The sequence below is a fragment of the Lagenorhynchus albirostris genome, chromosome 7 (genome assembly GCF_949774975.1).
Source record: "Lagenorhynchus albirostris chromosome 7, mLagAlb1.1, whole genome shotgun sequence".
Taxonomy (NCBI): Eukaryota; Metazoa; Chordata; class Mammalia; order Artiodactyla; family Delphinidae; genus Lagenorhynchus; species Lagenorhynchus albirostris.
The window spans coordinates 92,504,688-92,576,776 of record NC_083101.1 but is presented as its reverse complement, the minus strand read 5'-3'; positions in this window follow the sequence as shown (position 1 = coordinate 92,576,776).

Genomic DNA, 72,089 nt, shown 5'->3' with positions numbered 1-72,089 from the left:
CCACTGTGAGTAGAGCACAACATTTGTATGGCTTGGAACATTGTACATTTCTGGAGACTTGTTTTATAGCCCCGAATTTGACCTATCTTTGTAAATATTATGTGTACATTTGAAAATAATGTGTATTATGCTATTGTTGGGGTGGGGGGAGAGTTCCATAAATGTCAGTTACATCAAGTTAGGTGACAGTGTTGTTCAAATATCTATATTGTTACTGACTCTGTTTATTTGTTCTATCAATTATTGAGAGAGGGTTCCTGAATTCTCTGACCATAGCTATGAGTTTATATATTTCTCTGTGTAGTTATATCAGTTTTTGCTTCAATTATTTTTATTTTTAGTTATTGGGTGATATTTATATCATTTTGATGGACTGACCCCTTTGTCATTATGAAACCTCTCTCTTTATCCCTGGTTATTTTCTTTGTATAAAATCTACTTTGTCTGGTAGAGCTCAAGCTTTCTTTGATTAATATTAGCATTGTATATCTTTCTTCATCACTTTACATATAACTAATTCTGTCTTTATATTTAATATATGTTTCCTATGGGTAACATATAGTTCTGTCTTGCTCCTGCATCCAATCTGACAATCTCTGTCTTTTAATTGGGATATTTAGACCATTTACCTTTCATGTGATTGATATGGATATGATCATTTGGTGTTTGTTTTCTATTTGTCTCCTCTGTTCTTATTCCATTTTTCTGTTTTTTTTTAAAGTTTCATTCTCATTGATTTATTAATTTGGATATATATAAAATTATATATATAAAAAAATATATAAAATTATATAATTTTATAATTCAAAGCTCATAATTATTAGGATTAATGTTTTAATTTTATCTTCTTTGTCAGTTTTATTAACTATAACTTTATGTTTTGTTATTCTAGAGGTTGCTTTAATTTTTTTATATACAGTTTTTAATGATCACAGACTAGTTTTTAGTGCTATTACATCACTTCCCATTTTGTATAAGACCCTAACCTTCTATTTTTCTCATCCATAATTTTATTCTATTATTGCCATACATTTTTATATAATTAATTACATAACAAATAAACCCCATAGGACACTGTTATTCTTTGCTTAAATGGTTGATTATCTTTTAAAGATTTTAAATAATAAGAACAAAGCATTATACCTTTATCCATATAGTTACCAATTCTGATACTTTTTATTCCTTTGTATAGATCCATATTTCCCTGTGGTATCATGTTCCATATGCCTGTAGGACATCCTTTACCATTTCTTGTAGTGCAGGTCTGTTGTGGGTGATTTCTTTAAGCTTTTATAGGTCTTAAAATGTCATTATTGTGCCTTAATTTTTGTGTGTGTGTGTGGTATGCGGGCCTCTCACTGTTGTGGCCTCTCCCATTGCGGAGCACAGGCTCAAGATGCGCAGGCTCAGCAGCCATGGCTCATGGGCCCAGCCGCTCCACGGCATGTGGGATCTTCCCGGACTGGGGCACAAACCCGTGTCCCCTGCATAGGCAGGCGGACTCTCAACCACTGCACCACCAGGGAAGCCCCTTGCCTTAATTTTTGAAACACGTTTTCATGGAACATAGAATTCTGAGTTGACAGAATCTTTTCTTTCAGTACTTTAAAGCTGTTACTGAACTAATTTCTCACTTGCATTATTTCTGACAAGAATTCTGCTGTCATTCTTATCTTAGTTCCTCTGTATATAATGTCTCTTTTCCCCTGTCTGATTTTAATATTTTCCCTTTATCCCTGGTTTTGAGCTATTTCATAATAATGTGTCTTGATGTTTCATAATAATGTGGCTTCATGTTTCTTGTGATTGGGGTTCAATGAGCTTCTTGGATCTGTGGATCTATAGTTTTCCTCAAGTTTGGTAAATTTTTTGTCATTATGTCATCAAATATTTTTCCCATCTCTAGCCTCTCTTTCAGAACCCCAATTACCTATATATTAGGCTCCTTGAACTTGTCTTACAGCTCACTGATAATATGTTCATTTTTAGAAGTTCTTTTTTCTCTGTGTGTTTCATTCCTCATAAAAAGTAAGATTTTTCTAGTCTGGTTGATAGGAACAGGCACTATTCCTGGATGTGTGTGTGCTTCAGGCACTGTTCCTTCCAATCTTCTCTACAGGTTCTTCCCCAGCCTTGGGTAGTTTCTTCACACATATATGCTGATCAGTACTTGGCTGAACATTCAAGGAAAACCCAGGGTTCTCTCCCCATGCATTTCTCCTTTCCAGGGCTCTGTTCTGTGACCTCTAGCCACCTTGGTCTCCCAGACATTCAGCTCCATCTCCTCAACTCAGGAGTTTGTCAGGATCCTCCTGGAATGCTCCTATCCATGCCCCAACCTGAAAACACTTAAAGTAGTAGGCTAGGACAATTGTTGGACTCACTTCATTTGTTTCCTGTTTTTCAGGGATTACTGTCCTTTGTTGCCCAATGTGCAGTGTCTGGAAAACAATTGCTTCATCTAATTTGTTACCTACATGTTTGTGGAAAACAATTGTTTTACATAATTTGTTACTTATATGTGTGTAGGGGTAAATCTGTTGTCTGTTATTTTATCTTGGCTAGAAGCTTATGTCTTTTCAATACATTTACTTGAAACCCTGGATAAGCTTGATGATTTCCTAGGAATGTATAATTTACTTAAAATGACTTGAAAAATATAAAGACACTGTTTCCCAGAGAGGAAATAGAAAAAGTTGTCCTTTAAATCTTGAGAAATCATTAGATTCAGTTGTTTCACAAAAAATTCTACCAAACTTTTCTATAGTAAAAACACCAGTGTTATTAAATGGTTCTGTTCTAGAACTTAGAAAAAGAAAGGAAGTTTCTAAGTCATTTTTATGAAATGAGAGTGGTAATCAAATTCAACAAAGATAGCACAAAATAAAATTACAGATGAGTGTAATGTATGAATATTGATTTAAAATTCATAAGTAAAATATTACTGCAGCAAATAAAAATAGCAATTCATCATAGCCAAGCAAGTTTTATTCCAGGAATATAAGAGATACTCAATGGCAGGAAATGGTTACTGTGTTAATAGACCTAGATTGAAAAAAGCATATGCTTATTTCTGTGGATGCTGAAAGGTATTCAATAAAATTCAATATCCATTCATGATAAAGACTGCTTAATAAATTAGGTATATATGTATGCTATATGAGTAAGATAAAATATACCTATTTCAGCCTCAAAGCAACAGTATCTTTTTTATTGGAAGGTACTTCTATTGAATTAAATAATAAGACAAGAATGCCCACTTCTATCATTGTTATTTTGTTTTGGAAGTACCAGTCAATACAATCAGAAGTACTAGTAAGGAATAAAAGGTATATTATTAGAGGTATAAAAATTGGAAGTAGAAATAAAATCATGATTAGTTTTACATAACATATAAATTATATTTTATCTATTAATTCATTATATACATGGAAAATCAGAGTATCCTCAGAAAAAAAGTATTACAAACAATAGGAGAATTCAATAACATGGCTTGATACAAAATTAATATACAGAATTCTACAACCTTTATGTATAAAAGCAAGAACCAAATAGAAGAAAAGATCCCATCTAAAATATAAGGAAAAATAATAAATGTATGAAAAATGTGGAGAATCTATGAGAAAAACTGTAAGATTCTTGTGAAGATCATTTAAAAAACCCACCTGTACAAGTGAAAATACAGCTTAAGTACTTGACCAGAAGACTCAACATTACAAAAATTTAAATGCTACCAGTAAAAATATCACTAGTTTTTTTTTTTAAACTAGGCAAAGTTCTTGTGGAAAAAGTAAATTAAGGGAAAAACAAAAGTAATGAGCAGGTACTAACACTATTAGAAGTTCAAACATATTACGAAGCTTCAATAATTAAAATGGTGTGGCATTGGTACTTGGATTTATAGCTCAATGCCACAGATTAGAATGTCCAGAGATAGATCTATGGACTTATGAAAATTCACTATATTATAGAACTGGTATTTCACAGGTGAAAGAAAAAGATGAATTATTCAATAAATGCTTTTGGACAAATAGGGAGGCATCTGAAAAATATAAAACTCTACGTATATCTCACAGTTTACTTTAATTATAGGTAGATCAAAGATTTCAATATTTTTTAATTGTTAAAAATACTAGAAAAGTTGGTCTGACATGTAAGGAGCTTGGAAGTCACCACTCCCATCCTCACACTAAGAAAAAAGCTGAAAGTGAAAATCAACAAGTCTTTTTAGATCTGTCAGAGAATTGAGGTCACAGCACAAACCACCACCCTGAAAACTGGAGACACAGGAAGCTACAGAGAGCCATAGCTTACCTGGAGCAGATATCACTCAGAAGCCATCACTGGAGCCAGCATCAGGTAGGAATTTTTAAAGTGTAATTGACTAATTGCAAGAGCAATTGCATGGACTAGCTTGAGAGTTAAAAATTGCTGTAGGCCAAACCTTGTGAGAAGGGGCTCATGATTTCCTGAATTTTATCTCTAAGAGTCTTATCAGGTTCTCAGGGTAAAGATCAGAGAAAAGTCTCCTCATACTTCCAGTTGGGAGGGCAAGGGAGGGGGTGTTGGTAAAAAGTAACCATTTTGAAATATCTCTAGGGCATTCTTTTCTTAACAAAGTCTGCCCTTAAAGGAAAATATTTCAGCAGAGACTAACCAACTTGGGTTTTTCCAGAGCCTAATAACATAGGGAAATACCCAACTTCAATCCCCTCTAGCCTTTCATGTGAGAGAAGGGAAATACCAATCCAAGTCTCCTCTAGCTGTCCTGACTCACCTAAAGGGGAAGGGGGCAAGAAATTGAGAGGCATTTGTGGAGGTCCCAGCCCAGGGGCACAGTCTCACTCAAAGACTAAAACTAATCACAGGACTATTGAATACTTCCTATCTCCCCCAACACCTCACCATCACATTACTAAAGACCTAATTACCACAGATAATTTTACCCAGTACATCACGTCCTGCTTCCAACAAAAAATTACAAAGCATAATAAAGGGAAAAAACAGGGTTTAGAGACAGAGAAAGCATCAGAATCAGACTCAGATATGGCAGGAAGGTTGGAACTATCAGATTAGGAATTTAAAAGAAGTATAATTAATACACTGAGGCCTGTAATGGAAAAAGTAGACAACGTGCAAAACAGATTGATAATGTAAACAGAGAGATGGAAATTCTAAGACAAAATAAAACAGGAAAGCTAGAAATCAAAAACACTGTAAAAGAAATGGAGAATGCTTTTGATGGGGACATTAGTAGACTGGAGATGACTGACGAAAGAGTCTCTGAACTTGAGATATGTCAATAAAAACTTCCCAAACTGAAAAGCAAAGAGGAGAGACTGAAAAGAAGTGGAGAAAAATATCAAGCACTGTGGGACAATTAGTAGAAGGAAAAGAAAGAGAGAAAGGAACAGAAGAAATATCTGAATCAATAATGACTGAGAATTTTTCAAAATTAATTTCAGAAACCAAAGCACAGATCCAGGAAGCTCAGAGAACACCAAGAAGGATAAATGCCAGACACCACACTTCGGCATAGCATATTCCAACTACAGCAAATAATAAGAAAAAAATCTTGAAATGAGTCAGAGTGAGAAAAATGGAAACCTCACTAATAGAGGAGAAAGGATAAGAATTACAGTGGACTTCTTTGCAAAAACCATGCAAGCATGAAGAGAGTAGAATGAAATATTTATATTATTGAAGAACAACAACAACAAAAAAGCTTCTACCAACCTAATTTTTTGCAGCCAGTGAAATTATCCTTCAAAAGTGAAGGAGCAATAAAGACCTTCTCTGACAAACAATAACTGAGGAAATTTGTTACCAGTAGATCTGCCTTGCAAGAAATATTAAAAGAAGTTCCTCAGAAAGAAAAAAAATGTTATAGGTCAGAAACTTGGATGCACGTAAAGAAAACAAGAGTGTTAGAGAAGGAATAAATGAATGTAAATAAATCTTTTGTTTTTCTTATTCTTAATTGAGCTAACGGATAACCATTTAGTCAAAATGATAACAACAGTGTATATGGTGATTATAGCATATTGGTAAATGAAATTAATGATAACAATGATATAATGGAAGGGAGGAAAGGATTGGGAATACTCTATCTTAGGGTACTTACCTACCTGTGAAGCAGTATAGTGCTATTTGAAAGTCGACTTATATTAATTGCAAATGTATGTTGCAAACTCTAGGGCAGTTACTAAAAAAGAAAGAGAAAAAAAGTATAATTGAGATGCAAGAAAAGGAGAGAGAATGGAATCATATAAAATGCCTCATCAAAACCACAAAAGGCAGAAAAAGAGTGGAAGACAGAAATAGAAACAGAGAATAAGGGCAACAAATAGGAAAAAATAACAAATATGGTAGCTGTTAATCTAACCATATCAGTCATCACTTTAAATTTCAATGGTCTAAATGCACCAATTAAAAGACAAATACTGTCAGAGTGGATCAATAAACAAGACCCAACCTATAAGAAACTAATTAAATATAATGACACATACAATAATAAAGAGATTGGGAAATATGTATCATGCTAATAGTAGTCAAAAGAAAGCTGGAGTGGCTATATTAAATTCAGACAAAGCCAATTTAAGAAGAAGGAAGATTACCAGGTATAAAGAGGGGTATTACATAATGATAAAGGGGTCAATTCTCCCAAGAAGACATATTCTCCTTAATGTATATGTGCCTAACAACAGAGTTTCAAAATATATGAGACAAAAACTAATAGAATTTCAAGAAGAAATAAATATCCCTGTACTTGACAGTTCCAGCAATCAGAAAAATAGGAAGGACATCAATTAACTGAACATCACAATCAATTAACAGTATCTACTTGACATTTATAGACTACTTCACCCAACAACTACAGAATACACATTCTTCTAAAGCTCACATAGAACACTGACCAAAATGGATTATATTTTGGGTAATAAAGCACATGTTAACAAACTTAAAAGAAGAGAAATCATACAATGTGTGCTCTCAGACCACAGTGGAATTAAACTAGTAATCAATAACAGAAAGGCAGCTGGAAAATCCCAAACTTCTAAATAACACACAGGGCAAAGAATAAGTCTCAAGAGGAATTTAAAAATATTTTGAGCTAAATGAAAATAAAAGTACAACTTCCCATAATTTGTGGGATGCTACAAAAGTAGTATTTAGAGAGTATTATTTTGAATGCCTCTATTAGAAAATAAGACAAATCTTGAAAAAAAAATCTAAGCTTTCATATTAAGAAACTAGAAAAGGAGGAGCAAATTATATCTGAAGTAAGCAGAATAAAAAAATAATAAAATTACAGCAAAAATCAGCGAAATAAAAAACAGGAAATTAAGAGAAAAATCAACAAAATTAAAAGCTGGTTCTTTGAAATGATCATTAAAATAAATTGATAAACATCCTGCCAAACTAAAAAAATAGAAGAGAGACACAAGAAACTGATATCGTAAATGAAAGAGGGGTCATCACTACTGATGTAATGGATGTTAAAAAGATAATAAAAGAATATTATAAACATTCTATATTCACAAATTTGATAACTTAGATGAAATGGACCAACTCCTTGAAAAGAGTTGATAAATTAGATAATCTGAATAGGTCTATGTCTAGTAACAAAATTGAATCAATAATTAATAACCTCCAAAGAGATTATTATCTGGGCATCATTCCCAGATGGGTTCACTGGTGATTTCTACCAACATGTAAGGAAGAATTTATACCTATTCTTTAAAATCCATGTCAGAAATTAGAAGCAGAGAGAATACTTGATAACTCATCCTATGGGGCCAACATTACCCTAATATCAAAACCAGACAAAGACATTACAACAAAAGAAAACTATATTTCTCATGAACATAGATGCAAAAATCCTAGACAAAATATTAGCAAATTGAATTCAACAATGTGTGAAAAGAATTATACACCACAACCAAATGGAATTTATTTTAGCTATGCAAGTCTGGTTTGATATTTGAAAAACAATCACATCAACAAGCTAAGGAAAAAAAATCATGATAATATTAATAGATGCAGAAAAACATTTGACAAACTTCAACACCCATTTATGATAAAAATTGTCTGCAAACTAGGAAGAGAGAACTTCTTCAACTGGATTAAAAAAAAACAAAAACAGCTGTTAAAAGACCCCTACAGCTAACTTCATACATAAGGGTGGGAAACTAGACGCTTTCTCTCTAAAATCAGGAAAAAGACAAAGATGTTCCCTCTCATCATTCTTATTCAACATCGTACAGGAAATCCTAGATAATGCCATAGACAAGGAAAGGAGATAAAAGACATACAGTTTGGGAGAAGGAAGAAATAAAACTGTCTTTGTTTATAGATGACATGATTGTCTATGTAGGAAATTCCAAAGAATCAAAAACAAAGAAACAAACAAACAACAAGAACAAAAACTCCCGAACTAATAAGATATTGTAGCAAGGTTGCAGGATACAAGGTTAATATACAAAAGTCAACTGTGTTTCTATATACTAGCAATGAACAATCAGAATCTGAAATAAAAATATAATGCAATTTACATTAGCAATGAAAGAATGGAACACAGGTATAAATCTAACAAAATATATACAAGATCTACATGATAAGAACTACCAAACTCTGATGAAGGAAATCAAAGAAGAACTAAATAAATGTGGAGACATTCCATATTCATGGGTAGGAAAACTAAATATTGTTAAGATATTAGCTCTTCCCAGCTTGATCTATAGATTCAATTCAGTCCCAATCAAAATCCTAGTGAGTTACTTTTTGGATATCAATAAACTTATTGTAAAGTTTTTTTGGAAAGGCAAGAGACTTAGACTAGGCAACACAATATTGAAGGAGAAGAACAAAATAAGAAGACTGACAGAATACCTGACTTTAAGTCTTGCTATAAAGCTATAATAGTCAAGACAGTGTGGTACTGGTGAGAGAACAGACAAATAGATCAGTGGAACAGAATAGAGAGCCCAGAAATAGACCCACACAAATATAGTTAACTGATCTTTGATGGAGGAGCAAAGGCAAATTAATGGTGAAATGATAGGCTTTTAAACAAAGAATCTTGGAATGATTGGACATACACATATAAAAAACTGTTCTAGACACAGACCCTATACCTTTCCCAAAAATTAACTCAAAATAGGCCATAGATTTAAATGTGAAATGCACAACCATAAAACTAGAATATAACATAGGAGAAAATCTAGGTAAACTTGATTTTGTGATGATGGTTTAGACACAATACCAGAGGCACAATCCATGAAAGAAAAAATTGATAAGTTGGACTTCATTAAAATTAAAAGCTTCTGCTTTGCAAAAGACACTGCTAAGACAATAAGACCAGAGACTACAAGAAAAAGTTTGTGAAACATGAACCTGATAAAGAACTGTTACCTAAAATATACAAAAAGCTCTAAAATTCAACAATAGGAAAATAAAAAACCCAGTTAAAAATTGCCAAAAGATGTGAATAGATACCTCACTAATGAAGAAATACAAATGGCAAATAATCTCAATGTCATATATCACTAGGGAATTACAAATTAAAGCAAAACTAGGATACCACTGCACACCTATTGGGCTGGCTAAAATCCAAAACACTGACAATACTAAATGTGCAGCACAGGAACCTTCATTCATTGCAGATGGGAATGTAAAATAGTACAGCCACTTTGGAAAACAGTTTGGTACTTTTTACAAAACTAAACATACTCTTAATATATGACCCAGCAATCATGTTCCTTGATATGTAGTGAAATGAGTAGAATATTTATGTCCACAAAATAAAATCCTGCACACGAATGTTTATAGCAGGTTTATTCATGATTGCCAAAACTTGTAAGCAACCAAGATGTCCTTCACCAGATGAATGAATAAATAAACTGTGGTACATCCAGCACTAAAAAAATGGGCTAGCAAGCCATGAAAAGACATGGAGGAACCTGAAATGCACATTACTCAGTGAAAGAAGCTATTCTGAAAAGGGTATGTACTGTATGATTTCAAGTACATGACCTTCTGGAAAAGGTAAAACTATGAAGACAGTAAAAAGATCAGTGGTTGCCAGAGGTTGGTGTTTAGGAGGAATGAAGGAATAGTCAGAACAAAGAGAATCTTTAGGGCAGTGAAACTATTCTGTATGATACCACAACGGTAGATAACATGTAGATAAAGGTAGATAACATTTGTCCAAACCCATAGAATGTACAACACTGAGCATGAATCCTAATGTAAACTACGAACTTGGGGATGATTATTTATCAATGTAGGTTTACTGATGGTAACAAGTGTACAACCTGGTGGGAGATGTTGAAAGTGCAGGAGGCCCTGGTGGGGGGGCCAGGGGGATGCAGGAAGTGTATGGAAAATCTTTGTACTTTCCACCCAGCACCTCCCCCTTTTTGATCCACATTCTCCAGTCTCACATATGGTGCAAGACCACCACCTTCCTGTTCTTGTTACCTGGTTTTGAAGGACATGTCAGGCAGTTTTTAATTTGCCTGGCTGATCACTATTTTACATGATGTTGAACCTAGCCTCTCATTAATTCCCTGTGTAGATCTGACCATACTTTTGCTTTTTCACACAACCACATATGCATTTTTTAAATTGAATTACTTTAAAAAATTTTTAGTCTCTTGTTTTTAGTCAATTGGTCACTTGTTTTGACCAATAGAACATCATCCTTTTTAAGTTAAAATAATTAATTTTTAATGTTCTGATATGAGTGGTGGTTTAATGCAATTATTGCTTATAATTTTCTCAAACAAGAGCTATAAGATACCAAACTAGAGATGTCAAGGTTTAAGATTATTTGCAAAGGAAAATAAAATAATATTAATTGGCACCTATTAGTGAATCAGAATCATGTTCAGGAATAAATATTCTTGTAAACTTCCAAATTTGCTGGCACATTTCTTACTTCTAAGTTTCTGTGCAAAAGGCTTTTCCTTTCTAATGATGACCATGATGCTGTGTTCCCTTCATTTGATTTATGAAGGCTGTCTTCTTTTGACTCAGGGTCAGTATGCTGAGTTTCTTCAAAGAGAACACACTCACTTTACCCCCTATAAAGATTACTGTTCCTTGGCACACATGGGATGTGGAAATTTTCGCTTCCCCGTATGTCTTGTTGCCTGAGGATGAGGGAGGCGTGCCATAAAGTGGCAATAATTCCTTAATGGAGATCGACCTAGGGGCCTGTGAAATATTCATGCAGTGAAAATAGAAATCTTATTTATATAGGTTTTTAGTATTATCTCAGAACCACTGCTCCATGAACTCTAAAGGTACCCTTAACTTAATTTCAGTAAATCCATAACTGGAATGTGTTTGGGCATGTTGTCTGCTCTTGACAGACCCACTCAAAATACGTTTGGGGTTTTCCAGAGTAACATTTTTAATTCATGGCAAAAAGTGGTTCCCAAACTTTTCAGAAATAATACCATTTGCTACTAGAGAATAACTCAATGAACAAGACAAAATACCAGATTGCCAGCTTTTAAGAAAGAGATGTTGTTTCACTGAGAAAGAAAAATATCTCCTGATGAATCTGACGTTAGCACCACAGTGGGCTTCTGAGGGACTTCTTCCTTCTACATTTGGCCCCCTCTCCTTGTCCTAAAAGTGGGATCCCCCATGGTGTGTGTGTGTGGTGTGTGTAAGTGTGCAGTATGTGTGTGTGATGAATACATCATGTGTATGTATTCTAATCAAGACATAGTTACAAACAGTGGAATGCATGGGTCTTAAGCTCGCAGTTCAACGACTTACCAAATGCACATAGACCTATGCAAGCAATACCACAGCCAACACATAGAACACCTGTATTAACCTCCAGTGTTCTTTTCCAGCGACCATTCTGATTTCAATTCCCGTCTATTAGTAAGTACAATAGGAACAATTTTTGTCCAGCTTTTTTTTAACTTAGCATAATGTTTTTAATATTCATCTATATTGTTGTATGCATTGGAAGTTTGTTCTTTTTAATTACTTAGTGACACTCCATTGTATGAATATAACATAATACGTTTATCCATTCTACAGTTGATGGATTTTGGTTGTTTCTAGTTTTGGCCATTACTGATAAAATGGTTATTCTAGTGCAAGTCTTTTAGTGGATATATGCTTCTGTTTTCTTTGTGTGTGTGGGGGGGTATAGGGAGAGTACATACATACCTACAAGTGGAATTCTTAGATCGGAAGCAGTGTGTATGTTTAATTTTATAAGATATTGTAAGCTTTCTAAACAGTTGTATAATCTCACACCACTTCCAGCAATATATGAGAATTGCAGCAGCTTCATACCCTCACCAACACTTGGTATTTTCAGTCTTTTTAATTTTAGCCATCGTAGGGTTTGCAGTGGTTGTACTGGTTGTAATAACTTTTTATGTGTTCATTAACCATTCATACACATGCCTTCTTACTTGAAAGACTTAACACAAATACACATACCTTTGCTTCTGAGAAACTAGAGTTAAGATTATTTATTGATTATTTTCCTATAGCCTTAAAAAATATAAGTGATAGGAGAGAATGAGAGTTCTTAATAGAGAATTCACTCTATTAAGCAGAGTAAATGCCAACAAATTGGCAAAATAGCTTTAAAATATTGTGGGGTTTTTACTTTTCTATTTTGGTTCTTTGTCCCTCAGTTTGGGTGTTATAGTCCTTGTGATGATATTTATCCTTATTTACCTACCTAATGAGACAAACTCTGTTTTCTTCATGACCTTCAAGACTTAGCTACCTGTTGTACATTTCTCTTATGGCCTTGCCAAAATAATCAGATATCAAAAGTAGTCACAAATTTCAGCCAAGGTAATGACAAATTATGAGGGCCACCATGTTACCTGCATACATTTTACCGTAGTATGCATACATACCCACATACACAATTCATGAATGTTCAGCCAAATTAATTTGTATAAAATGAAGACACTCAGATCAAAATGTAAACCATTTTTAACACTATAGCATATTCCCTAGCACCCCCCTCAATGATTGCAACCACAAAGATAACCACTATTCTGATTTTCATTAAAATATATTGGTGTCACTTGTTTTTCAAAGTTTTATAAATGCAGTTATCCTATATGGACTCCTGTGACTGACTTCTTTCCCTCAGCATTATGTCTATGAGAATTACCCATGTTGATGTGCAGAACAGTGGCAGCTTATTTTTCATCACTGAATAGTATTCCATTGTAAAAATGCACCACAATTCATTTACCCATGCTAGCCATAGGCACTGGGGCTATTTCTAATTTTTGGCCTTTGCAAATAATTCTATTAGCATTTATTTATTTATTTATTTCAGGTGCACATATGTATGAATTTCAGTTTGATATGTATTGGCTGTGTGTATGTTCTACCTTAATAAAAACTAGTTTTCCCACATAGTTGTACTAATTGACACTTCCCAGAAGTGCATAAGATTTCTTGTTGCTCTATATTCATACCAACCTCTGATATTATCAGGGTTTTTTTTTTTTTGTATTTTACTCATTCTGGTGGGTGTGCTATCATTGTGTGTGCTCACTGTAGTTTTAATTTACATATTCTTGATAATAGAGTAGAGAATTTGTTTTTTGGAATAAGCTTTATTTTTCAGAGAAATTTTAGGTTTAAATAAACTGAAAGTAGAATTCCCATATAGTCTCTCTTCCCTGCCCCACTAGAATTTCCTGTATTATTAACGTCTTGCATTGATGTAGTACATTTGTTACAATTGATGAAGCAATATTCATACATTATTATTAACTAAGGTCCATAGTTTACATTAGGGTTCACTTTTGGTGTTGTATGTTCTGTGGGTTTTGACAAATGCGTAATGACATGTGTCCACGGTTACAGTCTTATACAGAATAGTTTCACTGCCTTAAAAATCCTCTGTGCTCTGCCTATTTATCCTCTCCCTCTTTCCCAATCCCTGAAAACTACACTTTTTACTGTTTTTATAGGTTTGCCTTTTCCACAGTGTGATATAGTTGGAATCATATAAAATGTAACATTTTAAGACTTGCTTCTTTTACATAGCAATATACATTTAATGTTCCTCCATGTATTTTCATGGTTTGATAGCTCATTTCTTTTTATCACTGAATAATATTCCATCATTTGGATGTACCATAGTTTATCCATTCACCTACTAAAGGACATCTTGGTTGCTTCCAAGTTTTGACAATTATGAATACAGCTGATATAAACATCCATGTATAGGCTTTTGTATGAATGTTAAATTTTCAATTCCTTTTGGTAAATACCAAGATACATGATTGCTGGATCATGAAGTAAAAGTGTGTTTAGTTTTATAAGAAACTGTCTTCCAAAGTGGCTGTACTACCACCAATATGGATTTCTACCACCAATGAATAGACTTGAAGAACTTTGATATATTTATTAACCATTTGAATATTTTTTGGTGAGGTGCCTGTTCAAGTAAACTGCACATTTTTTAATTTGGTTGTCTTTTTTCTGTTTGTTTTTAGAAGATTTTATATAGTCTGGAAACCAATTGTTTGCTGATATATATATATATATATATATATATATATATATATTTGTTGGATACAACTTTTGATGAAATGAGATTCCTACTGGTTGTTTTTGATGAAGAGAGGCTCTTAATTTTAATATAGTCCAAGATATCAATCTTTTATTTTATATTAGTAACTTGTGCCCTGTTTAAGAAATCTTTGCCTACCTGAAGGTCATAAAAGTATTTGCTTGATACATTCTAAAATCTTTATCATTTTCCTTTTTATACTTAGGTATTCAACCGATTCAAAATGGATTTGTGTGTGTGCAGAGACATGGATCACTACTCACATTTTTCATATGGATATTTAATTGATACAGCACCACTTATTGAAAAGACTCTTCTTTCTCCATGCCCTGCAGTGGTACCCTTCTCATACATCAAAGTGACCATATAGGTGTGGTCATGTCTTGCCTCTCTTGTTTCATCCTGATTGTCTATTTGACATTCCTTCTGCCAATGCCACACTCTTCATTGCTATAGTTTTAAGTCTTGAGGTCTTTAGTGTAAGGTCTCCAACTGTGTTCTTCAAGATTGTGTTTGCATTTATTAACTCTATACATCTTATATTAATTTTGAATAAACTTGTCAATTTCCCAAAAACACTTGCTGGAATTTTTATTGAGATCGCACTGAATCTATAGATCTGTCCAGCAATATCTTTGCTTCCACCTCCAAACACAATCTTTGCTTTCATGTATTTTGGTCTTCTTTAATTGGTAGTGTTTTATAGTAAATTGTGTAATGGGCCTGTATATCCTTGGTGAATTTATTCCTAGGTATTTGGTACTTTTCTGATACTTCTATGCGTAGCATTATTATTAAAATTTTATTTGCTAATTTATTTCTAATACATAAAAATACCATTGATTATTGTACATTGACCTTTTATCTAGTGACTTTGCTTATTTCACTTATTATCCTAATATTATCTGTAGATAGTTTTGGACTTTGTACAAGTATGATCTTCTGAATAATCACAATTCAATTTTGTGATTAGGTTTTAATGAATATTTTACATATTAAGTTCAATGATGAGATGACTGCTAATTTAGTAACTATCTGCTTCTCAATGCAATGAAATTGGGAAGGAGATCAATGACTTCATGGATTACTTGGTCAATAAAGTGAAAGTTTTGAAGCCTGTAATAGTATGACAATGCATGGGATATATTCCTAAGTGACATCAGGAGGGTACAAAAGTGTTTGTATAGCTTAATTACAATAACTACTAAAACAGGTGCATGTGTGTAAGCATGTTTGTGCTTGAAAATCTGCACATAGATTTTGACTCAGCATTACACTTCTAGGAATTTAACTTAAGAGTAATTTTAAATATGTTTGAAATTTAATCTAAAAGGATATTCATTATACCATTTTTCATCAAAGTATAAACTTAGAGAAATAGCTTAAATGTCCAACCATATAGCCTGGGTTCATTTCATTATGATAGTATGATGGAATTATCGATATATAGAGACATTCAGAATGATATCATAGAATTAATTAAGGGAGAAAAATGTTCATGATCAAATAAGTGAAAAAACAGGTTGCAAAACCAAACAATCCCATTTTATCTGTCAATAATTATGGGTGCATATACTCAAACCATATTGGGGGAACTTCCGGATTTCTCAACAGTAGTCAAGTCTGTGTTGGAATTGGGGTAGATTTTATTTTCTCATTTCTGTTTTAACTGCTTTAAAATAATCGCCTACGGGCTTCCCTGGTGGCGCAGTGGTTGAGAGTCCGCCTGCCGATGCAGAAGACACGGGTTCGTGCCCCAGTCCGGGAAGATCCCACATGCCGCGGAGCGGCTGGGCCCGTGAGCCATGGCCGCTGAGCCTGCATGTCCGGAGCCTGTGCTCCGCAACGGGAGAGGCCACAACAGTGAGAGGCCCGCGTACCACAAAAAAAAAAAAAAAAATCGCCTATGATGAAAATGCACAAAATTGTATTTTAAGTAATTCATACATGTGTATTTGGAAACATAAATGATATATGCAATAAAATATAAATAATACTTTTATTAGGGGGTTAAGATTGTTTGAAGATTTTTATCTTTTTTATTTTTTTCAGTTTTCAGTAATATTGCTTCTAAAATGGAGGTATATAATAATTTGGAAGGCCTCCAACAGGGAACAGGTTATGATGAATGTACTAAGAGTCAGAGTGACATTACCGGTGGAGGCTGGTTCCTGGTGGAGGGTGAGAACAAGTCACAGCTGTCATATGTCAAGGCCGTTTGGGCTTTAAATTGCTCCTTCAGGCTGGCATAGGGCTCAGCTAACATCACTAACATCTCACCAGAACAGGTATTTAAAATAAAAAAGAATGCACTAGAACAGTAGAGAATCTTGTGCTGTTATCTCATTTTTTTAAACTTAGTTTTAAAAATAAAATCAAAACTACTTTTTCCCCACTTCTCTTTTAGGCATAGAATGGCTGATGGACCTGTAATAGTTTGCTAGGGCTGCTGTAACAGACTGCATGACTTAAACAACAGAAACTTATTGTCTCACAGTTATGGAGGCTAGGAGTCTGAGATCAAGGTGTTGGCAGGGTTGGTTCCTTCTGACAGCTGTGAGGGAAGGATCTGTTCCAGGCTTCTCTCTTTGGTGGTACATGGTCATTTCCCCCCCTGTATCTTCATATTGTCTTCCTTCTATATGTGTTTCTGTGTCCAAACTCCCCCTTTTCATAAGGACACCAGTCATGCTGAAATCACACCTAATAAACTCATTTTAATTTAATTACCTCTTTAAGCACCCTCTTTCCAAATATGGTCACATTCTAAGGTACTGGGGTTTAGGAGTTCCAACACATGATTTTTTTTTTTTTTTGTGGTACGCGGGCCTCTCACTGCTGTGGCCTCTCCCGTTGCAGAGCACAGGCTCTGGACGCGCAGGCTCAGCGGCCATGGCTCACGGGCCCAGCCGCTCCGCGGCATGTGGGATCTTCCCGGACTGGGGCACGAACCCTTGTCCCCTGCATTGGCAGGCGGACTCTCAGCCACTGCGCCACCAGGGAAGCCCCCAACACATGATTTTTTTTATTTCGCTTGTTGAGTTTAATAACCACATTCTTGCAAAGGGTATAACAAAGATAACTGAGTCATAAAAAGCAAAAGATGTTTGTATTACTTTCCTAGGGCTGCTAACTCAGTGACTTACAACAAAAATTTATTCTCTCACAGTTCCAGAGGCCAGAGTCCAAAATGGAGCTGTCAGCAGGGCCATGCTCCATCTGAAGGCTCTAAGAGACAAACTTTTCTTGTGCCTTCCAGCTTTTGGTGGCTCCTGGCATTCCGTGGCTTGTGGCAGCATCACCTCAATCCAACACATGAATTTTAGGTAACACAATTCGACCCACAAAAGTGACATTCTTATTTGTGGTACTTATATGTTTGTCAGCTTAGTTTATGAGAGTTATAGCAATCATTTATGGTCAGTTTTTTCCCCTCACCCACCTAACCTGGCATCTGGTTCATGGTAATGGTTCTGTGGTAACCAACAATATAACCAAGGCTTCTGATTGGACTGTGTTGTGGTATCTTGATTTTTATCTGCTGGGCATAGATGAACTTCTCATAGACATTGACTTTCAGTGATTTTTGCTTCCCAGAGGTGGGGAAGTCCTTCAATCTGACAGGACTTTTGTGATGGCAGATCCTAGAGCTATTGGAAGGAATTCTTGTATCCAGATCATATCCTACCTTGTCAAAAGCACTGAGCACAAAACATAATTGCTGGTAGCCATTGTAACCTTTACATATAATAACTATCTGCTTTCACCCTATGGAATGCTCAGTGAGGCTGAAGATGGACACACCAGAGATGAATTGGAGAGTTACAGGGTGAACAACAAGGCATAGGAAGATCAGTGGTCTCCAAAATATGGATGAGTTTTTAGAACTGGGATAGGTGTTAGATATGAACTGGCTGGCCCACTCCCTCATTTATGATAGGACCCTAAATGTCCGGTAGTGGGAGAATGGTTTAATTCAATAGAATGATTACATAACCATGGCAAACACTTACACGCAATGCAGGATGGAAACACATTAGTAGGTCTATGCCTAAGAGAATAGAAACATATGTCCACACAAAAACTTTCATACACATTTTCACAGAAGTACTATTCATAATATCCAAAAAAAATGGAAACAAACCAAATGTCTTTCAGTGGATGAATGGGTAAATAAAATGCAGTACATCCATGCAATGGAATATTATTTGGCCATGAAAAGGAATTAAGTTCTGATACATGTTACAACATAGATGAAGTTTGAAAAAATTATGCTAAGCAAAATAAGCCAGACACAAAAGGCCACATATTGTATGAAAAATCCAGAATTCACATGAAATATCCAGAATAGGAAAATCCACAGAAACAGAAACCATACTAGGGAGGAACAAGGAGTGACTGCTCCTGGGTATGGGATTTCTTTTCATAAAGTTCCCCGATGGTAACAGTGGCCTAACTGAGTATGGTAAAAAAAACACTAAACTGTACATTTATAGGGATGAATTTTATAGTATATGAATTTTATTTCAATAAACCTGTTATAGAATAAGGAGCTGTATGAGAAGGCAGGAGAAAGCTGTATACAGAGGCTCTGGTTGTGAAGTGGGGTGTTCACGTTATGACTTAGGTGTTCCTCTGAGTGTTGGAGGGGTGTAGCCTGTGGCCATAGGACTGTGTGGCGGGAGGGGACAGGGTCACTGGAGGAACTGAGATTGGATTGTTGGAGGTTGGATGGGTCAGCCAGGGGATGCTGTTCAAGTCACCAGAAAGATGGCAGGAGTAGCAGACAGTCGGACTGTGAACCCAGGTCCAGGGTCTTCCATGAGTGAGTAAGAGAGATGAGAAAGTCAAATTAGGTTTAATCAGCCCCTGTAGCCCCTGGAAGCCATGATGACTATTCTGAAGACTGTTTTACTTTAGACTACAGATTCTCTTTTTAAAAAAAATTTTTATTGAAGTATCATGTAGGTTTCATGTGTATAGCACAGCAATTCAATTATACATATGTATGTTCTTTTTCAGATTATTTTCCCTTAGAGGTTATTACATAATACTGAGTATAGCAATCACAGATATTTTCATTTTGTACTACGGTAGTTGTAGATATCTCCAAGTATCATTTACTCTCTTGCGTCTTTAGTAATTTACACTAGTTATGAGACTTGTGGCTAGATATTGTTTTTCTTTTAATTTAATTTTTTTATACAACAGGTTCTTATTAACTAATAATAAGTTATCTATTTTATACATATTAGTGTATATATGTTAATCTCCATCTCCCAATTCACCCCCCCACACACTTTCCCCCTTTGGTATCCATACATTTGTTCTCTACATCTGTGCCTCTATTTCTGCCTTGCAAACCGGTTCATCTGTACCATTTTTTTTAGATTTCACACATATGCGTTAATATACGATATTTGTTTTTCTCTTTCTGACTTACTTCACTCTGTATGACAGTCTCTAGGTCCATCCACATCTCTACAGATGACCCAATTTCTTTCCTTTCTATGGCTGAGTAATATTACATTGTATATATGTACCATATCTTCTTTATCCATTCGTCTGTTAATGGGCATTTAGGTTGCTTCCATGACCTGGTTATTGTAAATAGTGCTGTAATAGAACAGGATAGAAAGTCCAGAGATAAACCCAATAAACCCAAGCACCTATGGTCAACTAATCTATGACAAAGGAGACAAGGATATACAATGGAGAAAACACAGTCTCTCAAATAAGTGGTGCTGGGAAAACCGGACAGCTACATGTAAAGAATGAAATTAGAACACTCCCTAACACCATACACAAAAATAAACTCAAAATGAATTAAAGACCTAAATGTAAGACCAGACACTGTAAAACTCTTAGAGGAAAACATAGGAAGAACACAATTTGACATAAATCACAGCAAGATCATTTTTGACCCATCACCTACAGTAATGGAAATAAAAACAAAAATAAACAAATGTGACCTAATGAACCTTAAAAACTCTTGCACAGCAAAGGAAACTAGAAACAAGACAAAAAGACAACCCTCAGAACAGGAGAAAATATTTGCAAACGATTCAACAGAAAAAAGACTAATCTCCAAAATATATAAACAGCTCATGCAGCTCAATATTAAAAAAACAAACAACCCAATCAAAAAATGGACAGATGATCTAAATAGATATTTCTCCAAAGAAAACATACAGATGGTCAAGATGCACATGAAAAGCTCCTCAATATCACTAATTATTAGAGAAATGTAAATCAAAATTGCAATGAGAAGAATCTTCCAACAAACAAAAGCCCAGGACCAGATGGCATTACAGACGGATTCTATAAAACATTTAGAGAAGAGCTAACACCTATCGTTCTCAAACTCTTCCAAAATATAGCAGAGGGAGGAACACTCCCAAACTCATTCTATGAGGCCACCATCACCCTAATACCAAAACCAGACAAAGATGTCACAGAAAAACTACAGTCCAATATCACTGATGAATATAGATGCAAAAATCCTCAACAAAATACTAGCGAAAAGAATCCAACAACACATTAAAAGGATCATACATCATGATCAAGTGGGGTTTATCCCAGAAATGCAAGGATTCTTCAATTTACGCAAATCAATCAATGTGATACACCATATTAAAAAATTGAAGGAGAAAAAACCCTATGATCATCTCAATAGATGCAGAAAAATCTTTTGACAAAATTCAACACCGATTTATGATAAAAACCCTGCAGAAAGTAGGCATAGAGGGAACTTTCCTCAACATAATAAAGGCCATATATGACAAGTCCACAGCCAACATCATCCTCAATGGTGAAAAACTGAAAGCATTTCCATTAAGATCAGGAACAGACAATGTTGTCCACTCTTACCATTATTATTCAACATATTTTTGGAAGTTTTATCCACAGCAATCCGAGAAGAAAAAGAAATAAAAGGAATCCAAATCTGAAAAGAAGAAGTAAAAGCATCACTGTCTGCAGATGACATGATACTATACATAGAGAATCATAAAGATGCTGTCAGAAAATTACTGGAGCAAATCAATGAATTTGGTAAAGTAGCAGGATAGAAAATTAATGCACAGAAATCTCTTGCATTCCTATACACTAATGATGAAGAATCTGAAAGAGAAATTAAGGAAACCCTCCCATTTACCACTGCAACAAAAAGAATAAAATACCTCGGAATAAACCTACCTAAGGAGACAAAAGACCTGTATGCAGAAAACTATAAAACACTGATGAAAGAAATTAAAGATGATACAAATAAATGGAGAAATACACCTTATTCTTGGATTGGGAGAATCAATACTGTGAAAATGCCTATACTACCCAAAGCAATCTACAGATTCACTGCAATTCCTACCAAATTACCAATGACATTTTTCACAGAACTAGAACAAAAAATTTCACAATTTGTATGGAAACACAAAAGACCCTGAATAGCCATAGCAATCTTGAGAATGAAAAATGGAGCTGGAGGAATCAGGCTCCCTGACTTCACAGTATACTACAAAGCTACAGTAATCAAGACAGTATGGTACTTGTACAAAAACTGAAGTATAGATCAATGTAACAGGGTAGAAAGCCCAGAGTTAAAACCATGCACATATAGTCACCTTATCTTTGATAAGGGAGGCAAGAATATACAATGGAGAAAAGACAGCCTCTTCAATAAGTGGTGCTGGGAAAATTGGACAGCTACATGTAAAAGAGTGAAATTAGAACACTCCCTAACACCATACACAAAAATAAACTCAAAATGGATTAAAGACCTAAATGTAAGGCCAGACATGGTAGAAGTCTTAGCGGAAAACATAAGCAGAACACTCTATGACATAAATCACAACAAGATCCTTTTTGACCCACCTCTTAGAGTAATGGAAATAAAAACATAAATAAACAAATGGGACCTAATGAAACTTAAAAGCTTTTGCACAGTGGAGGAAACCATAAACAAGATGAAAAGGCAACCCTCAGAATGGGAGAAAATATTTGCAAACAAAGCAGCAAAGGATTAATCTCCAAAATATACAAGCAGGTCATGCAGCTCAATATCAAAAAAACTAAAAACCTAATCCAAAAATGGGCAGAAGACCTAAATAGACATTTCTCCAAAGAAGATATACAGATTGCCAACAAACACATGAAAGAATGCTCAACATCACTAATCATTAGAGAAATGCAAATCAAAACTACAATGAGGTATCACCCCACACCAGTCAGAATGCCCATCATCAAAAAGTCTACAAGCAATAAATGCTGGAGATGGTGTGGAGGAAAGAACCCTCTTGCATTGTTGGTGGGAATGTAAATTGATACAGCCACTATAGAGAACAGTATGGAGGTTCCTTAAAAAACTAAAAATAGAACTTCCATACACCCAGCAATCCCACTACTGGGCATATACCCTGAGGAAACCATAATTCAAAAAGAGTCATGTACCACAATGTTCATTGCAGCACTATTTACAATAGCCAGGACATGGAAGCAACCTAAGTGTCCATTGACAGATGAATGGATAAAGAAGATGTGGCACATATATATAAAGAAATATTACTCAGCCATATAAGAAATGAAATTGAGTTATTTGTAGTGAGGTGGATGGACCTAGAGTCTGTCATACAGAGTGAAGTAAGTCAGAAAGAGAAAAACAAATACTGTATGCTAACACATATATATGGAATCTAAAAAATAAAAAGGTTCTGAGGAACCTAGTGGCAGGGCAGGAATAAAGACGCAGACATAGAGAATGGACTTGAGGACGCAGGGAGGGGGAAGGGTAAGCTGGGACGAAGTGAGAGAGTGGCATTGACATATGTACACTACCAAATGTAAAATAAATAGCTACTGGGAAGCAGCCGCATAGCACAGGGAGATCAGCTCGTGCTTTGTGACCACCTAGAGGGGTGGGATAGGGAGGGTGGGAGGGAGAAGCAAGAGGGAGGAGATATGGGGATATATGTATATGTATAGCTGATTCACTTTGTTATAAAGCAGAAACTAACACAACTTTGTAAAGCAATGTTACTCCAATAAAGATGTTTAAAAAAAAAACTGCAATGAGATATCACCTCACACCGGTTAGAATGTGCATCATCAGAAAATCTACAAACAACAAATGCTGGAGAGGGTGTGGAAAAACGGGAACCCTCTTGCACTGTTGGTCGGAATGTAAATTGGTACAGCCACTATGGAGAACAGTATGGAAGTTCCTTAAAAAACTAAAAATAGAATTACTATATGAGCCAGCAATCCTACTACTACACATATACCCAGAGAAAACCATAATTCAAAAAGACACATGCACCCCAATATTCACTGTAGACTACAGATTCTTTTTTTTTTTACTTTTCTAAATTTAATTTTTATTTTATATTACAGTTGATTTACAATGTTGTGTTAGTTTTGGGTGTACAGCAAAGTGGTTCAGTTATACATATACATATATCCATTCTTTTTCAGTTTCTTTTCCCATATAGATTATTACAGACTACTGAGTGCTATACAGTTGGTCCTTGCTGATTATCTATTTCATATATAGTACTGTGTATATGTGAATCCCAAACTTCTAATTTATCCCTCCTCCTCACCTTTCCCCTTTGGTAACCATAAGTTTGTTTCTGAAGGCTGTGAGTCTCTTTCTGCTTAGGCAATAACTTCATTTGTATCATCTTTTTAGATTTCACTTGTGATATCATATAGCACTTGTCTTTCTCTATCTGACTTATTTCACTGAGCATAATATTCTCTGGGTCCATCATGTTGCTGCAGATGGCATTATTTCGTTCTTTTTTATGGCCGAGTAATATTCCATTGTATGTATGTACCACATCTTCTTTATCCATTCTTCTGTTGATGGACATTCAGGTTGCCTCCATGTCTTGGCCATTGTAAATAGTGCTTCAATGAACACTGGACTAGGGTGCATGTATGTTTTTGAATTATGGTTTTCTCCAGATATATGCCCAGGATTGCTGGATCATATGTAGTTCTACTTTTAGTTTTTTAAGGAACCTCCATATTCTCCATAGTGGCTGTACCAATTTACATTCCCACCAACTGTGTAGGAGGTTTCCCCTTTCTCCACACCCTCCCCAGCATTTATTGTTTGTAGACATTTTGATGATGGTCATTCTGACCAGCGTGATGTGATTCCTCATTGTAGTTTTGATTTGCATTTCTCTAATAAATAGCGATGTTGAGAGTCTTTTCATGTGCCTGTTGACCATCTGTATATCTTCATTGGAGAAATGTTTATTTAGATCTTCTGCCCACTTTTTGATTGGGTTGTGTTTTTTGTTTTGATGTTGAGTTCCATGAGCTATTTGTATATTTTGGCGACTAATCCCTTGTAGGTTACTTTGTTTGCAAATATTTTCTCCCATTCTGTGGGTTGTCTTTTCATTTTGTTTATGGTTTCCTGTGCTGTACAAGACTACAGATTCTTGGTGTGGAGTTTTTAAATGGACATCTTCTGAAATTGTATGCAAAATTCTACATGTGTACAGCTAATGTGTATTTTTTTTCCTTTGGGAGAGGATTTCATGACTCATCAGATTTTCAAAGCAGTGAGTGATAAAATAAAAAGCCCTAAGAATCGCTGCTGTCAAGGATTTGTGTCAGGAATAACTCAATTTTCCCCTCCCCTATGGTGGGCCCTGAGGGGATTCAGCATGGAGAAAAACAGGATAGTTGTCCTAGTTAGTTAAGGTGCATCTTCCTATACACAGAAAAGCACTAAAATCATTAACTTGACTGTTTGTTTTATGATTAGCAGCAATCTTTTGATGTTTTTTTTCCAACAAAAAGTCCTATATATCCTGGCTCCTCCCTTACCTCTTTGGAACAGTCCCTCAGAGCTATCTAAGAAGCTGTATCCCAGGCTATAGTCTTCAGTAAGTCTGCTGAATAAAACATACTTCTCAACTTTCAGGTTGTGCATTTTTTTTAGTTGACAGCACCGAGATTGCAGTTAATTACAGCATTCCTTTTTTATATCTCTCAGCATTTTCTAAATTCACTACAATTAACATTTTAAATCACAACAACAACAAACAAATAAAGAACCAAAGTCATAGCATACTGCATTTTATTTTTGGTGGGATGGTTGGTGAAAAGTTTGCATTTCAGAAATCTCCTGTAATTTATGCAGTTCTGTTAAATCTCCACCAAGACATCGGGAAAGGAGGTTTATAAAAATTTATTCAGCTGGCTTTGGACTGTAGGGAAGCAAAACTTGCCACCTCAAAATATTTCCTTGACATGCGGATTATTTCAAGCTAATAACAACCAAGGCCCAAAAGACTCAGGAAGAAACTTCAGCCTTCCCCCTAATTTCCTGAAAGAATTTAGATAGAGGGCCTGTTCCTGGACTACAGCTATCACCAGAGATAGCTGCAAGGAATATGGGTTAGGTGTGGTGGGGGAAACTCAGCAGGGCCTAGAGATCAGAGTCCACTGTGTCTCGTTGTCTCTGCAGGGCCCAACAAATATTTGTTTAACAAACATTTGCTTTTACCATCTCCTCCGCTTTGAAGTCCCAAACCACTACCCCCAACATCTTATTGCATCTCTAGCTGAAGATGGTATTAAGGTGAGGGTTTTGGCCATTTTTGCAAGTTAGTCAGTTCTCCTGGGTCTCTCCCATGTATACATATTATTAAACTTTTGTTTAATATGCTCCAGTTAACCTGTCTTATGTCAGTTTAATTCTTAGAACAGCCAGAAAATCCTAGAGGTACAAGAAATTTTCTTCCTCCCTGAAGATCAATCTTGAAAATTCAGGAGATGGTCTCCTGGAAGCTTCAGTACCTGGCACAGTCTGAGTGGTGTTGGTGCTGGACCCTGCTTGCTGTCCTGCAGCAGACCCTGGGAATCCACAAAAAGGGATTCTCTTCTCCATCCCTACCTTCTTTCAGCTGAAATTACCTAAAATGAACCAAGAATGCCTTGTGATGGCAAAGCAAGCTCTCGTGTGCAAGAGATTGCAGGCTACTTGTCTGTGTTTGGAACTTAGAGATGACTTTTAGGGTGAAGGGGACACACACTTTTCTCTTCGGTGGTCACTGGGGTAGTGTGGGCATGGTAAGCATAAATGCACTACCACACTGTACCTGTCCCTTAGACACAGAGGGTTTCTGCATCTCTCCACACCACCCCTGCTTCCATGACTTCCAGTGGGTTCATGTAGTAGTTGCTTCTGATGCAGGAAGGCTTTACATATGCTGTCTCATTTAATCTTCACAGTGGCCCATGCCATTTGGGTTTTCCTATTTCCATTTTACAGATAAGAAAACTGGAAGCTTAGACAGGTTGAATGATTTGGCCAGAATCCCACAAGGTGGAGCCAAGTTTCCTGCAGGACCTCTGAGTTTTCCTGGGCCATTATATAAGCTTGGGGAGTGACCGCAGGTTACATGGTGGTCCCTCATGGGTATGGACAGTGTGCTTGCTTGCAGAGAATGACTCACTGGGAGTTTTACTGTTTCTGAGCTGGGAAGTATCTCAGGGCTCTGAAAGACACTCCTGTGTGAGGACGCCCCTGCTGCCCTGTGGGCCTTTGGAGGGATGAGACGAATCAGAAGCTCCCACACATTCTTTTCAGGCATCACAGACCATTCCTCCAGAATAATAAGGGTTCTGCTCTGTGGCTCCTTCCTAGTGGTAGAGGTGGTTCCCCATCATCTGTGGAGACAGTTGAGGGTCACACCTGTATGAAAAGGCTGCAGGCTATGCTCTAACACCAAATGAAGGACCAGATGAACTGTGACTCTTGGATTCATGACCCGCATGTGTACTATGGCAGCAACACAGCAGCCTGCAGACCTCCTCCTGAGTGTCTTCTGAGGGTGTTTCCAGCAAAATCCTGAGATGTCCTGCCAATACAGAGGAAGTACAGACTCCCAACTAGTCTGGGTACCCGAACACCATGCGAACTAGATGTTTCAGAGCAACCAAACTAGCTTTAGAAGGGCTTCCCAGGAAGCTTTTACACTTGACCCCTCATACACTCATTTATGGGTGACTTTCTTATTAATGGATGATATAGACACTCCTCCCAGAAAACTCACTTACATGTGCACGCAGTATTCGTTGGCAAGCTGGGAAGCTAGCACGACACTGCACATTTGCACATTACACTGGAAGACTTCATTAAAAGACCTCATGTTTCTGCCCCCTTGGGTGCTTTAATTCACCATGTGAGTCTCTGAGGGAGATATCCACCCTCTCCCCTAATGGGCCATCACATCTACAGGGCACAGCTTCATTAGACCTCTTCAGAGCAACTCAGGCAACAGGCTTGGCTCACCGTCTACAGATTTGGGCCAACCCTGGAAAGACTGGCTCGCCAAGGTCTCAAAAGAAGGACAATCACGTGAAGAGTAACTTTTACTCTATCAGATATTTAATATCTATTTTATGATATGGAGCATATCTCCAGCCATTTTACCAGTGATTTATTTTTGATGATTGCTCTATAGTTTTTTCTCTCTATTCACAGTCCAATGCTGTACTATGACTATAACAGCACAAACACTACAATTTGCCCCTCCAGGTTGATCCAGATTATACACCTAGGTGAAGATGCAGAAAACAGTTTCACATTGAGAGGCGCCAGAACTTAAATAGAAGACAGACCTCTATTTCCCAAGAGCATTTTCAAATACTCCCTAAACATTCCCACAGAATGTTCCCTGATGCAGCTTTGCATAGTGAAGTTCTGAGATGCCAGATTTAGTACAAGTTCCTCTCACTCTGCAAATGCCAAGATATGTGAACACATCTTTTGCAATGGGAACAAACACTGAGGTATTCAAATCTTTGATGGCTTTGGTCATATTTCTTGGAAACATTTAACAACATTTCTAAACTGAATATTTAAGTGATGGCTTCTCAAAACTCCTTAAATGTCTTCAGCAAGACTGGTTTGAAGTGGTTCTATCCTAATATGGGTCAGGTGGGCCTCTGTGGGGACTGGAAAGTTTACTCTCACACAGGAGTACTTTCCCAGATAGGAACTGCCCAACTCCTTGGGAGAGGGGAGGGACCTGGCTGGGAAATGGAGAGTGAAAGGGCTCGTGCTTGGGTGGGACCAGGCCACACACAACTGTACTGCTTGGAAGATGTTAGGAAAGGAGGGTTGGCAGATAGGCCTCGCAGCCCGAGGGGCCTGGATCCTCCCTGGTTTGCAACCTATTAACTCTGTGATTTTGGGCAGGTCACTTAACTTCTCTAGCGATCAGTGCCCTTGTCTGTAAACTGCAACAATAAAAATATAACAACAATTTAAAATTCAGTAGGTTGCTGGGAAGATTAAATAAAATGATGTATTTTAAATCACTTGATATGGTGCCTGGTCAATCGTGAGTGAATATAAAATGGAACACCATTTAACTATCACTGACAGGTTGGTCATTTAAACTTTCTGAGGTGTGGTTTTCTCAACAATTGGAACTATTGCATGTGGGGTGTCTGGGCACACAGGCCATCATTTTATACCACCACACCCTCTTCTATGGCAAAGACTTACTGGTGTCCACCATTGTGTCCCTGTTATATGGGATTAGAAGGGCCCTGGAGAGAGGGCTTTCCATGTCCTGTCAGAGAACTTCTGATTCTAACAATATCTGCCCCAACTCCTGGGGCTCTTCCCATCACAATTCCTGTCTCTGTAAATCAGTGATCCTGTTTCTAAAAATCAGAACATCCTTAGCTTCAGATTTCTCACTGCTGAGCTGGTTCAAAGAAGGCGACTTAGGTTTTGTTAAGAAATTTCAAAGGAAGTTTGGAGCAGTGGTAGCACTCTTGAGATGGCCACTTTGGTGAGGGACACAGAGCGCAAAGGGCTGAGAGGCAGAGGAATGGCTGGGGTAGAAGGCTGGTGCTGAGGTCACCTGGGAGCAGAGCTTGGGGCAAGGACTGAAACCGAGCAGGACCCTATAGGGATCCTGGGTACAAAAGCCTTTATGTGTCCCATTCTCTGAGTTCCAAAGGGCAGGTTCAAACAGTTGCTAATCAGGGAAGGGAGGGGCTGCAGAGGCAAGGCAGGAAGAGTCAAGAAACAATAGTGTAGTCTTGGGGCAGGGTCCTGGTTTCCCTTCAAGGGATATACATAACATGATCTCTGAGCTCTTCTGCAGAACTAAAACCCCCACCAAATGGAAGACTTGATGAAGCACTCTTCATTCCAGAGAAGGTCACAGTTTGCCTATCATCACCTGACTCCAGATGATCTCTGGATTGAAGGAATGTTGGCCCTGCATCCACCCTCATCCTTACCAGCAACCTCACTGCCCTTTGACTTTAAAACTCACACACCCCCCACCCCTCCATTTGGACACACAGTTTTGAGGGCATTAGCCTGCTGTGGCCCCCTTTGCCTGGCAAAGCAATAAAGCTATTCTTTTCTATTTCACCCAAAACTCTTGTCTCTGAGATTTAATTGGGTGTCAGGGTACAGAAGCCAGATTCGGCTTCAGGACCAGTGGTTAAACACCTGTGCAGGAAGTTGTAACAGTCAGCTCTGGCTGCCTAACAAAGTACCAAGGATGGGGTGGCTTAAACAGTAGACACTTATTGTCTCACAGTCCTGGAGGCTGGAAGTTCAAGATTAAGTTGTCATCAGGGCTAGTTTCTCCTGAGGCCTCTCTTCTTGGCTTGTAGATGACCATCTTCTCTCTGTGCCCTCACATGGTTTCCCTTCTGTGCATTTCTGTGTCTTAATCTCCTCTTCTTAGAAGGATGTAAGCCAGATTGGATTAGGATCCACCTTAATGACTTCATTTTAACTTAATCACTACTTCAAAGATTCTCTCCAAATACAGTTCCATTCAGAGGTACTGGGGGCTGGAACTCCAACATATGGCTTTTGAGGGACACAATTCAGTCCATCATGAGGTTAAGCTTGATTTGTGGGCCTGCAGCTTTCCCAGAAAGGAAATTGAAAGGGGGAGGACTGGAGACCAAAGGACAGAACTTTGCTGCAGTTCTGCTCATTCCCACACCACAGTACCCCAATTCCTGCTGCCCACTTCCTACCAACTCTGGGTCTCACATCCATCACAGAAGCCCTGAGTCCTGCTCTGTGGCTGGACTCTTCAGTAACAATGTATGTCCAGTGTTGATGGATCACACATCATCCACCAGTCCCCAGGGTGTTCCATTTCACAGGCTGCTTGTTTGCTTATTTGCCAGGAGTCAAGGGGGAGAGGAGGGGGGATCCACTGGTTTTTGTGCATGATCTGTGTGGGTGGCCATGGTTGCACCCACTTAGTTGAGAACTCAGCGGGAAGGTGATAGCTACTGCTTGAGCCCACCCCCTGGCTTGTATGGGCTACTTTACATCCACATCAAGAAGGTAGATGGGGATTTTAACTTAAACCTATTGTTTTAGATTTTTTAGAAGATACATAAATAGTTTGATAGTACCAGTGTTCTATACCATTAGCTAAAATTTTAAAAGTAACATATCTATGGAGCTCCTTTCCATGTGGCCTCCCTCTTTGTCTCTGTGTTGGGAGAAAAATGACTAGGTTTGGGAAACCACATGCAGGGTTGAATGGTGCATACAACCCAAATGTCTCAGAAGCACACATTTCCTTGAGTGTGCACGCCTGGTCTTACCCAGTTTGGTGGCCTCCATATTTGGTGTTGGAGGGGGCACAAATGCTCTCATGACAGCAGCTGCTGGGGGATGTTGAGCCTGGGAATGGTTGGCATGTTTCCTTCACATCCAGCTTCTCTGCTCCCAGGCTCAGCAGTCCCCCTCTTGGAGCCTCAGCTGATTGTCTGGGACTTGGGGGTGCCCAGTAACACAGGCCACATGGAATCGTTATGAGGATCCTCAGAACAGGGAGTAGCTCAAATATACTCTCAGTGATGGTTATCATTTAAAGGGAAGCTTTCCTCTTTTTATTTGAAACACACTTTTCCAGTGTAAATGCCCCTTTTGGGTAACAGGATTTCAAAGTTCAAACTCCCAAAGCCATCCCTCCCCTCTCTCATATCAGCATGGGTAAAGGGGGAGTTTGGTCTGTGTCTGGCCACTGGGACTGAAAGGCCTCCACTAAGGGTTTTTGGTCTTGTCCATGAGGTCCTGATGATGGTTTTCTGCAGGCACCTGATGCTGAAGTTCAAGGTCTCTGTCATGCTGCCCTCCACTCACTGGTGTCCTCACAACGGCAACAACCCTGAGCCTCTGAGGTCCATTGGTCGCTTTATTACCTCCCACCACTCGTCCAGGGGATTCAGGAACTCTGAGTAACCTGCACTCCACAGGTGTGTCTTCAAGAGACTAGGTAATTATTTCAGGTCCATCTTTCTGGACCCCTTTTCTGCTCCACCATCCCCAGACATCCTGAGAGGGGCAAGGAAGCCGTCCTGGGCTTCTGGGCTTCTACGGGAGTGTCTCTCACAACCTACTTTTGCCCAAGTGTGGAGGACAAGGGTGCTGGGCCACCTTTCAAAGACTCAGGGAATGTCTCCAACTTTCTTTCTCTTCCTTCCCTGTTCTAAAAGGACATCTGTTCCTATCTGGTTGGGAATGTCTCCTCCATCATATCTTCTCACTTCCTTGCCCCATGACATCTCTGTCTCCTGTCCCATCCCTTCTCCTGGGAGATAAACCTTATTCTCTTGATCCTAATGACAGAGGGGTTCAGGCTTAGGGGAAAACTGATTGACTGGCAGAGAAATATTAGGAAATATTGTTTATTGATAAAAATATTATCTCTGTTAGTAATCAGAGGAAAGAAACACGGCCTGTTATTATAGAGATGTCAACTCTACACTATAATTAATCCATTAAAAATCAAAGATAGAAAATCCTTTCATTAGCTGCAGAAACTTATACTATCTTAGGGAGATATGTGTAAGAACCTTCATTTTCTTAGGCTAAATCAGAGGCGAAAGAATGTAGAATCTGTCTGTTTCTGGTGGGTTGGTCTGTTTCATGGCTTGGCACATCCATAAGAGTATGAATTTGAAAACTTGAGAATATATTTCCAAACTTTCCTTCTGTTTAATTCCTGGATCAGCACTGAAATCAAAGAAGTTAATAGCGAGCAAACACACACCTTTGAAAAGGGTAAATTTTATAAATAGAAAAACTTGACTTTCTAAAATTCATTGGGGGCTTTTATTTAAAAGTAGGATATAGAAAGAGGAACACTGAAAATTGAGATGTAAATCCATGTATCACCAGTGCCAACGCATGGTACAAAACGGTCCAAACTGAATCACAGGTGGTAGGTGAAAATGGCTTCTGTTTGGAGCTAAAGTCTGCCAAACTCTTAAACTTGGATTCCCTTATTTCAGAACTTGATGGTAGTTTAGATTTCACTTGTAATAGAGTTTGAGGTGGTAGTATAGATAAAGAAAGGGTTTATTATACAAATTAATGTTGTATCCAAGGTTGTGGAAATATGTTTAGCCTTGTGAACAAAACTACTAAAGTACTTAAAATAATCTGTAAAAAAAATGAAATAATTGCCCAATAAAACAGTTTATTATTATATATAATATTAATAATATATATTAAAGCAGGTTCCATGAGAAGGAATCTACTTTCCTCACCCCACAGGAAAGTAGGCTACTATTTCAATCAATTTGTTTATCTCTAAACACACATTATTTTTTGTCAATGGTTGAATTCAAGCAACACATTGTTTAAAAATTGCTAGTCATTAACCAATTATTAATATATAGTAAAATTCAAAATATAATGAAAAAACAGAGAAATGAAAATATTATGTTCCAATATTTTACTGGAAAAAAATTACCTTGTTGATATAATAGACCAGAAGGAAACAATATGCTGTTTGAAACTTTTCTTATTAAAAAATGAAATCATTTCATTTGTTTTCCTGTCATGAAAGGATGTATCTCTTGAATGCACCCATTGATTAAAACACTCCCCACATGGGCCAGGGAGTGAGGGTTCTGTTTCCAAAATTTACCAGGTATTTTGCCTCCAATATGGTGGAGTAAAAACACCTAACACACTGTAACTCTTGCAGATAAGAACTATAGACTTCGTATAAAATATGGAAAACAACTACCAGAGGTGTGTGGGGGAGTTAGAAGACAAATAATCTATTTTTTAAAAAGACAAAAATTTGAACAGACATTTCTCCAAAGCAAAGTTATAGTGGCTAATTAGCACATGAAGAGATTCTCAAGATGATTAGTTACCAGGGAAATGCAGATCAAAATCAGGATGAGACACTGCTCCACTCCCACTGGGGTGAATAAAGGAAGAACACTGTCCAAGTACTGGAATTCAGCCAACTGGAACGGTGCATCACTCTGGAAAATTGGCAGTTCCTAAAAAGTTACAGTGACTATGTAACATAGCCATTCCATTATTATGTCCATTCCATTATTATGTCCACACAATAATGTGTAGATGAATGTTCACGGCAGCTTTAGTCACAATATCCTAAAAGTGGGGGCCACCCAAATGTCCATCAACAGGAGAATGGGTAAAAAGTGAGGTATATCTGCGTAATGGGTAGTAAGCAACATAAAAAGGACTAACTACTGGGGTAAGTATGGGTGAATTTCAAAGTCATTATGCTGAGTGAAAGTAGCCAGTCACAAAAGACCAGGTACTATGTCATTTTTTAATGTAAAATCTTAGGAAGTGCAAATTGACCTTTAGTGACACAAAGCCGATTAGAGCTTTCCTGGGGCAGGTGTAGAGGAAGGGATGAACAGCAAAGAAACTGGAGGAAACTTTTGGGGGTGATGGAAGTGTTCTGTCTCGTTTTCGGTGTGTATAGCTGTCAAAACTCACTGAACCGTAGACGTTAATATGTGCAAGATATCATGTGTGCATTATACTTACGTCCATAAAGCTGATTTTTAAAAGTGTTCTAGGCTCTTGCTTAACCAAAAAGAATAAAAAGCATTAGGAGATCTGTTTTTTTGTTTGTTTGCTTGTTTGTTTTTTGCGGTACGCGGGCCTCTCAGTGTTGTGGCCTCTCCCGTTGCGGAGCACAGGCTCCGGACGCGCAGGCTCAGCGGCCATGGCTCACGGGCCCAGCCGCTCCGCAGCACGTGGAATCTTCCCGGACCGTGGCACGAACCCGTGTCCCCTGCATCGGCAGGCGGACTCTCAACCACTGCGCCACCTGGGAAGCCCTGTTTGTTTGTTTTTTATGTGAGACTGGAGATGGGAGCCTTCTTTGAGTCACTGATTTGAGAGCACTTGGAACAGGCGTTGTCATTTCCAGGGCACCCTGGGGCTGCAGAGAAAGAATCTGCCCAGTATTTCTATGCGGCAAACAGGGCGGCAGGTCATCAGCAGGTTTCAGCCCTTGTGTTGGGAGAGATTCTTTTCAACACCAAGTTCACTCTAAAAAGTAAGGCTCTTCTCCTCAAAAAAGAGAGCAGTGCCTTGAAACATTATAGTCTCCGAGGAGATTGACCACTCTCAGCAGAAGGACCCCCCCATAGACATGTAAGCACTCAGTCGCCATGGCAACTTCTCCCTCTTGCTCCCAGTGATGACACCCACTGACATATAAAGATGCCAACCCAACTTGCACATCCAGTTTCTCCCTCCTGGGAGAGACACTTGTCTCTAAGGGGCTGATTTTTTCACCTACTCTAATCCAACTCTTTGCTGTGACAGCCTGGGGCCTGGAGTGGATGTGTGTGGCGGAGAAACTGGGTGACTGTAGTTGCCCATCAGCATGACCCAGGCTTGTCAGCATGGTGTCCAACGCAGCCAACTTGGCTGAACTCAGAGGCCAGGTAAGCCTCGGGTGGGCGGTCAGGTGCAACCCACCCTAATGGGTCCTTCACTGTTCATGTGTCAGTGCCAAAAACAAATGGCAAATTAATGGGAAAAGTACTTGCTGTTATCCCATTAATAATAAAATAAATAAAAGTACAGGTTTGGGGTCCATATCTCCTACTTAATTCCTAAATTCCTCTGTCACCCATTAGGTGACAGTAGCAATGCATATTTATCCATGATATTCATGTTTGAATGTATGTTAAAGAATGAAAATCATAATTAGCATCCCAGAAATCCTTACTAAAGAAATTAAAAGGATAGAAAGAGAAAAACAACTCTTCAGTTATGAACCAGCCATACTGAACAGCTAAGGACCTCCAGAATGGGCTCTGTCCTGGTGGAGGCCGTAGAGCCTGGCTGTCCCCTCCCGCCTGGGGCTGAGGAAACACTCCTGGGAGCTGCAGCCCTCCTGGGAAGTGTGCTCACATCTAGGGCGCAGCAAGGATGCCAAGGGGCGGGGGCGCGGGGGACCTCTGCTCCAACAGGATCAGCCTGGAATGGACACCTGAGACACAACCACCAGCTGCTCTGGCCCCAGAGGAGGCAGGATGGATCCCTCCCAGCAACTATGGCTCTTAATGGAGAACTGCCCAGAGCCCACAGCAGTCCCACCAGCAATGTGGTCACACCAAGTACAAATTGTAGCATGTAAAATCAATCAAATTAAAAAAAAAAAAAACTGATTTAAAAAAAACAAGGAAAACTGGTTTCTTAGTGCTCAATCGCAATATTTTCCAATTAACATGTGAAAGAGGATTATTGATTAGGAAAGAAAAGTAGATCCAGACACATTTGTTCTGGGTTCTGTAACTTTCCTGGATTCTAGTCTGACTCTCTCTCTGCCTCTCCCATTTGTCAATGCTTATAGTCTCTCTCTCTCTCTCTCTCCCTCTGTCTCTCTCTGGCTCTGGGAACTGTGGTTTCCCTTGTTGTGGGCAGCTCTGGGAGGGGTGTGGAGAAAAGGAATGAAAGGTCACTGAGGACTTGGAGCAGAACCAGCTCCGAAAGACCAAATTCCAGGCCCTGAGAATGTCACATGGTGTCAGATCAAGGTTGGGAACAAGAAATTGGGGCTGACGTTTGGAAGGGGTGATGGGGGAAGGAAGGGGAAAAGGAAAATGCGTAGAGATGGTTTTCATATGTTTAACTTTTTTGCTTGACTTAAACATATTGTTTCCCCAAAGTTGAACATCCCCTTTATAAAGAAAGAATAAAATAAAAGAAGCTTAGATGTCGTACCAGTAACTAACTTACTTCTGAGTTTCCTGGAGGGTGTGCACAAAGAGGAGACAGAAAGAGCCAGCCCTAATGACAAGGATGAGCTCTGGAATGTTGACAAGGGGAATGACTGAGTAGCAATTTCTTTTTCCACATCAGAGTAGAATTTACATTCAATTCAGGAGCCCTCAGAAGAATTTCCCCCGTCTCTCATTTGGCCCGTGAATTTTCTGGCTAGGAAAATCTCTGAGCAGATGCAAATGTCAACAGTGGGGAGATCTGGCTGACAAAGAGAAGCAGCCTTTGTATCTCACTGCAGTTAAAAAAAAAAATCAAATTCCTAGTTTCATGGGCATGACTGCCCTTTTGTCAAAATCAGGGATCAGGGACACGCTAGGGGTTGAGTGGAGCAGGCTCTTCATCCAAAAAGGCATCTTTTAGTGACTTGGCCAAGGCTGGAGGAATGGGGAACAGAATAGACACCATGGACGTTTTTCCCAGAACAAGAGAGCAGGAGAGAGAGTGAAACTCAGCTCTTGTCTCCTGAGAGAACGGCGACCATGTGTCGAGCAAAACCTCTGCATTAAGGAAAGGATGCTTGTTTGAGGCCCAATTTACAACTGAGCAAAGGTAAAACCAGTGCTGCCTGCTGTTGAATACCCGTAAGGCAACATCCCTCCAGACTGCCCCCTGCCGGTGGCCAGGGCGCTGGGCTGCAGGGGAGGGTCTGGTTCTCAATGGCCTCTGCTGCTGAGAGCCCGTGCAGCTTCCAACAGGTTCCAGCTTCTCCACACGGAGGTGACCACTGAGATCTGGGATTCCAACCAAGAGTGGAGGAATACATTAAAAAAAATTGACGAGACACATGTCTAATCCATCATCATGATTATTGATGAACACTCATTTGCAGCTCCTGACCTGTACCATGGTCTGTGAAGGTGAGTAAGGACAATACATGGTCTCCCCCTTGGGCTGCCCAGTATGTGGTTAGAAAGGGGTATGTGCTCTTAAAAAGGATGAAACAAGAGCTGTCACATAGAGCCACGCACCAAAACCTCCTCTTACTAGATATGTGTATATATACAGATATACTTTGCAGTTTTATATAAATATGTAAATACATAAATATAAATATATTCATATTTTTGGTTCCATAACCCCTCTCTCCCCATACCAAAATTCACAGATGCTCAAGTTTCTTATATAAAATGGCATAGTATTTGCATATAACCTACACATATCCTCCCACATACTTTAAATCATTTCTAGATTACTTTTAATACTTAATACAATGTAAATGCTAAGTAAATGGTTGTAAACACAATGTAAATGCTATGTAAATAGCTGCTGATGCACAGCAAATTCAAGTTTTGCATTTTGGAAGTTTCTGGAATTTTTTTTCTGCATGTTTTCTATCCACGTAGGTTGAATCATCAAATGTGGAACCTGAAAATACAGCCAACTCTATATTAAATCTCACAAGGAAAGTAAAATTGGAAAGTCCTTAATTTATTGACTCAGCTCTTTAAATGAGTTAGTTCACAAAATGCATTTTACTAATTTCTAAAATTCTGGATTCAGAAACACAAGAAAACCCTGGAAAAACCAAATTGGTGGTCAGTAAATGCATATATCTCGACCACCAAATAGGGGCTGCTGACTCCCTGAAAAGGCCAAAAAGCAAAGTCATCTCATTCTTCTTCTTTATAACCAATGGATCTGGTATTTTTATAGGCATCACCTGCTATGAGAGTCTTCTGCCAAGCAAAGCTATTTCTACAGAAAGAGTGGCAGGTGCTCGCTGGAGGCAATTTCTTATGCCAATTGTGTGCAAAGAAAGAAAGAGCAGAGAGCATTTCCCTCACCATCCAAGTCTACAAAGGTTAACCCCCTGCAGTTGCTGACCTACAGTGTGCTCAGGGCTTCAGATGGAGATTAAGGCAATAACAGGGTGCTCTGTACTTTGGGCCAGCAGGCTCTTAGATAGGTAGATGCATTTCAGGGAGAATTTTAATGAACCCTGCCTCTTTTTTAAAAAAAATTAGTTTCAGTTGCATGCAGACTTTCTCTAGTTGCGGCAAGCAGGGACTACTCTTTGTTGCGGTGCGCGGGCTTCTCATTGCAGAGGGTTTTTTTGTTACAGAACACAGGCTCTAGGCGCATGGGCTTCAATAGTTGTAGCACACGGGCTTAGTAGTTGCAGCATGAGGGCCCTAGAGTGCGCAGGCTTCAGTAGTTGTGGTGTGCGGGCTTAGTTGCTCTGCGGCATGAGGGATCTTCCCAGACCAGAGATCGAACCCATGTCCCCGGCACTGGCAGGTGGATTCTTAACCACTGCGCCACCAGGGAAGTCCCTGAACCCTGTTTCTTGCATCTTCCCATACACAGAAAAGCACTACAATCATTAACTTTAGAGGTCTGTTTTTTGTAACTAGCAATAATCTTTTACCAAGATGTATGCTTAACTGCATGTATTCCCTAACAAAAATCACATATAAACTAGCCTCCCCTGCTTACCTCTCTGGAGCAGTTCCTCAAAGCCTTCTGACAGGCTGTCTTCCAGGCTATAGTCCTCAGTCAAGACCCTGAATTAAACCTACCTCACAACTCTCACACTATGTGTTTTTCTTTCTGTTGACATGTGTGTCTTGTGACACAATGCTTAGAGAGAAATTGCTATATCATGTCTTAAGAGGTGGACTTCATCTTTTAAAGCCTGTATTTTAAAATATGGACTTTAAAGAAATCTGAGAAGGAGACTTCCATGCATTTCAAGTGCTGAACAAGATGCTTATAAGATATTGATGTCTCTGTTGCTGACTCTGGGCTCTTCCATCTTGAAGCTGGGCAAGTACAGACCTTGTAGGTCTGTGGGGTGCAGCCCAACACTCCTACAATAGATGATTATGGAGCTTGTATTTTTCTGTGTCTAACTTGTACATAGGAAGCAAAGCCATGAGTTTCGAATGCTCAGAGGCCATTCCTCACCTCAGCTTAATGTTGTTCAGGTCGATAATATTTTTTTTAAAGCTCACACATTTTATTATTTTTTTAAAAATCTTCAAGTTCCTAGATTGGGGCTTAAAGGTCCTAGTTTTTGAGCAGGGGTCTGTCCTTGAAATCTATTTTCAATCAAGCAGAAACTCTGCCAGCTTCAGTATTTCTTCTGTACACAAGCAACATGCCATTTTCATTGGTCCTGGACACCAATAAATTCCTGGAGTGGCATGGTGTCATATATGTTCCTAACCCTCCAGGATGCTTAACAAAATAAGGTAATCCAAGCCCATGAATTAGCTGTTCACTGACTGCTGTGTGGTGATATCTCAGAGAAGCAAAGGGAAAAGAAACTCTAGCACAAGATATTCCCTCTGAAAAAAACAAAATTACCATGACAACTGCTAGCATGTGCTGCACACATAACAGGTACATAATAAATGCAGAGGAAAGAGTTAACAAGTACACAGGCTAATGTTGTCCATAATGCAAAGTGGCAAGATGGATGGCCTGAATCCCATCCTTTCCATGCTGGCTCTAAGTGAAGGCTCACAAACCCCAAATGGGCCACCTCCTTTCTTTCCCTTAATGTCAAAGTGTAATTTTTAAACAACTAAACACATGACTCTCATACTCTCATAGATTGAGGGTGTATCAAAGGTTTATTTATTTAACTCATTAAAGAGAAAACTAACAGGCAAAGGATGGCAAAGCCAGTTCAAAGGACAATATGAGGAAGTATAAACATGCATATACACATTCAGTGGGGAAAAAATACTGCTTGAGCTGTACCATTTTTATCACACAGAAATTATTTCCATCTCTGGTGGACAAAAATCACTGGCAATTTGGGCTTCCCTGGTGGCACAGTGGTTGAGAGTCCGCCTGCTGATGCACGGGACATGGGTTCGTGCCCCGGTCTGGGAAGATCCCACATGACGTGGAGTGTCTGGGCCCCTGAACCATGGCCACTGAGCCTGCGCGTCCGGAGCCTATGCTCCGCAATGGGAGAATCACTGGCAATTCAACAATCTTGTATTAAATTAACATCTAACTTTACAAAGTCTGGCAGTAAATAATAGTAAGCAGAAAGCCCGATAGTTTTTACTTCTTAGAACATCAAATGATTTTTAGGTGGGCTTGTTGGACAAGGTCGAATTATGACATTTACTGTTTTTATCATTTTTCCTCTTTTTTGATGTTTTTTCTTAACAATCAATGCAAACAAGGTATATCCTGACTCTTAGAATGTTGAAGAAGGATAACCCTAAGCAGAAAAAAATAAAATGACTCATTATCCTAGTCTGATTTAGGATTTATCATCAATAAAATGATTATCACATTTGATCTTTCCCAAACCCTTTGATTTACTGTGCATCAAAAACAATTGTCCTCCTGAATCTAGGAACTTTGTAAAGGCATTTCTCCCACTGTACTTGCTTATATAACACGAGCAATTCATTAAGGAAATAATTTGCATTTAATAGATGGTTATAATAGATTGTTATTAGGATCTACTGCTTGAATCAGGAGAGGAAAGAAAATGAAAACAGGGGTTCCTTATTTGAATAGCCATCTCTGCTTTGTTTTTCAAAATAATGGCCAAAATCTGGGCAGGAATGTGTCAGAAGCCCCTTGCAGCGCTGGTCAAGCTAGGAGAAGAACTTCTTGCTCTTGGGTGGGGATCATTTTCATTCACTATTATTTTTCAGACATCATTTATCAAGTTAAGGAAGTTCCCTTCTCTTCCTAGTTTGTTAAGAAATTTTATCCTGAATGAATGTTGCATTTTTCTAAATGCTTTTTCTGTGTCTGTTGAGATAATCACATTAAATTAAACTTTTTACTTTGAGATTCTTGTAGATTCACATGAGGTTGTAAGAAACAATGAGAAGGATTCTGCATACCCTTTACTCAATGTTTCCACCCAAGGTAACATCCCCCCAAACTGTAGTACAATATCACTAACAGGATATCGACATTGATACAGTCCAGATACAGAACATTTCCATCACCTAAAGTCTTCTTCCTGTTGTCTTTTCACAGCTACCCACACTTTTCTCACCTATTTTTGGATTTTCTATTCTGTTCCAATGATCTTTTTGTCTACCCCCTCCCAATACCATATACTCTTGATTACTGTAGTTATAAAATAAGTCTTAAAATCTGCTAGACTGGCTCCTACTTTAAATTTTTAAAATTATTTTAGCTATTCTAGTTGCCTTTGCCTTTCCCATACAAATTTTAGATTATGTTGTCTACATCTATAAAAAACCCTGCTGGGATTTTTATAGGAATTGTATTAAAACTGAATATAAAAAAATTTGTAACTATGTGTGTGGATGTTAAGTAGATGTCTTGTGGTGATCATTTCACAATATATACAAATATCAAATCATTATGTTGTACATCTGAAGTTAATATAATGTGTCAACTATAATTCAGTTTTAAAAAACTGAATATTAATTTGGGAAGAATTGACATCTTTACTATATTGAGTCTTCCAATCAATGAATGTGGTATGCTTCTTCTTTTATTTAGAAGTTCTTTGTTTTCCTTCACCATCACTTTGTAGTTTCTAACATATAAAGCCTGTACATGTTAGATTTACACTTAAGTATTTCATTTTTTGAGCAATTGTAAATGGTACTGTAATTTTAATTTTGGTTTCCACATGTTCATTGCTAGTATATAGAACTATAATTAATTTTTGAGTGTTGATTTTGTATCATAAGACCTTATTAAACTCAGTATTAAACTCACTTATAGAGGTTTTTTTTTTGTCCTTTGTTTTTCAACACAGACTACCAAACCACATTATTTGAAAATAGAGCCAGTTTTCTCTCTTTCTGATCTATATGCCTTTTATTTCCTTTTCTTTCCTCCTTGAACTAGCTAGAATTTCCAGTACCACATTGTTCAGTGGTGGTGAGAGCAAACATCCTTGCCTTGTCCCTGACTTTAGAGGAAAACATTCAGGTTTTCACCACTAAGTATGCTATTAGCTGTAGGGTTTTTGTAGATGTTCTTTAACAAATGGAGGAAGTTCTCTTTTATTCTATTTTTCTAAAAGTTTTTATCATAAATAGGTGTTAAATTTAATGAATACTTTTTCTTTATTGATTGACATGTGATCATGTAATTTTTCTTTTGTATGTTAATATTATGGTTTACAGTGATTGATTTCTGAATATTGAGCCAGCATTGCATCCCTGGGATAAACCCTACTGGTGATAGTTTATAATTCTTTTTTATATATGCTGAATTCTATTTACTAATATTTTGTTAAGGATTTTGCAACTATATTCATATATTTTTCTGTAGTTTTATGTTTGTAATGTCTTAGTCTAGTTTTACTACCAGGGTAAGACTAGCTTCAAAAAATAAAGTGGAAAGTATTTTCTTCTTTCTTATTTTCTGGAAGAGAATGTGTAGAATTTGTGTTGTCTTCTTTAAACATTTCATAGAATATTCCAGTGAAACCATATGGGCTTAGAGATTTCTTTTTTAGTGAGTAATTTTTTGTGAGTTCCATTCCCTTAAAAGTTAAAGGGTTACTCAAATTGTCATTTTCATGTTGTTCAAGTTGTGGTAGATTGTATTTTCTGAGGAATTGGCCCATTCCATAAAAGTTGTCAGATGTGTGTGTTTATTTGTTCATGGTACTCCCTTATTATTCTTTTGATATCTATAGTGTTTACAGTGATATCTTCTGTGTCATCCTTGATATTGGTAATTTGTCAGTCTTAGAAGTTTGTCAAATTTATTGATCTTTTCAAAGAACAAACTCTTTTTTTCATTGGTAGTCACCATTGTTTTACTGTTTTCAGTTAAATTGATTTCTGCTCTCATTTTTATTATTCCCTTCCTTCTGCTTGCTTTGAGTTTATTGGCTTTTTTTCCATGTTCTTGGGGCAGGAGACTTTCCTCTTTTCTAACTTATGCATTTAGTGCAATAAAATTTCTCTTACTACTGCTTTAGCTGTATTACACTGATTTTTTTTTTTGGTATGTTACATTTTCATTTTCATTCAATTCAATGTGTTCTTTTGTTTCTCTTCAGACTTCCTTTTTCATGGATTAAAGTATGTTGTTTAGTCTCCAAGTGTTGGAGAGTTTCTTATTATCTTTCTATTACTGATTTCTAGGTTGATTGTATTATAAACAGAAAATGCACTCTGTATGCTTTCAATATTTTTCAATTTCTCAAGGTTTGCTTTATAGTCCAGGATATGATTTGCCTTTGTATATGTTCCATGGGTGCTTGAATAGAATGGGTATTTTGTGTTGTTGGCTGTAGTGTTCTATTATGTCAATTAGATCCTGTTGATTGATGGTGTTGTTGAGTTTCTCTATAACTTTGCTGATTTTCTGGATAGGTGTATTAATTGGTAAGAGAGGGATGTTGAAGTCTCCAATTATAATTGTGGATTTGTCCATTTTTCCTTTCAGTTTTTTTCATTCTTTTAATTACTGTTTTTTTCTTCACATATTTTCCTGCTGTCTTGTTTAGTGCATACATGTTTAGGATTGCCGTGTTCTTGGTGATTGACCTGTTTATCATTATATAATATTCCTCTCTGCCTCTGGTAATTTTACTTACTCTGAAGTCTACTTTATCTAATATTAATATAACCACTCTTGGGTTTTCTAAATTACTATTTGTATAAAATATATTTCTTCATCTTTTTACTTTCAACCTACCTACATAATTTTATTTGTACTGAGTTTCTTATAGATAGCATGAGTCATGTTTTTCAATCCATTCTGTCAATTTCTGTTTTTTAATTGGTGTATATAGACCATTTACTTTAAACATAATTTCTGATATATTAAGGCTTAAGTCAGTCATTTTATTTTTTGTTTTCTGTTTGTTCTCTCTGTTTTATGCTTCACTATTTTCTTTTTTCTACCTTGCAGTGAATCACTTGAACTTTTCTTTGGAATTCTATTTTGATTTATTTATAATGTTTTAAACATAGTTTTCGAGACTATAATGTTATACTGTATCTCTGTATAGCTTTTTTAGTGGTTGTTTAGGTATTGCATGTATATATATAGCATCTATCTACTAGTGTCATAATTTCATCATTTTGGATGAAATGTAGAAAATATATCTGCCTTCACATCTCTGTACCTTCCCCCATTTATAATATACTTGTCTTAAATATTTTTCCACATACATTTAGAACCACATCAGGCAGTATATAATTTTTTGCCTCAGCCATCAAACATAAATTAGAAAACTAAAGAAGAGACAGAAAGTCTGCTGTATTTACTCATATTTTTGCAATGTTCTTTCTTTCATTCTGATGTCCTCAAATTCCTTATTTTATTATTTCCTTCATGTTTAAAGAACTTTCTTCAGATTCTCTTAGGGTAGGTATGCTGGTGACAAATTCTCTTAGTTTTCCTTCATTTGAAAATGTCATGTTTACCTCTTCACTACTGAAGGATGTAAGATTCTGTGTTGACAGTTCTTTGATGTGTCTTGGTGTGGATTTCCTTGGTTGATCTTATTTGGGGTTTGTGTAGATTCTGGAATCTCTAGGTTTAGGTCTTTTGCCAAGTTTGAGTTGTTTTCAGCCATTATTTATTTGAGCCCTGATATCTTTTTTCTTTTCTTGCAGTATTTCCATTCTCTTGTTACTGCCAGTGGGGATAGAAATCTAGTCTCCTCACATGGTCTCCACTGACAGCATGGTGGTGAAGGCTCCTTGTGATGGAGTAGGAATGAAGGTCTTGGCTCTCTACTCAGGTTTCTCTGACATCACCTTGGGTGGTGGACTGGGGGCTGGGAGCACGTTGTTACAGCCTTATGAGGTTGGAAGTCTAGGCTCCCCACTTGGCCTTTGCTAATATTGGTAGGGATGGTTCCACAGTGTTTTCTGAATTGTTTGGCTGGAGTAAAGCCGATATTGTTTAAAAGTTTACTGACTTCAGAGGCTACTCTTCCTGGTCCTTTGGTTAAAGAAAGAAGGCTTTTGTTCAGGCTTTTTTTAGTCTGAACCCATTGACGTGTCTTGTTGCCAGCTTCTCTAACACCCAGTTTGGGATACATGAGGCCAAAAGAAAACCCAGGAAATTCATCACCATGTTGGTCCTTAGGTCAAGGTTTCTAGCTGGTCTTCCTTTTTTTCTCTATCTTTGAGAGTCCTCTTACTTTTTCTATTAGTGTATGTGGGTACATATGTTGAGAAATAAGGAAAAGTACGTCTACTCCATCTTCCTGGAACTGGAAATGCGAATGTACTGATTGGTTTCTGAATGTGAAACCAACCTTGCATTCCTGAGATAATCCCCACTTTGTCATAATTTATCTTTTTATATGGATAATACAGTCCTCAATTTAGAGTTAATTATGCCACATAATTGAGGCAGGATTTTTCTGTGTAATCTACCCAAACTCAATGAATTCGAAGTGTTATCAGCCAGATGGCAGGAAGAGGCACTATCCTAAGCCCTGTGTGAACATCAGATACCTACTTTTAATCCTTTCAGATGGTTCTTTCACAAAATGCTAATTGTTATCAACAGATGAATGGGTAAACAAATTGTGATACATGCATAAAATGGAACACAACTCAGCAATTTTTAAACAATGAACTATTGATAGGATTGATAGGTGCTACAATGTGGATAAATCTCAAAATAACTTTGCTTGGTGAAAAAATCCATACCAAAACAAATATATACTCTTCTATTATATAAAATTCTTTAACTTATGGTGGCAGAAACCAGATGCACAGATGACTGTCTGTGGATATGGGTGCAAGAGGGAGAGATTACAAAGGGGAATGAAGACACTTTGGGGATAATGTGTATGATCACTATTTTGATTATGGTGATGGTTCATAAGTGTATACAAATGTTGATAGAGTTGTACATGTACATTTAAAATATGCATTTTATGTTGATTATGCTGTCTGACATCAAACTGTTAAAGCTGTTAAAAAAGGATAACCCCAAATGTTATGGCTCTCTTGCCATGTAGGGCATTAATCCATTCCCTTCATTTAACTTAGAATTCTAATTTCAAGTAGCCTTTTTTTAACTGACTATAGGTACTTGAGACCCTCAAATTCTCCTCTGAATCTGATTTGTCATCCTGTTGGTTCCCTCATTAACAAGTTAGGCATGTGCTGACTGTGTACTTGAAGGAGAATTATGTTGTTATCATTTTGCAAGTTATCCTTTGACAACATTTACACGCATAAAAGTAACTTTATTTAAAATATCCATACAAATTCTTCAAAAGAAGATATCTATAGACTTAAGTCTGAAATATTCTTCTATCTCCCTTCCTCTACCACTGAACATACAGAAGCAATTGTTTTATAATTAGATTTTTGACAACTTGAGGATTCTTAGTACACTATGAACTTAGAACAATATTTCATGATGTAAGGCATTATGTGAAAATGAAGATGAGAAACAGGAACACCTGTATATTTCAAGACAAATATTAAGATCTGTCTGGGAATTTGAGGAGATGGTGCAGAGTCCAGGAAAACAGTATAAGACAAAAAGTACATGGTCTTTAAAAGGAAGTACATATGAAAAATTGAGGGTATTGGTGACTTGTACTTCAGTATTTGGACTCATATATAACTGTCACAAGAGTAATTATCTCTTTGTTATGCACTCAGAGGAATAAGTCAGATGTCAAAATAATGGACAGAGGTGCTGTAGGGAGGAACGGGACTAAAAAGAAAACTGGACGAGAGAGAAAGTAAAAGAGGGTTTGGATAAATGTATTTATGTTGACTTACCATTAAAGTTAGGGAACAACCTTTTGAAGCAAGAAGCTCTCAGCAATTCAGCTGAGGACCACGGTTGTCTGAGAAAACACAAGCAAGAAAAGATTCTGTGAGGTGTGCAGGCTCCCCTCCCCAGGGCTGCTGCTCCTCCAGACCTCCTGCACATACCCCCAAGGGCAGATGACTCAGCAGACATGCTAAAAAGTATTCTAAAGGGGCAGACCTGAATTGAAGTTTCCAACTGACCTGGCTTAGTTTCCAGCATCTGGCACCCTATTCATGAAAAAAATTATAGGCCTAGGTGGAATTTCCTTCTTTCAAAGATGATTTATGAGCAAGAAATGTTCAACATCAGATCTGTATATAAATATTACCCTCACATCTATTGTTGCTACTCCCTTGGGAGAGGGGGGAAGTAAATAAATGTAAAAATAAAAAGTACATTTCAATTGCAATTATACCTTAATAAAGCTAGAAAAAAATAAATCTAATATAATGAATAAAGGCTACTTGCTTTTTATTTATTTATTTATTTATTTATGTATTTATTTGCAGTACACAGGCCTCTCACTGTTGTGGCCTCTCCCTTTGTGGAGCACAGGATCCAGACGCACAGGCTCAGCAGCCATGGCTCACAGGCCTAGCCACTCCACGGCATGTGGGATCATCCTGGACCGGGGCACGAACCTGTGTCCCCTGCATCGGCGGGTGGACTCTCAACCACTGCGCCACTAGGGAAGCCCAACTTGCTTTTTAACATATAGTAAAAATACATTTCAAGATAAAAATTGTTCCAAGCATAAGAAAAAAATCCAAATGATTGTAATCTAAAATGTCAAAGAAATTAAAGAAAAAATGGAACACAGAGAAAAAAAAGGAGCTCAAGGAAGAGATGTTTAAAATTAAAGAAAATACAAGTTAATAAGAAAAGGTTAAAAGTGAGTTGGAAGGTTTGATGAGAAAAGAAATTTAAGATAGCATAGCACTATTACATTAATGAAAACTACATTAGAAGGAGCAAGAATAAAAATAGAGACTGCTGGAAACAGATTCAATGCAAAAACAGCTTTAAAAAGATCACATAAACAAAATGGAAAACTAGAAAAAGTTTTCGAGAGAATAAAGTATGTAGGAATGAACATTAAGAAAATTCAACATGTCTGTAATTGGGTTTTCTGAAAGACAAAAGAGAAAAATATTTGAAGTTCTGGTGGTGTTGGGACTTCAAGGATAAAAATATAAGAAAAAAAAAAAAGCCAAGTTGCCTAGAAGAAAGAAAATACATTGACCTCATAATTCCCCAAATAATTTTTTTCAGTGGCAGAATACAGTGGAGAAATATGTTGATGATTCTGAGAAGAAAAAAACCTGAGACTCCAAATATTAACAGATTAATTAATATTAATCAGTTAAGATTAAATGTCTAATATTTGTCTAATCTTTCATGATGTAAGAAAAGTTGATACTACAATTTATGAATTAATAAAGATGTTGGCATATATATGTATAATACACACACATACACACAAAGTTAATCACTAAAAGAAATAAAAAGAGACAATAAAACTTTTAAATTACTAGGAGAAAAATAAATACAACCTCCCCACACATACCACTCACCTAAACACACACACACACCCACACACACACACTCAAAGCAAACCAAATGTTAAATTTTGCAAATATATCAAGCATATGTGCTACAACTATACATATAAAATTTGTTAAAAGACATAATTTCTTTGTTAGATCCAAAAGCTAATTCAATTGCATGCCAAAGTAAGAGATACATTAAAATTTACAAAGCTTGAAATTAGAGGTTGAAGATAAATCATGCTGGGGCGCTTCCGGGAAGATGGCGGAAGAGTAAGACGAGGAGATGACCTTTCTCCCCACAGATACACCAGAAATACATCTACACGTGGAACAACTCCTACAGAACACCTACTGAACGCTGGCAGAAGATCTCAGACCTCCCAAAAGGTGCGCGAGGAGAGGGGATTAAGAGAGCTGCTTAAAGGAGCTCCAGAGACAGGCGTGAGACGCTAAGGCTGCTGCTGCCGCCACCAAGAAGTCTGTGTGCAAGCACAGGTCACTATCCACACCCCGCTTCTGAGGAGCCTGTGCGGCCCGCCACTGCCAGGGTCCCGGGATCCAGGGACGACTCCTCCGGGAGAACGCATGGCACGCCTCAGGCTGGTGCAACGTCACACCGGCCTCTGCCACTGCAGGCTCACCCCACACTCCGTGCCCCTCACTCCCCATGGCCCGAGTGAGCCAGAGACCCCGAATCAGCGGCTCCTTTAACCCTGTCCTGTCTGAGCGAAGAACAGATGCCCTCTGGCAACCTACACCCAGAGGCGGGGCCAAATCCAAAGCTGAGCCCCTGGAAGCTGTGAAAACAAAGAAGAGACAGGGAAATATCTCCCAGCAGCCTCAGAAGCAGCGGATTAAAGCTCCACAATCAACTTGATGTACCCTGCATCTGTGGAATACATGAATAGACAATGAATCATCCCAAATTAAGAAGATGGACTTTGAGAGCAAGATTTATGATTTTTTCCCCTTTTCTTCTTTTTCTGAGTGTGGATGTGTATGCTTCTGTGTGAGATTTTGTCTCTATAGCTTTGCTTCCACCATTTGTCCTAGGGTTCTATCCATCCATTTTTTTTTCTTTTCTTAATAATTATTTTTTATTTAAATAACTTTATTTTATTTTACTTTATCTTCCTGTTTTCTTTCTTTCTTTCTTTCCTTCCTTCCCTTCTTTAGACAACGAATCATCCCAAATTGAGGAGGTGGACTCTGAGAGCAAGATTTATGATTTTTTCCCCTTTTCCTCTTTTTGTGAGGGTGTATGTGTATGCTTCTGTGTGAGATTTTGTCTAAATAGCTTTTCTTCCACAATTTGTCCTAGGGTTCTATCCGTCCAATTTTTTTGTTTGTTTGTTTGTTTTTGTTTTATTTTTTTCTTAAGAATTATTTTTTATTTTAATAACTTTATTATATTTTATCTTACTTTATTTAATTTTACTTTATCTTCTTTTTTCCTTCCTTCCCTCCTTCCTTCCTTCCTCCCGCCCTCCCTCCCTCCCTCCTTTTTCTCTTTCTTTCTTTCTTTCTTTCTTTCTACTTCTACTAATTCTTTCTGTCTACTTTTACTCCCTTTTTTTCTGAGCCGTGTGGATGAAAGGCTCTTGTTGCTCCAGCAAGGAGTCAGTGCTGTGTCTCTGAGGTGGGAGAGCCAACTTCAGGACACTGGTCCACAAGAGACCTCCCAGCTCCACATAATATCAAATGGCAAAAATCTCCCAGAGATCTCCATCTCAACACCAGCACCCAGCTTCACTCAACAACCAGCAAGTTACAGTGCTGGACATCCTATGCCAAACAACTAGCAAAACAGGAACACAACCCCACCCATTAGCAGAGAGGCTGCCTAAAATCAAAATAAGTCCACAGACACCCCAAAGCACACCACCAGACGTGGACCAGCCCACCAAAAAGGCAAGATCCAGCCTCATCCACCAGAAAACAGGCACTAGTCCCCTCCACCAGGAAACCTACACAACCCACAGAACCAACCTTAGCCATTGGGGACAGACAACAAAAACAACAGGAATTACGAAACTGTAGCCTGCAAAAAGGAGACCCCAAACACAGTAAGATAAGCAAAATGAGAAGACAGAAAAACACACAGCAGTTGAAGGAGCAAGATAAAACCCCACCAGACCTAACAAATAAGAGGAAATAGGCAGCCTACCTGAAAAAGAATTCAGAATAATGATAGTAAAGATGATCCAAAATCTTGGAAATAGAATAGACAAAATGCAAGAAAAATTTAACAAGGACCTAGAAGAACTAGAGATGAAAGAAACAATGATTTACAACACAATAAATGAAATGAAAAATACTCTAGATGGGATCAATAGCAGAATAACTGAGGCAGAAGAACGGATAAGTGACCTGGAAGATAAAATAGTGGAAATAACTACTGCAGAACAGAATAAAGAAAAAAGAATGAAAAGAACTGAGGACAGTCTCAGAGACCTCTGGGACAACATTAAATGCACCAACATTCGAATTATAGGGGTTCCAGAAGAAGAAGAGAAAAAGAAAGGGACTGAGAAAATATTTGAAGAGATTATAATTGAAAACTTCATTAATATGGCAAAGGAAATAGTTAATCTAGTCCAGGAAGCACAGAGAGTCCCATACAGGATAAATCCAAGGAGAAATACACCAAGGCATATATTAATCAAACTGTTAAAAATTAAATACAAAAAAAGCATATTAAAGAGCGGCAAGGGAGAAACAACAAATAACACAAAAGGGAATCCCCATAAGGTTAACAGCTGATCTTTCAGCAGAAACTCTGTAAGCCAGAAGGGACTGGCAGGACATATTTAAAGTGATGAAGGAGAAAAACCTGCAATGAAGATTACTCTACCCAGCAAGGATCTCATTCAGATATGATGGATAAATTAAAACCTTTACAGACAAGCAAAAGCTGAGAGAGTTCAGCACCACCAAACCAGCTTTACAACAAATGCTAAAGGAACTTCTCTAGACAAGAAACACAGAGAAGGGAAAGACCTACAATAACGAACCCAAAACAATTTAGAAAATAGGAATAGGAACATACATGTCGATAATTACCTTAAATGTAAAAGGACTAAATGCTCCCACCAAAAGACACAGATTGGCTGAATGGATACAAAAACAAGACCCGTATATTTGCCGTCTACAAGAGAACCACTTCACCTAGAGACACATACAGACTGAAAGCAAGGGGATGGAAAAAGATATTCCATGCAAATGGAAACCAAAAGAAAGCTGGAGTAGCAATTCTCATATCAGACAAAATAGACTTTAAAATAAAGACTATTAGAAGAGACAAAGAAGGACACTACATAATGATCAAGGGATCAATCCAAGAAGAAGATATAACAATTTTAAATATTTATGCACCCAACATAGGAGCACCTCAATACATAAGGCAAATACTAACAGCCATAAAAGGAGAAATTGACAGTAACACATTCATAGCAGGGGACATTAACACCTCACTTTCGCGAATGGACAGATCATCCAACATGAAAATAAATAAGGAAACACAAGCTTTAAATGATACATTAAACAAGATGGACTTAATTGATATTTATAGGACACTCCATCCAAAAACAACACAATACACATTTTTCTCAAGTGCTCATGGAACATTCTCAAGGATAGATCATATCTTGGGTCACAAATCAAGCCTTGGTAAGTTTAAGAAAATTGAAATGGTATCAAGTATCTTTTCTGACAACAACGCTATGAGACTAGATATCAATTACAGGAAAAGACCTGTAAAAAATACAAACACGTGGAGGCTAAACAATACACTACTTAATAACGAAGTGATCACTGTAGAAATCAAATAGGAAATAAAAAAATACCTAGAAACAAATGACAATGGAGACACGACGACCCAAAACCTATGGGATGCAGCAAAAGCAGTTCTAAGAGAGAAGTTTATAGAAATACAATCCTACCTTAAGAAAAAGGAAACATCTCGAATAAACAACCTAACATTGCACCTAAAGCAATTAGAGAAAGAAGAAGAAAAGACCCCAAAGTTAGCAGAAGGAGATAAATCATAAAAATCAGATCAGAAATAAATGAAAAAGAAATGAAGGAAACGATAGCAAAGATCAATAAAGCTAAAAGCTGGTTCTTTGAGAAGATAAAAAAAATTGATAAACCATTAGCCAGACTCATCAAGAAAAAAAGGGAGAAGACTCAAATCAATAGAATTAGAAATGAAAAAGAAGTAACAACTGACACTGCAGAAATAAAAAAGATCATGAGAGATTACTACAAGCAACTCTATGCCAATAAAATGGACAACCTGGAAGAAATGGACAAATTCTTAGAAATGCACAACCTGCCAAAACTGAATCAGGAAGAAATAGAAAATATGAACAGACCAATCACAAGCACTGGAATTGAAACTGTGATTAAAAATCTTCCAAAAAACAAAAGTCCAGGACGAGATGGCTTCACAGGCAAATTCTATCAAACATTTAGAGAAGAGCTAATCACCTGTCCTTCTCAAACTCTTCCAAAATATAGCAGAGAGAGGAACACTCCCAAACTCATTCTATGAGGCCACCATCACCCTGATATCCAAAACCAGACAAGGATGTCACAAAGAAAGAAAACTACAGGCCAATATCACTGATGAACATAGATGCAAAAATCCTCAACAAAATACTAGCAAAGAGAATCCAACAGCACATTAAAAGGATCATACACCATGATCAAGTGGGGTTTATCCAGGAATGCAAGGATTCTTCAATATATGCAAATCAATCAATGTGATACACCATATTAAAAAATTGAAGGAGAAAAACCATATGATCATTTCAATAGATGCAGAGAAAGCTTTTGACAAAATTCAACACCCATTTATGATAAAAACCCTGCAGAAAGTAGGCATAGAGGGAACTTTCCTCAACATAATAAAGGCCATATATGACAAACCCACAGCCAACATTGTCCTCAGTGGTGAAAAACTGAAAGCATTTCCACTAAGATCAGGAACAAGACAAGGTTGCCCACTCTCACCACTCTTATTCAACATAGTTTTGGAAGTTTTAGCCACAGCAATCAGAGATGAAAAAGAAATAACAGGAATCCAAATCAGAAACAAGAAGTAAAGCTGTCACCATTTACAGATGACATGATACTATACATAATCCGAGGGATGCTACCAGAAAATTACTACAGCTAATCAAAGAATTTGGTAAAGTAGCAGGATAGAAAATTAATGCACAGAAATCTCTTGCATTCCTATACACTAATGATGAAAAATCTGAAAGTGAAATCAAGAAAACACTGCCATTTACCATTGCAACAAATAGAATAAAATATCTAGGAATAAACCTACCTAAGGAGACAAAAGACCTGTATGCAGAAAATTATAAGACACTGATGAAAGAAATTAAAGATGATACAAATAGATGGAAAGATATACCATGTTCTTGGATTGGAAGAATCAAAATTGTGAAAATGACTCTACTACCCAAAGCAATCTATAGATTCAATGCAATCCCTACCAAACTACCACTGGCATTTTTCACAGAACTAGAACAAAAAATTTCACAATTTGTATGGAAACACAAAAGACCCTGAATAGCCAAAGCAATCTTGAGAATGAAAAACGGAGCTGGAGGAATCAGGCTCCCTGACTTCAGACTATACTACAAAGCTACAGTAATCAAGACACTATGGTACTGGCACAAAAACAGAAAGATAGATCAATGGAACAGGGTAGAAAGCCCAGAGATAAACTCATGCACATATGGCCACCTTATCTTTGATAAAGGAGGCAGGAATGTACAGTGGAGAAAGGACAGTCTCTTCAATAAGTGGTGCTGGGAAAACTGGACAGGTGCATGTAAAAGTATCAGATTAGATCACTCCCTAACACCATACACAAAAATAAGCTCAAAATGGATTAAAGACCTAAATGTAAGGCCAGAAACTATCAAACTCTTAGAGGAAAACATAGGCAGAACACTCTATGACATAAATCACAGCAAGATCCTTTTTGACCCACCTCCTAGAGAAATGGAAATAAAAACAAAAATAAACAAGTATGACCTAATGAAACTTCAAAGCTTTTGCACATCAAAGGAAACCATAAACAAGATGAAAAGACAACCCTCAGAATGGGAGAAAATATTTGCAAATGAAGCAACTGACAAAGGATTAATCTCCAAAATTTACAAGCAGCTCATGCAGCTCAATAACAAAAAAACAAACAACCCAATCCAAAAATGGGCAGAAGACCTAAAGAGACATTTCTCCAAAGGAGATATACAGATTGCCAACAAACACATGAAAGAATGCTCAACATCACTAATCATTAGAGAAATGCAAATCAAAACTACAATGAGATATCATCTCACACCGGTCAGAATGGACATCATCAAAAAATCTAGAAACAATAAATGCTGGAGAGGGTGTGGAGAAAAGGGAACCCTCTTGCACTGTTGGTGGGAATGTAAATTGATACAGCCACTCTGGAGAACAGTATGGAGGTTCCTTCAAAAACTACAAATAGAACTACCATATGACCCAGCAATCCCACTACTGGGCATATACCCTGAGAAAACCATAATTCAAAAAGAGTCATGTACCAAAATGTTTATTGCAGCTCTATTTACAATAGCCTGGAGATGGAAACAATGTACGTGTCCATTATCGGATGAATGGATAAAGAAGATGTGGCACATATATACAATGGAATATCACTCAGCCATTAAAAGAAACAAATTTGAGGTACTTGTAATGAGGTGGATAGACCTAGAGTCTGTCATACAGAGTGAAGTAAGTCAGAAAGAGAAACACAAATACCATATGCTAACACATATATATGGAATTAAAAATATGTCATGAAAAACCTAGGGGTAAGACAGGAATAAAGACACAGACCTTCTAGCGAATGGACTTGAGGATATGGGGAGGGGGAAGGGTAAGCTCTGACAAAGCATGAGAGAGGCATGGGCATATATACACTAACAAACGTAAGGTAGATAGCTAGTGGGAAGCAGCCGCATAGCACAGGGAGATCAGCTCGGTGCTTTGTGACCGCCTGGATGGGTTGGATAGGGAGTGTGGGAGGGAGGGAGATGCAAGAGGGAAGAGAAATGGGAACATATGTATATGTATAACTGATTCACTTTGTTATAAAGCAGAAACTAACACACCATTGTAAAGCAGAAACTAACACACCATTGTAAAGCAGAAACTAACACACCATTGTAAAGCAATTATACTCCAATAAAGATGAAAAAAAAAGATAAATCATGCTATTGGCATGAATATTTGAATTTAAAATAAAAGACATTAAAATTTATAAATTAACTCATTTTTAATGATGCAGGATATATTCACAATAAAGATTAAAATATCAGGGGCTTTCATGGACCAGATAATGTATCAACAAATACAAAAGAAAAAACCTACTCAAAATACAAAAAGAAATGCACAAAAATAAAAGTATAAAAGGAAATGGTAACCTATTTCTTTCAGGACATCACAAAGTACAAATACCTGCCAAAATAAGGAATATAGAGAATTTTTGAAATGCTATTAATAATCTGTATTATATATGATATAAGTATGTGTACTATATATACATAAATTTCTGTATCTTACAGAAAAATATGTCTTCTTTTAAGCACCCATTCAACACTGAACTCATTAAACATCTATAAAAATTGACCACAAAGAAGCCACAAAAAATTTTTAAACAGATCACAAAAATAAAACTGCTACAGATCACATTCTACACTTAAAACAAAAAGAAATAAGAAATTAATGACACAGCAAAGAGAGGGTGCCAAGATCATTCCTTGGGAGAAAGAATAATCTCTTCAACAAATGTAACTGGGACAGCTGGAATTGTTTCATACAAAACAATAAACTTAGACCACTAATTCACACCATACATAGAAATGAACTCAGAGTGGACTATCAACCAAATGTAAGAGCTAAATTTATAAAAATCTTAGAAGAAAAATATAACGATAAGTCTTCATTATCTTGGATTTGACTATGGATTCTTAGATATGAGAATAAAAGCTTATGGAACAAAAGTAAAATAGATAAACTGAGCTTCATCAAAATTAAAAACTTCTGTGTATTATAGAACATTACCAAGAAAGTGAAAAGACAACAACAGAATGGGAGAAAATAATTGCAAATAATATATCTGTGAAAAGACTCTAGTATCAAGAATATATTAAGAACTTGTACAACCCAGATAGAAGTATGGATCTACATAATGAAAAGCACCAGAAATGATAACTACATGAGTAAATTTACAACATATTTTTCTTATTATCTAAATGCTTGTAAATATAATTGTCTGTTTGAATGAAAATAATAACAATGTAATGTAGGGTTTATATTTTGTAAAAGTAAAATGTTTGGTAATATTATGAAAGAAAGAGAAGAGAAATAGAAGTATACTACTTAAAGTTCTTATACTGTATGTTAAGTGGTATAATATCTCTTGAAGGTAGTTGGTGATAAATTAAATATGCACATTATAAAGCTTAAAGCAACCACTAAAATAACAAAACAAAACATTATAGTTAATAAACTGACGAAGAAGATAAAACAGAATCACCAAAAATAACTAATGCAAATGAAGTTAGAAAAAAGAGGAAAATGGAAACAAAGGACAGATATAACAGAGAGCAAATAACAAAATAATATGTTTAAATCTAACTATCCCATCTCCATTAAATATAAAGGATCTAAACACTACAATTAAAAGACAAAATTGGGACTTCCCTGGTGGTGCAGTGGTAAAGAATCTGCCTGCCAATGCAGGGGACATGGGTTCAATCCCCGGTCTGGGAAGATCCCACATGCCACAGAGCAACTAAGCCTGTGCATCACAAGTACTGAGACCATGCGCCAAGAAGCCCATGCTCTGCAACGAAGAGTAGTTCCTGCTCGCTGCAACCACAGAAAGCCCACACAGCAAAGAAGACCCAAAGCAGCCAAAAAATACAAAAATTGAAGGCTGTCAGAATGGGTTAAAAAGAGCAATTCATCATATACATGTACTCAACTACATGTATATGATGCTTCCAAGAAATTCACTTTAAATATAACACAAATATATTAAAGCTAAAAGAAATGAAAAGATATCACATCAACACTAATCAAAAGGAAACTGGCGTAACTACATTAATATCAGAAAAAGTAGATTTCAGAGCAAAAAATATTGTCAAGGATATCAAGACCATTTCAGAATGATAAAGAGGCAATTTCATTAGGAGGACATGATAATCTTATACATATGTGCACCTAATAGCAGAGTTTCAAAACAAATGAGTTAAAAATTGAAAGAACAGCAAAGAGAAATAGACAAATTCATAATTATAGTTGGAGTTTCAATACCTTCTCTCAACAACTGATAGAATAAGTAGGCTGAAAATCAGTAGTATTGGGTTGGTCAAAAAGTTTCATTCAGGTTTTTCCATAAGATGTTATGGAAAAACATGAATGAAACCTTTTGGCCAACAGTATATAGAAGACTTGACAACACAATCAACTAACGACCTAATTGACATTCATAGACTATTTTACATACACACACTGCTGTTTATGTTTATGTAGAATATGTTTATATTCTACAAGTGCACACAAAATGTTTACCAAGATAATGATATTATGGACTATAATCAAGTCTGAATAAGTCTAAAAGATTCAAGTCATGCAAAATATGTTCTCAGATCCCAGTGGAATTAAATTAAATCAATAAAAGAAAAACATCTGGAAAATCACCAAACTAAATGTCACACTTTTAAATAACCCATGATTCAAAGAAAAAAGCAAAAGAGAAATTAGGCAGTGTTTTAAACTAAATGAATATAAAACACAACATATTAAAATTTATGAAATGATACTAAGGCAGTAGTTAGGAGGACATTTATAGTACTAAATATCTATATTAGAAAAAAAAAGGTCTCAAATAAGAAATTAGAGAAAGTAGAGCAAAGGAAACAAAGAGTAAGCAGAAGAAAGGAAACAATAAAGATCAGAGAAGAAATCAACTAAATGGAAAACAAAAGAGAAAATCAACAAAACTAAAAGCTCTTTCTTTGAGGAAGTCAATAAAATTGATACATCTTCAATCACATTTACCAAGAAAGAAAGAGAGAAGACACAAATTACTGATATTACGAATGAGAGATGTCATATTAGCACAGAATCAAAAGGTAATAAATGAATTGGAAGGGAATGCTATGAACAACTTTATGCCAATAAATTCAACAACTTAGATGAAATGCACAAATTTATTGATAGACACAAACTACCAAAGATCACTCAAGAAGAAACTGATAATCTGAATAGCCCTGTATCTACTACAGAAATTTATTTCGTAATCAAAATCCTTCTTCATATCCTGGATGAGATCCTGGAACAGAAAAAAAAAAAGTACATTAGGTAAAAACTAAGGAAATATGAGTAAAGTATGAACTTTACTTATTAATAACATCAATATTTGCTCATTAATTATAAAAAATGTACCATACTAATATAAGATGTTATAATAGGGGAAACTGGGTGGAAGGTTTATGGGAACTCTTGGTACTATCTTTGCAAGATTTCTGTAAATCTAAAACTGTTAAAAGATAAAATGTATTTTTTTAAAGTTAATAAATAATATGGTGCTCCTTCACACACATGTACACACACAAATCCCTCCCACAAAAATAACTCTAGGTCAGAATGACTTTAATGGTGAATTCTACCAAATATTTAAGAAAGAAAGAATGCAAATCGTACACAATTTCTTCCAGAAAATTGAGGAGGAAGAAGGTATACTTCTTAACTCATGATGGGGTTATCATTTCCCAATACCAAAATCTGATAAAGACATTCTAAAGAAACTACAGACAAATATACCTCATGATTATAAACACAAAAATTCTAAATAAAATTTTAGAAAATCAATCCAGCAATACAATTGATCCTCATAATTTGTGGATACCATTTTTGTGAATTTTCCTACTTGCTAAAATTTACTAACAACTGCCTAATCAATAGTCGAGGAGGAACCGTGAAATAGTTGAGCCTCCGGATATGCACATTCCCAGCTGAGGTTCAACAAAGTGCTGTTCTCTCATCTTATTCCAGCTCTTGTACTGTAAACAAGTGTTCTTTTTGCAGTATGTTTAGTGCTACTTTAAAAAATTTTTCTTCATTATCTTAATTGTGGTGATGGTTCCATAAGTGTATATGTCAAAACTTAAGCTGTATACTTTAAATATATACAGTTTTTATATTGTATGTCAGTACTTTACTATATCTCAGAAAAACTGTTTTTAAAAGTCTGTGAGATACCAGCAGAGCCATTCCCCAAGTTAAAATTCATAGGTGTGAACCTTTACATTGCTTAATGAGAAATAATGACATAAATTAATAAAAAATTAGCCTCCAGAAATAAGAAAAATAAACAATAACCAAAAATGAATCAATGAAAAACCAAAAGAAGAAGTAAATACAGAAAAATAAAATAAAATAAAAAATGATAGAGCTGACAAATCTCAGAGCTTGTTCATTGTAAATGCCAGGGAAAGGCTGCTGCAACTACCCAGGCCTATTAATAAAAAAAGGAGGAAAAACATAAACACAGAAAATTAGCACTGTGTATAGGAACATAACTACAGGTTCAGAAAAAAATAAAGATGTATAACAGAACATATTTACTGATTTGTGCCAATAAATTTGAAATCTTGATTAAATAGATAATTTTCTAGGAAAATATAAATTATAAAATTTGGATAAGAGATGAACAAAATAGACAAGACTTCAGCTAGATTCACTAAGAAAAAAAGAGAGAGAAGGCTCAGATAAAAGCTGAAATTAAGGAGGAGAAATTACACTGGATACAAAACAAAATCTAAAGAGATCAACAAAAGCAGAATAAATTGTGAAAATTCTTAAAGTGTTATTGCCTACATTGCCAAGCCCAAAGTGCTTTCCTGCTTTCAAAGAAAATATGATTCTGATGATATTTATATTGTTTGGAGCCTATAGGAAGACAAGAGGCTTCCAAATTTATGCAATGAAACTGACATAACAGTGGTTTTAATACTTGACAAAGAGAACAGAAAAAAAATGAAAACAGAGTTTGGCAGTATTACTATCCTCATTTAATAGATAGAAATCTTTAGGTTAAGAAATGTCAGGAAATTTGCCCTGAGCCACATATTGTGGTCAGAAATAGAGTTGGCATATGAATCCAAGTAAAGCAATTTTCAAACCTAAATTATCAACTGCTATTTAGCAATATAAACCAAAAGTCTTCCTTTTAAAGTCAGGATTAGACAAGGACACTCACTCAGACCTCTGTTGTTTAGTGTTGTTCTAAAGGCTTTGCCAAAGCAATTAAATAAGAGGAGAAATCATACTAAAGTGAAAGGGAAAAGATAAGATGAATATAACGAATTAATGTGACTCCATGACTGGAAAATCATGATGACAACTATGTAATCCCAAATGTTTTGGAGAAAATAATAACGATGATGGTGATAGTAAAATGTATTAAGGGATATGTGGGACTAGGGAAAAATGAATGATGTGAGCCGAGCTGTATCTGTTAATAACAATACATTAATAATGATCATATGTGATGATACAGCATTGCACAGGGATAGGCTAATAGAAGGAGGCGCTAGTTCTGCTCCTGCACAGCACTACATCTGAAAGCTCAGAAACAGATCCAAATGCATGCGATAACTCTGTGTATAAATGTTGGCATTTCAAATAAAAGTGCGTTTGTGTGTGGAAAGATAGCTTGTCATTTGGAATCACAAATATGCTTACTACCTACCTTATTCCAAAATACATTTCGGATAAATAAAAAATTAAGTGTAAAAAATTAAGCCACAAAAGTACTGTAAACCAAACAGGTGCATTTTACAGAGCTTTCCAAATTATGAAAATACTTTCTAAATATGCTGTAAATTCCAACATATTTGACATATTTGACATCACAAAGGAAAAGACTGATACGTTTGGCTCCATAAAAGCTTTCCTCATAGTAACAAAGGAAAAACACAAATACCATGCCACCATGAAGTAAAAATTACTAGCATTACATACATAACAAAGAGAAAATTCCTTAATATATAAGAGGCTCATACGAATCAATAAGAAAAAGATAAACAACCCTTTAGAACATGGACTGCAAAGGATTTGAACCAGTAGTTCACAGAGTAAGAAACAGCAATGAGAGTAAACATATGAATAGAGGCTCAACTTCACCACTAATTTAACAGATGCAGATCTAAACAAGGTACAAGGTACCATTTCGTATCCATCAGATTAAAAGATTGACATTATCCAGTGCTGGCAAGGATGTGGGTAATCTTTTCGAAGGGAATGTAAATTGATATCACCTTCTTTGGGCAGCCATTTAACAATAATTTTCAAAATTTTAAATATGAATGGCCTTTGATCCAACTCCATTTCTTAGGAATTTATCCTACAGAAATGCAGTACTGGCATAATTGTACAAACACAGACACACACACCATTGTGGTAAATACGTTGCTTTCAGGAGCTAGTAAGTAACTTACAATTTCCCTTAGGTATGAAACTTTCAGTAGCATTTTGAAATAAAATTGAATGCAAGCTGTCTACGTATTTCTAGAGAAGGGTGTTTTGTGCTTGAAAATAATTCTTTATTTGCATACAACCTGTTGATGACTTCACTGGAGATTGGTGATTGCAAACTTCTTTTTTGCAAACTGAGAAAACCACCAGCGCTTCCTCGTCAGGCAGAGGACACTAATTTATTTCTGGGAAAAGAAAGACACAGCATTTTATAACTGCTTGCTCAGGGACCGCAGACACAGGAATGCTTTTGTGAACGACTCTGGATATCCGGCAGCAGCTGTGTGGTCCCACTGCCTGGGAATGAAAACTGGCTCTGAGGTAGGGGAAAATCTCTTTGAGACAAGGAGCAGCACATTAGTAATGGGCTGGTGCTCAGCAGCAAAGCCAAGATTTTTCTGGGAAGAGAACTCCTGCAGCCTTAGTTCATTAGCAACATAATCTGAGAGATCTGACTCAGATCCAGAGGCTTAGCCCCCTAAATGTGTAGAGAAACAAGAGAACTCTTCACACATTTAGGGAAGTTAGAATATGTTTTCCCTTTGGTTTTCAATGTGAAAAAAAATGAATTGTGAAATGCAGTACCTATGGTCTTTAGAAGAGCTTGTTGAATTTAGAAGGGCTTGTTGAATTTGCTGGAATTTGATCTTGTTTAGATGCTAAATAAATAATAATCAATATTAATGGACAAACAGCTCAAGATTACTGTATTTGTCAAAGCAGGGATCTGGCATTTAAAATGATCCTATCACATTTTTTGCAAAGTGAATTCCTGGCTATGTCTCAGGTGTCTGTCCTGGAGCTGTCTCAGGTGGCCTTTTCCATTAAGGCAGGTCAACAAATGGGCTTCTTAGATTATTTGCTAAGAGTAAGTCAATTCTGAATGAAATGTCATCATTGTATTCCATAAGTGAGGGGTTATTTTCTCATGTACCTAAAGAAGCATCACCGGACTCATGGAGCTAAATAGACACATTATTATTGGACTCTAGATTTTTTTCGTGGACGCTAATTATTCGCTGGCAGTGCATAAGCTTTGCCCATGACAGGGTCACACACCTGGGGATGGCAAATGTGAGGCATTGTAAGATGCCATCTGTAACCCACACAAACCTGGGCAGATGCAACAGATCTGCATCTGTTAAATCTGTTCTTATTTTTAGGACAGTCTCCCTGAGCATCCAACACCCCCTGCCAAGAGCCCACTCACCCAACTCCAGAGCCCTGCTGCAAAATGTGGGTCTTCAACCCGGGCTTTTCCTGAGAGAGCAGCAAATGCACAGAAGACAGAGAAACACCCAGAAATCCTCTTTTGACACTTCCATCTCAAGGCTCCATTTCTTTATCCCTTCCCTCCAACCACACGTGGCCCAGCCTCCACCTGCATAGGAATAGTGACTGTTCCTTCTCGGCCTCCTCCTTCAACTCACTGCATCTCATTCTCCCCCAGCTGGCTCCAAGCCATTTCTCCATTTCTTTGCAGGAGCCCCTGTTCTTCCTCATCTTCTTTAATTCAGCTCATCTGTTCACTTCATTTCTCTGCCAAACAGAGACCGGCAGATGAGGAGAAACACACTGTCCCATAGAGGGTGGGGAAGGGAAAAGTTTATACATACAATAATTGTAACTTTTTCCCTGTCAAAGAGTAAAGAGTTTCTTGTCTTCCTTTAATTTTTGAGCACTTGCTACATGGTAGGGATTGTGGGGGGAGGGGAGGAGGGTTGACTAAAACACAATTTCTGTCCTTGAGGAGCTTACTGTTTTCAGCTTTGACAACTCAGACAAACTTCTCTAGGACAAAAACAAGAAGAAAGAAACTAGTTGTTGGTCTAAATAAAGTTGGTTTCTCTCCCACTCAGCAGGTCATTAGTTTTCATCATTCTGAGGAGCAACCATCTTCCTGAGTGTTCTAGGAAGATAATTCTATTTGCAGTTGCTGCTTGTCTTTCAAAAGTTTCCCCCAAGAGACTCTCTACACTGTCAATCTTGGGAGTATCTTTGGAGTTCCTTTTAGAAGCCTTTGCCTTAACCCTAAGACAAGGATTTAAGTGTTCCTACATTTTTTTGTGTGATGCTGCCATATGGTTTCCCAGGAGTTGAGATTATAAGTTATCTGTAAGTCAGTCAAAACAGATGGTAAATTCTAGAATACTTCTTTTCCCCTTCTATAACTTTCCAATGAAATAAGAAACGAAAATTTATCTTCTAACTTGCTAGTAAACCGTTGGCTTTTGAAAACGATCTTAAGGTTTTAGTCAAACAATGAATTGAAGGTCTGGTGCTCTGAACACTTGAACTTCTATTGTCTCCCTTTTAAAATGTAATTCACAAGGACCAGTGCTTAAAACATTTCTTTAGTGGTTGCCATTTCCTTACTGGTATACTTACACATTTTGTGGATCAAGAAGCATAAGTAAGTGATTGGGAAGAGTCCTAGACAGGAAACAACGTGAGACCATGATTGTGCATTGTTCACCAGCTCTGAGCGTCAACCTGGCACATGTGATATATTCAATAATTATTTTGTTTAATGAACGAGTAAATTAAAGAAAAGGAATCTGGGGTTTCTACTCTGTTTCCTTGCTTTTCACAAGCATGACACACTCCAAGCCATGGAAAATCCTTTCAAATGTAAAAGACAAGATGTAATCTTTGTCCTTCTTACATAGCTTCTTAGAGACTGTCATTGAAGACGCAGGCTGGCATGGAGAAACTCCTCTGGAATGAATGGCATGCTGAATGCTATTGTTTAGCCCCAAATATCATTGGTTAGACTTCCCTTCCTATGGATGATATGTTCAAAGGATGGTGATGATGAAAGTATTCTGGATGCTCTTTCTGCAGAAAATGTGACCTAATTTTGCCACATTCTTTCCCTTTGAACAGGGCAATGGTGCCCTTGGTCAGTAACTCTGTGCACTTGCTTAAACAGTGCTGGGCATGGCGTTTGTCGTGTTCACTGGTAGAAACTATGTAATGTGTGGTTGTAAATGCTCAGATTGTAAATATTATAAACCCAAACATCTACTGCATTGTTTTGCTGTTTTTAGGTCATTCTTCCCAAGATTTCAAGGCTTATGTAAATTTCGAGTTGACTCATTACATTTCCTGTATGTAAATTTTGAAATTCTGGAGACTGTTTGGGTTGCGGTGTCCACTTGGCTGTACATTTTCAAAAGAATCAGTGAGAAGATTCCAGGAGCACCAAACGCAATTAAAAACTTGGTCTTTGCTCAAAAAGGAAAGAAATAGTAACAGTAACTTAAATATTCAGGGTAATAACCTTTTAGTAAGTATTTAATTTAAAAAAAGTAAAATCGATTTTAAACTCTAGTTATAGATTGTTAAAATCAGTGATTGTGCTCAATATTTACGGTGATGGTTTTGTTCCTTTCATTCTTTCTAAACTGCCTACTGGCTGGCTGCTTGTATGAAATTTGAAGCTTTTCAGTAATTTGTCTTTTTCATTTGTAATGGACAATTGGAAAGAAACTTATTACTAGTAGGAGTGTCTTCACTTGTTTTCTACTGTGAACTTCATAAGTTTTGAATATGAGGTAAACAACATTGGAAATTTGGAAGTTTGAAGTCTTAAAGCAAAAGATCCTCTCAGCAAAGGGGTGTGCTTGTGGCAGAAGATGTGACCTGGACAAGTGGCTGCCTTGAAGGGACTTGGGTGAGTTTCTCCATGAGCCCCTGTAAAGTGGGAAGCAGAGAAAAGAGCCCGTGAAGTTGCCCCAATGCTACCAAAGCACAAGTCACAGAGCAGGCACAGTGCTATTGAACAAACAAACGAATGTTGAACGAACAAACGAATGAATGAAAGTGAATTGTGGAGGATATTTAGGCTTTAGAAAACTTCCTGAAGTTTGAAATTTCCCAAAGTGAATGATTTCCTTCTTGTTTTGATTTGCCTTATTTCCTTCCTACTTGTTTCAGAAGAAGGCCATGTTCTTGAGGAAAGTTTACTATCTGTAATCTATAGGGAGAAGCATCAGGTCACTGCCCCACAGGCTAGGGGCACAGGGGCTAAGGGCTTTGGCTAAGAGACCACAAAAGGAAGGAACAAAGCTAAGTTTGGGATTAATGTAGAGGGACAGTGACAAAATGGGAAAGGTCAGGGAGCCACTTAGAGAGGAATAATTGCATTTGGAAAATAAAACAAAGTTTTACCGGATGAGGTACAGGCAAATTGCACAAGTCTCTGTATGCCCATGCAGTTCATGAATGGTTGACCTGGGTAAACTTGGTATTATATTCATTTCTGAAGTAAAATAATAGATAGTAAAGATCTAAGCTAAATTACAAACACGATAAAGTAAATTTAAGATGATGTTTTATCAAAATGATACATGGTTAAATTATTGTCATACCAAAAGCCTTGCAAAACAAATCCCGCCAAAATAAATCCATCATATTTCTCAGTGGCAACCATTTTAACTTTTTTATTTGTTTCTTTGAGTCATTATCTCCATTACTCTAAATAATATGCTTAAGTTGTTTTTTGATTCCTTCAATTTTAGATATTATTTAACTTCTGATAATTGAGAAGCTAGCTCTCTAATGCTACTGTCTACCTCCCTTCATCTACCCTTAAGTGTTGCAGTAGCACTACTTTTAGTTAAGAGACACATTATTGTGCTTTTGGAACTATGGTATACCACAGTTTTACTTTCTTTGAGTCTGGTTTCCTCCAGTGTCTTTTAGATCTGCCTTTTTATCTAATGATGCCTTCCCTTTAATGGCCTTCACTTCTCCCTCCCATTCCCAAACCTCAGTGTTTCAGTTTCTTCCTGGAATTCCTTCCATTCTCCTGCAGTTTAGGTTGGTTGTTTCCTAGGACCACTAAGCAGATGCTGTCCTGGAATTTCCTCACATCACCCTTCCTAGTGGAGACACTACGAGTTTTCCAACTCCAATGATGCTCTTTGACATGATTTAGTGCCTCATTTTAGATAAACTCAAGTATTTTCCAAAGAATGATCACAGGGAAAGTAAGCTTTTTAAGTCCTTGCATGTTTACAATGTCTTGATTCTGTCATTACACATGTAATATTTGGTGTGGTATTAGAACTATATGTTCAAAATTATTCTGCCTCAGAATTTTGAAGGTGTTTCTCTATTATTTTCAGCATCCAGGCCAATGCCATTCTTAACCATTTTCCTTGAAAATGGTATGTTTTTCTGAATTTTTTAAAAGTATTTATTTATTATTGAGGTATAATTGACATAGCATTATAGTTTAAGGTGTACAACATAATGATTAGATATTTGTAGATATTATAAATGATCACCACCACAATAAGTCTATTTTTGACTTCAGAAATTTTCTTTATGGTTTTGTGACTTGAAATTCCATAATTATGTACCTCTCTTTGTTTTTTTAAATTTATTGTGCTGGACTTTTAGAAGGTATGTTCAATCTGCAGCTGAATATCCTTCAATTCTGAGAAATTTCCATGTATTATTTCTTGGATAATTTCTTCTCCTTAATCTTTTTCTGCTCTTTTCATCTAGAACTCCAGTTCCTAGTAGGTGGACCATTGGATTTATCCTCTAGGTCTTTGGCTTCTCTCTTTCATTTCTCTCTGTCTTTTCTTATCTTCTGGGATAACTCCTTTTCCTTGTCTTCCAGCACATTTAAGTGAGCTTAAGCAACTCAAAACTGTTGCTTCCCCTATGTTCATAGTAGCACTATTTACAATAGCCTAGACACGGAAACAATCTAAATGTCTATCAACAGATGAATGGATAAAGACTACGCATAGCTGCTGCTCTACAGGCTGGCAGCCCATCAGAAATCAAAATGACATTTCTGCCTCTGTGAAATCTTTTCAAGGAATACTCCATAGTACCCTATTCTCCTTGCACCTCTCAAACTATTTCCTAAGCATGGATTTTTTAAAGATATTTTCACACCAATTACTTGCCTTAATTTATTTTGTACTTTCTTATCAAAGGGAACACAGTGGCAGTCATCTGGCCTTTTTTCTGGGAGGATGACAAATGAACTTATCTATGAAATAGAAGCAGACTCACAGACACAGAGAACAGACTTGTGATTATTAAGGGGGAGGGGTGTGCGGAGAGATGGAGTGGGAGTTTGGGGTTAGCAGATGTAAACTATTATATATAGAATGGGTAAACAACAAGGTCCTACTGTATAGCACAGGGAACTATATTCAATATCCTGGGATAAACCATAATGGAAAAGAATATAAAAAAGAATGTATATATGCGTATAACTGAGTCACTTTGCTGTACAGCAGAAATTAACACAACATTGTAAATCAACTATACTTCAATAAGAAAAGGACTTAAAAAAATAAAAATAAAATCAGAAAAGAAACCTCAACTATCTAAAGTGTTTTGGAAATTGTCCAAAAAGCATACAGAAAATGAAGAAATATTTATTCAAGAAAACCTATCAGATTTTGGCAAGAGTCTGTGGCACTTGAGCCACAGTTCTTTCTTTCCCCACTCCTAGATCAGCATGCTAGGAAAACAGGAATACCTCTACTGCTGTCCCCAGTCAAAGACTGTGGTATTTCCCTGGGAGGGACAGGATTCCAGCTTTACTCATCCCCCTCCAGCTTTGTGTTTCAGAGACTAAATTCAAAACAAGTGCCACTGAGCGGTCAGTAGCCTCATTCCCCAGCCCTTCCTCCACTTACAGGATAAAACCTCTACACCAGGCATGCAGCCATAGAATACTGAGACCCTTATCATCCTCAGAGCAGGTCGCTCATGAGGCAGAATTTCCATGCAGGTAAGGTCAAGTGGAGAAGACCAGAGGCTATATCCCCCAACCAGTGCCTTGCCTACAAACCAGGGGTATCATTCTGAGAGAAGAGGATCTTTGTCCCTGGCCCCAGTTCCAGGCCTGTTGCTCAGAGATTTTGCTCAGAAGGAGAGTCATGCTATAAAAACAGAGTTCCAACACTCTCCTCAAAGAAACTGACTTCTTTGGTAGAGAGTATGGAGTAAGTGTAAGCCTGAGAGAATGCTCAAAAACAATGGAGATTTTGACAGTAAATAATGAAGAGGAGGCTGGTAGCTTCTTGAGAGCAACAAGCTAAACCATAGGTCAGCTAAGTTACAGAGAATAACAGGAAAGAGACAGCTAATAAGAACAAACTTTAAAGTATGGCCTCAAAAATTACTCCTGTGAGGGGCCTGAATTTAAATCAATTAGACAGTAGATTTATTCCTCTAAATATTCTTGAAAATAATAGAACAATCAGCTTACAATTTAGTGGAGTATGATAACTGATGTGATATTAATAGAGAAAGAAAATTTTAAAAAGATGAAAGAGACAGTCAAGAGATCCCTGTTAAAACTGCTGTCATCCAGAGTGACTGTGCATGTGTCCAAGATGGTGCCCTGGAGAAGTGATATCAGAGTGGAAATACATTACAGTAAAATACTCCAGCCAGATCATTAAACAAATAAGCAAGCAAATAGAAACAACAAAACCTGGTAAACTGGGGTGGGGGTAGGGGTGTTCGTATCCAAAATTGTGAAAATATATTATCTTCATTTTAGATTTTCACTAAAAAATTTAAGACATGCAAAGAAACAGGAAAACATGAATACAAAGGAAAAAAATCAGACAACAGAAAGTGCCTCTGAGAGGGCCCACATGTCAAATTTAGCAGACAAATTATATGGATTTGCCTATTCTAGCTTTTTCATATAGATGGAATCATACACTATGTGGTCATTTGTAACTGGCTTCCTTCACTTAGCTTAATGTTTTCAAGGTTCATTTATGTTGTAACATGTATTTACACTTCATTACATATTGTCTTATGCAGTTGTTTCTTAAATAAGACAGTAGAGAAAAACAGAAGATGTATGCATCTATACTGCCTTTTATAATTACACAATTACCTTTTTTTTTTTTTTTTTGGTAGTATGCGGGCCTCTCACTGTTGTGGCCTCTCCCGTTGTGGAGCACAGGCTCTGGACATGTAGGCTCAGTGGCCATGGCTCACGGCCCAGCCGCTCCACGGCATGTGGGATCTTCCCGGACCAGGGCATGAACCCATGTCCCCTGCGTCGGCAGGCAGACTTTCAACCACTGTGCCACCAGAGAAGCCCCACAATTACCTTTAAAGACTAAAGAAAGCCATGCATAAAAAATTAAAGAGGAGACCTTCAAGATGGCAGAGGAGTAAGATGTGGAGATCACCTTCCTCCCCACAAATGCATTAAAAATACATCTAATTGTGGAACAAATCCTACAGAACACCTACTGAACACTGGCAGAAGACCTGAGACTTCCCAAAAGGCAAGAAAATCCCCACATACCCGGGTAGGACAAAAGAAAAAACAGACACAAAAGAATAGGGATGGGACCTGCACTTCTGGGAGGGAGCTGTGAAGGAAGAAAAGTTTCCACAATCTAGGGACACCCTTCACTGGCAGGGATAGAGAGTGTGCAGGAGGAGAAGCTTCAGAGCCATGGAGGAGAGTGCAGCAACAGGGGTTCAGAGGGCAAAGTAGAGAGATACCCAAACAAAGGATCGGTGCCGACCTGCACTCATCAACCTGAGATGCTTGTCTGCTCACCCATCAGAGTGGGTGGGGGCTGGGAGCTGAGGCTCAGGCCTCGGAGGGCCCCAGGGAGAGGACTGGGGTTGGCTGCATGAAGACACCCTGAAGGGAGCTAGTGCACCACAGTTAGCTAGGAGGAAGTCAGGGAAAAAGTCTGGACCTACCAAAGATACAAGAGAACATCATTTTGGGATGTGCGAGGAGAGGGGATTCCTGCTCTGTGTGCCCAGAGAAGGCAGAGCACTGCCTAAGCAAGCTCCAGAGATGGGAATGAGCCATGGCTATCAGCTCAGACCCCAAAGACAGGCATGAAATGCTAATCGTGCCACTGCTAACATCAAGAATCCTGTGTGCAAGCACAGGTCACTATCCACATCCCCCTGGGAGCCTGTGCAGCCTTCTACTGCCAAGGTCCCAAGATCCAGGGACAACTTCCCTGGGAGAACACATGGCGTGACTCAAGCTGTTGCAATGTTACACTGGCCTCTGCTGCCACAGGCTCACCCCACATTCCAATTATGTCTACAATATCCCTTCCTCTTCCTGGCATGAGTAAGCAAGACAGCCCTAGTCAGGCGCTGCTTTAACGCCCTCCTCTCTGGGAGAGGAGCAGACGCCTGAGGGTGGCCTAAGCACAGAGGCGGGGCCAGAACCAAAGCTGAACCCCAGGAAATGTGCGAAAAAAAAGAGAAAGGGAAATTTCTCCATGCAGCCTCAGGAGCAGCAGATTAAATCCGCACAATCAACTTGACGAACACTTCGTCTGTGGAATACCTGAATACACAACAACTGCTCCCAAAATTGAGGCAGTAGATTTTTGAAGCAACTGTAGACTTGGGGTTTGCTTTCTGTGCCTGATTTGTTTCTGGGTTTTATGTTTATCTTAGTTTAGTTTTTAGTGCTTGTTAACATTGGTGGATTTGTTTAGTGGTTTGATTGCTCTCTTCTTTTTTTAAATTTTTT